General features: G+C 35.9%; 4 protein-coding genes and 1 pseudogene across 18 annotated transcripts in view; 1 reads left to right on the top strand and 4 right to left on the bottom strand.

Moving 5' to 3' along the window:
• LOC127789774 (phosphatidylinositol transfer protein CSR1) overlaps positions 1–4,278 on the bottom strand; it is an 8,203-nt gene extending 3,925 nt beyond the window's left edge. For both annotated transcript variants that reach the window (XM_052318759.1, XM_052318760.1), the window contains exons 1-2: positions 4,111–4,278; positions 1–118 (exon numbers count right to left, since the gene is read on the bottom strand). The exon at positions 1–118 is cut by the window's left edge and continues 35 nt beyond it. In XM_052318759.1, coding sequence (XP_052174719.1) covers positions 1–118; positions 4,111–4,236 — 244 coding nt within the window. In that variant the 5' untranslated portion in view covers positions 4,237–4,278. The remainder of the gene's footprint in view (positions 119–4,110) is intronic.
• Positions 4,279–6,471: 2,193 nt separating this feature from the next.
• LOC127789687 (plant UBX domain-containing protein 10-like) lies at positions 6,472–9,350 on the bottom strand (annotated as a pseudogene).
• A 27,859-nt stretch (positions 9,351–37,209) lies between these two features.
• LOC127790386 (plant UBX domain-containing protein 10-like) lies at positions 37,210–39,229 on the bottom strand. The gene is made up of 3 exons (XM_052319882.1): positions 38,370–39,229; positions 37,751–37,951; positions 37,210–37,586 (listed from the first exon to the last, which is right to left on the bottom strand). The coding sequence occupies exons 1-3, from the start codon at positions 39,096–39,098 to the stop codon at positions 37,359–37,361; spliced, it is 1,158 nt and encodes a 385-aa protein (XP_052175842.1). The 5' UTR covers positions 39,099–39,229; the 3' UTR covers positions 37,210–37,358.
• Positions 39,230–41,437: 2,208 nt separating this feature from the next.
• On the top strand, positions 41,438–56,889 carry LOC127790726 (kinetochore protein SPC25 homolog). 11 transcript variants are annotated; one of them, XR_008020812.1, is made up of 9 exons: positions 41,438–41,698; positions 41,996–42,061; positions 45,067–45,213; positions 53,089–53,196; positions 53,273–53,362; positions 53,462–53,584; positions 53,815–53,985; positions 54,572–54,658; positions 56,493–56,889. XR_008020812.1 is itself a non-coding variant. In XM_052320357.1 (9 exons), the coding sequence occupies exons 1-8, from the start codon at positions 41,530–41,532 to the stop codon at positions 54,453–54,455; spliced, it is 879 nt and encodes a 292-aa protein (XP_052176317.1). In that variant the 5' UTR covers positions 41,438–41,529; the 3' UTR covers positions 54,456–54,481; positions 54,572–54,851. The 11 variants fall into 11 exon arrangements, 9 of the variants coding, with proteins under 9 accessions (XP_052176317.1, XP_052176316.1, XP_052176311.1 ...); XR_008020811.1 differs by lacking the exon at positions 56,493–56,889 and adding an exon at positions 55,533–56,457; XM_052320357.1 differs by lacking the exon at positions 56,493–56,889 and adding an exon at positions 54,451–54,481 and having other exon boundaries at positions 54,572–54,851.
• Positions 56,890–58,215: 1,326 nt separating this feature from the next.
• On the bottom strand, positions 58,216–69,108 carry LOC127790734 (uncharacterized). Of its 4 annotated transcripts, none has more exons than XM_052320372.1 (10): positions 68,971–69,102; positions 65,475–65,580; positions 65,201–65,369; positions 63,215–63,272; positions 62,997–63,121; positions 62,818–62,910; positions 61,015–61,271; positions 60,097–60,306; positions 59,154–59,366; positions 58,216–58,601 (listed from the first exon to the last, which is right to left on the bottom strand). In XM_052320372.1, exons 1-10 carry the CDS (start codon positions 69,063–69,065, stop codon positions 58,479–58,481), a joined length of 1,449 nt encoding a protein of 482 aa, XP_052176332.1. In that variant the 5' UTR covers positions 69,066–69,102; the 3' UTR covers positions 58,216–58,478. The 4 variants fall into 4 exon arrangements, with proteins under 4 accessions (XP_052176332.1, XP_052176334.1, XP_052176331.1 ...); XM_052320374.1 differs by having other exon boundaries at positions 60,097–60,311; positions 60,999–61,271; positions 65,201–65,385; positions 68,971–68,997; XM_052320371.1 differs by having other exon boundaries at positions 58,217–58,601; positions 60,097–60,311; positions 60,999–61,271; positions 68,971–69,108.
• Between the last annotated feature and the right edge of the window lie 2,981 nt (positions 69,109–72,089).

Raw genomic sequence — 72,089 nt, 5'->3', positions numbered from 1 at the left:
CAGCAAATTTCCGGTCCTTCAAGAACCAGAGGATCATGTCTTCATCATCTCTTCCATTTTTTCCCAGAGGAAGACTATGATGATCTTTTTCAAGTTTCTCTTTCACATCCATCACAAGCTGTAGATTGGAAACAGCATAGGCTATAAGACATCATTAAAATAATAATACTGAACAAGTAATCTTCAAAAACATAATAAAACAAAATATTAGGGAATAAATTCCTTAGAGAACTCAGACAAGGTACTTAGTGGAGCAATATTCGTCATTTTTTTACAAGTAATCATGGAATTAAAAGGAGGACCATAAAAAGGATGAACTGTAGAAAAACAACTGAACAGACAAAGGAAGAGCTACAAATCAGCATGCATGTAAATAATTCTAAAACTAACCAAAAAAACACACATGCTTGTGCATGCACAAAAAGAGATCTCTTTCCTCATCCACAAGAAATGGGTAAAGACGATGGTTCTTTTCTTGACAACCAAAGAGAGCTCAATGCCCCCTAAAACATGTCTATCATTATGTACACTCTAGAATACCATGTCACACAAAACTGAGTGCTTTCCAAAGCTGGCCATTGACATTGCTTATGCAGGATGCAACTTCAATCCCAAGAATACAGAAGATCCATAATTAAAACCAACAAAACCTACTATACATAAAAAATAGTGAAAACAAGGCTCCAAATCTTTAGCCACAGTTCAGTGAAGAAGCACCAATGACTCCTCACTCTCCTTGCACAGAAAGCGTCATTCCATTACAATTTTTCTCCACTTACTCAAACTATAAGAGGTGAGAATAGACACAGAGAAGTGGTCCAACTGGAAAAAGCCCATTATGGAAAGCCCTAGATCTGTAGATGAACTTCCGTATTAGGTGTAATCTCTCCCAGTCACAGATACACGACCAAGAGAGGGAGAGAGAGAGAGAATGTCCCCCAACTCGATGGACATCAAGACGTTTATCCTTCCCCAGTCCAACCAAAAGGCGTTTGTTGCAGGCCACAGAAGGTTGTCATGAGCAATCTCCAAAACTTAAAAGGATCCATATGATCTATGAGGACCATACGATAAATGTGACCCTCAATACTGAAAACACTCACATAAAACCACCTCTCAAAATTAAAATAAATAAGAGATGTAGGTTCATTTGTTTCCGGACTAGATCAATGTTCTGGTGTTGTAAATCAACCGAACAATTCGAGTAGATACATCTATAGCTCATTGAGATCAATGAATTCTTAAAGTTGGATGTACAATTTAGGCATTGTTTCAACAGAACTCTTTTTAGCAGCTATTTTTCTTGAAAGCAAAAACTTCCGTGGCTAACCATTTTTTTCTTCACTTAAAAGGTTAATGTTTTTTTACCCAAAACATAAAATATGGTACAAAATGCAAATAGTAATGATAATAATAATGCTTCTTTGACTTTTTTTCCCCACAACAGCCTCAATTAAACTTTTGTATTAATCAAATGGCTCACTGGACTCATTCAATATCTCTCATCCCACTCTCCTTTTCACGTCACTTAAACTGTTATGGCATCCCAAAATTCAAGTTTGATAGAGATTGCTTGGATAAAACCCAATCAGGTTGGGAATGAGAAATGGGGATAGGTATAGGAGACCTAATCCAGTTAGAGTTGTTGAGGACGTAGGCATTGAGGTCAAATCACATTAAATTTTATGTGTCCTGTTTCTCACGATTTCTATGCATGGTGTGTGCCATCAATCCTAACAAAGGATATCAGAGTTAACCCCCCCCCCCCCTCAAAAAAAAAAAAAAAAGTGGCATCAAATTTATTAGTTGTAGTGATTGTGATTGGTGAGAAAGGTTAACAAAAACACAAGCAAAGAAAAATTGGAGAAGTAGAGTTCTATTTTTACAGAACTGGTCAAGCCATGGGGAGAGAAGACCCACCAACAATTGAAGAAAGAAGGCTTGCCGCTGGCAACCATAGAGAGAGGAGAGTTGTCCTAAGAAGATCTCTACATAGACATGCGAGTTGCGACAAACAGGGTAGAAGCCTTTTTGTTCACTAAGACCAGTGACCAATGGTAGTGAGAGAAGTTTGTAGTTGATGTTTCTTGGAGAATTATTAAAGAGACCCACAAAACCCAGGGTGGGGGGGGGGGGGGGGGGGTATTGCCATTGCCTTTATTCAAGGAGGTTGTTGGTGAAGGGAGAAAGCAAGCTATAGGTGAAGATGCTCACCAGAAAGTTTGAAATAGAGATAGGAGATATAAAACCCAATCCGATAGAGATAAATCTCTCAAATTTTTGTCTGACAGAGATAGAAATCTCTCAAATAAAACTCAATCTGATTGCGAATAGGGATGAGAATAGGAATAGGAGAAATAATCTGATTAATTTTGTTGCCTCAAAATAGGCACCCTTAGTTTAGTTGTTGACAGACCAAACTAGTAATTTGTGAGATGATGTAACCAAGTTACTGTGGTTGTTTGTCCCTCAAAGTTAGTGCGACATCCAGATAAGTTGGAGTGTGAGTGACCAATTATTTGGATGAGGGAGCACTAGTAGACTTTTGTAGTTTCTCCATGCAAAACTATTAATTAGTGGATTATCCCCTCATAGTGAGGTTGTAGTCATAGGCATTAAAGGTGTTGTCGCTCAAACACAACAATGAATTTATTTACTGAGAACGTCGTCGTCAAGCCGCTTAGACTCTATAAGAAAGAGAATGATCAGAATAGGCAGGGCAGTCCTCGTGCAAACATTTCAATACTTATGTTAGATACTAAACTTCACTGAAAACTTGAATGCAGTATTGAAATCAATATTAGAGGCATATTCTTTTTAGAATAAGGGCTTGTCTATTTATAAAAGAGCAAGGGCCTTTGTGATAAGTGTCCCTGGTATTCCGAGATCCAATAGAATTAGGATTTTTATAGATAATGTCCATCATTTTCATGGAACTCTCGAAGGGATTTTTGGATGTCAGAATTATCTTGTTAGTTAACCCCTAACATAAACATTTACATAATCAAAGCGGGGAAAAAAAATAAGAAATAAGTTAAGTTTAATATATAACTATACAATGACTCGAAAGAGAGAGTACATAATTTACAAATTTATAACTTTTTTTTTTTTCTAAAAACAAGAGATATTATTAAAAGACTTCAGTCAAGATATAATTTTATAACTTTTCTCATAAAATATAGCACTCATCTTAGTTTACTAGTATTATTATCATCATTTATACAACAAAACAAAAAGAAGTTTTCACTGATGTCAGACATGTTATTGCAAAAAGGGTAATAAAAAGCTAACTCATTTTAATGGTTTATTGCATAAGTGGTCTAATCATGTATAATATTGGGTTGGCATTAAGGTTTGAACTCATAACCTTTGAATGCTCTATCATATTGAATTGTTATATGTTAACCACCATCTTATCTAAAAGTCTATGTTTGACAGGGGCAATTTATCTTTTTATATTATTATTTTAAATCTCAACTATCCTCCAGTTTTATGCGTATTCACGAATAGTTTGCCCCCTTAAAAGGGCAAGGAATGGCAGCTCTCGAGCACTTGTACCATTGCAAAGAAAGTGGCTACCATGAGAAGCCGGCAGGAGAATTACTGTTATGTCATCCAATAAACCAACAGTTAACCGAACAGAACCAAATTACACAACAATCGCAAATTACAAATTTCTCAATTCTCAGAGGCAATGCAGGAACAGCACCTAAGATCAATATATACCTCTAAAATTAAACCCCGCTGCTCTTCTAGTAATTGAAAACACCTAACAACACAAACACAACGCTATAATTAAATCCCCCTTATGTTAGTTTCTCCTACGGAAATAGCATATCCGATTGAAATTTTCGGGTTTGAACTACGATGCAATAAAGCCCCAAAGTTCATTTTCTGTTACATCATCTCTTTCCTTCAATTTTGTCATTCACCAATCAGATGTTACAACAGAATGGGAAAGCAAACATTATCCAAGGAAATAACATATCAAGGTTGTATATGAATCAAAAGCCAGCTAGTTATTGATGTTAGGTAAGTAAGTCTAGGTAGAGTGACGCCAATGCCATTTGCCAGGCCAATTACAGATACAGTGGGGAAATTGGTAGGTACCTTGCTGAACTCGTTTGGAGTAGAGATGGAGCTCCGAACCGAGAGCCTGCGAAGTCCAGGGCATCTATTGGAAGTCGAAGGCAGCGAGAAGTGGTGTTGGACACACGGCGACAGCCGCACCGCCATTTTTTCGCCGGAAAATTAGAGAGAGAGAGAGAACATGTGACGCTGTTTTACAGTTGGTTTCTTTTATTTTGATAAATTACAATATTCCTTATTTCTAACAAATTAATCATTATATTTTAATTTTTATAACCACAATCACTATCTATTAGCATAGAGTAAAAGTTTGATTTATTGAAACTAATAAAATCAAACCGTTCGTTCGATTTAAATTTTTTTTATTAATTTATTTTTTTACTTGTAACAATTCACTTAAATTTTTTGATTGAAAGAACTAAATTAATCGACCCGATCAATTTTTAAAATAATATTATTTTAATATTTATAAAATAATATCATTTTTTTTATTTTGTATGTTTTATATCTGTTACTTTATTTTTATTTTTTTTACATTTTTTAATTTAATCAATTTTGTTCGATTTATATAGTTTAAGGTAGATTTTTTCGATTATCGATTAGTTCGATTTTTTGGATTAATTGATCGGCTTGCTTCAGTTTATTAGAGTTAATTTTTTTTATCAAAATTTATTAACAAAAATTGAAATAATATACATAAATATAGACCTTAAAATCACTTAATGTTAAAATTAATCTAAATCCCCAATTAAGCCATTTTGATGGTTATATTAAAGCATATCATGCTAATTTTCTTTAATATAATTTTATGAAAAATTAAAAAGAGTGAGTGAAATTTTTAATAAAAAGTAAAATTTAATAGTTACGGTATAGCATGGTATAATTCACAAAATTTAAGGACGCACAATATAACATACTTATTATAATTTATATAACAATTTAATCTAAGTTTTTACTAAAAATAGTAAAAACGGACATATAAGTGTCACTTTGAGAAAAATTAAAATAATTATGAATTTTTTATTTTTATTTTACGATACACTCAATTAATTTTATATTTTGTTAAGAGTTAAGGGATAAGATTATTATTTTAACGAACTAAATTAGATTACCCCATGGTTGAATTGGAAAAAGTAGCAACTAGTTGATTGGTATTTATTCATTTATGTAATCTTTGTTAATTAAGATATAAAATGAAAAATTTAAGAAATATAAAGCATTCTAATTTGTTTGTTATTTATAATGTGTTTGTTAAATTTATCTTATAATCTTTGAAAAATAAAGTCACGTAATTTTTTATTTGATATTTTGTAAATATGGTTTTCTCTTTTCCTATCCGAATAAATATCGATTAAATCTTACAAATAAAAAAAAATAACACATATATCATTTAATATATTATAAGCATTATAGACACCTATTACTCTTACTAAGCATGCTATGGAGCTTAACCCAATTATAATTTGAGACCCATTTGTACTTGGGTCATTTGCAATGAGTCTAAGGGCTCTCATTTGCAACGAGACATGTGCTACAAATAGGGGAAGAGTAAAACTCGATTTACCTCAACTAATTTGGTTTTATTTGAATTTTTTCTTAAATTAATTCGGTTAATTTTTCTCAAAAAATTGGTTTTTGATTTGATTTTTTGGTTGGAAGAACCAAATTGATCAAATTTTAAAATAATGTTATTTTGATGTTTATAAAACGTTCAATTTTGTTTGTTTTTTGTCAGTTAATTTGATTTTTTTTATATAGTTTAATTGGTTCGGTTGAATTTATAAGGTTTGGATTCAATTTTTTTCAATTATTAATTAGTTCAATTTTTTGAGTTAATTGATTGGTTCAATTTAGTTTTGCTCATCAGTTTGATTTAATCGATTAGTGAATTTCGATCGATTTTAGTAATTGAACAGATCATTTGTACACTCCTAACTACAAAGACAATAATTTATTAGAGTCTTTAAATTTCGATATGAACCAAATAATTCAACTTAAGATAGGTTGGATGTTAGTTTGGTCTTCGTTCAAGTTATTAGCTTTTAAATGGTTTTTGATCCAGTTCGAATATGATTCGAAATAAGTCTAAGATTAAAAACTTGTTGAAAATAATAATATTATTTACTAATTATTAATAATAATATACATGTACATATAATATATTATTAAAAATGTCACATTTTGTTGATTCTTGTTTAGGTTTTTTTCATAATTTTTATTTGAATTATATATATATAAATATATGTGCATATCTTTTTTTTTTTTTTTGAATTTTATACTAAAAGGTAAGTAAAAAAATATTTAGAATCAGGCCAAAGGGGTCCCGACTGTAACTAATTTGATCTTCAATTTGAATCGAATAAACATGTAACGTAAAAGATATTAATAGAAAATAATTTATAACCATAAAAATATTAGGATCACATCATTCAGATCACATTTTTTACGCCAAAATTATGTAACTAAGAACTCTAAATGTGCCAACAAACAAGGTGTTGTTGTTGGGGACATTCTTTTGAAAACAAACAACTAATAAGATCGCCTATGATCGCCTAAGCTCTAAGAAGAGTGTTGCTCTAGGAGGGAGACCTGCTTCTCTCAGAGTCATCCCCATCTGATCGTAGACCGTTCCTCCTGACCTTAGCTCGTAGTTTTCAATCCCTCTCATTAGCAGTGATTCAATGTGTCCGTAAATGGCTTGTATCTTGTCTGTGGAATTGAAGCTTTGCTCTGTCCATTCACCATTTGGGAACTGAATCTTTATCTGTACAAGAGAGAGTTGTTTTTGCACAGTCTTAATATTTTTAATCACAAGAGAATGAATTTATCGATATCGGGTCTCTAGGAAAATTGTTAACTATCTAAATTGTATAGAAATAAATACGATAGTAAACGAAAATGGAGAAATGATATTTTTTAAAAAATTAAAAAATAAAAACATAAAGATATGCATAAATAAAAAATATATATATATATGTCAAAACGATACTTCCAAAACTTTTCTGTACATCATAGCTACCCATATTTGTGTCTTACCTGTGTGAGCTGAGCACCATTTGTTACAGTGGCAAGATCTGTTGGGTTTGTGTTTCTTAATGAGGCCCAAGGCAATAACGATGGTTGGGATTAGCTTCATAGATTTTGGTGGCCTGAGATTGAAAAGATTATTCAAAGCCCAAATAAAAATCGAACCATAAACCCTTAACTTTTTATTTGGAGGAGAAATGTGCATTGACCCATTTGCTCAACAAATAGGGGAAACCCATGAAGCCCATTACCTTTTTGCCCTAGAGTTCCCATATATAAGGAATGTGTTCCCTTATTTGTGCATTGTGCGTGGCGGCCGATTGTGTTCTTCTCTTTCCCTCTTCTTCGCTGATCATGGCTTAGGGTTTTGAAGTTTTTGATTCTTGGGGGTTTGAACTCTTTTGTCACTTATACCTATTTTTCGAGTTACCTAAGTGGTGTTGACGAGTCCAGAATTGAGCCTTTATCCATTATCTATGTGACTCTCATTGTCTCGGAGAAAGATTTTCTCTTTACTTTGTATATTATTTCAATTTCTGATTCAATTATTATTATGCACTAACCTTGATTTCCATCCATTCCAGCTCAACAGCATTCTTTTCTGGCCTGCACGCTTTCGGCTTGTCCTGAAATAGATAGCAAACAAATTTGGGTGAGTAAAAATTATTAGTTAAACTTATATTTTTGTGGGTGCACTTTAATATTTTTTTTTGTGATTATTCAAAATTTTTGTTATTTTAATTATATTCTTAAATGTATATTTTTGATTTAATTTTATCCTTATATTTTGAAATTTTTGTTCGTATAGCAATTCGAACTTTTTATTGTTTCGATTACACTCATGTACATATATATTTAAATTAGTTTAATTTCTGTAACTTAATATCAACATAACGGGTAAATCATACTAAAAATCACTAAACTTTAGTGTGTGTTTTTTTTTTATCACTAAACTTTAATTCTTTTTAATATAATTATACAAGTTTAAAAAATTTTACAATGTGATCACATATAAGATTTTTCAGCCATTTCTTAACTGGAGTGGGAGATGTAGCGTTGATGTGACAAACAATAAAAATATTATGTAATAATATTTTAATATAATATTATTATATATTGACACATGGCATGTTTTGATTGGTTGTCATTGCACAATAATTTTTATTATTTGTCACATTAGTCGAAAAATCTTATATGTCACCATATTGCAAAACTTTTTAAATTTCTGTGATCACATTACAGAGATTTAAAATTTAGTGATTAAAATAAAAAATACACCAAAATTTAATGATCTTTGGTATGATTTAACCAACATAACTGGTGTGATTTAACCAACATAACGTAACAAGTATATTGTGACCTTATTTTATTTTAATTTTTTTACATATAAAAATATATAAATTAAATTAATTTAAAAATATAATACCGAAAAATTGGAATAAGCAAAGCTAACGTAAAAGGAAAGAAGGAAAAATATGGATTTGGCCAGAGAATACCTGGCCCGCCTGAAGAGCTGAAGGATATGCTGCATCTTGTTCTTGTCTCAGCCGGCGATCCACTCTTGTCCTCTCTTCTTCCCTGGCCCTGCCGCGTCCAAACGCCAATCCTTGCTCGTCCAGTGTCCTCTGCAGGATCTCCATCAATTCATCCGGAGAAACCGGGCCTTCAATCTGTTGCAGAACCACTAAGTCGTCGCCGGAGGCCCGAGCCACCACCGCACAGAATGGGTAGCTGGCGCTGGGGGCTTCAAAGTCGCCTCCATCTTCGAGCCCTCGCGACTGTTTGTGAGCGCCGCCCAGCAAAGGAAGTTCGTGCCGAGAAACTGCACCACCGGCTCCGAACACAAGGTCTCCCTGCAAAACTTCGGCGTGAAGGGGTGTTCCGGCGAGTGGAGGTACAAGAACACGAACGTGTGCTCTTCCTGAGCTATCTTCAGAGCTTCCGTGAACCGGCAGGCGTAGAAGGGGGGCGAGCCGCCGTACTGCTGCTCGAAACAGTTCAGAAACGCCCACTCATCTTGAACGATGCTGGGTTCGGGTGGACATTGCTGGGTTCGGGATCTGCTTCCTCCGTTTCCCATGAGGTCGATTCTGTTAATATATTGCAATCCACAAACCAAAGTCAATCGTGGATTTATGAGCGAGAGAGAATCTCACTTCATGCACGCCGAACTAGAATTTCAGAAAATGAGAGAGTAAAGGATATGAAGCAATCAGGGCATGAAAATGCCCATATAAACACACATGTGCCACACGAATATAGGCTTCCACCATAAAATGTCATGACCCAATAGAACTTGGCCCATATAAGAAAAATACATATTATATACTCATTTAAATGATAGAAACATGAAACCCAAATGCATATATCAAAATGTAAATAAAATGCACATAAGAAATATATAAAAATACATTTTGAATAACAAATCCTAACAAATTCCACCTTGATTCAAGAATGAATTAATAGTAGACTTTATCAAAGACCTCTACAACTATCCCAACTAAGACCGGAGCAGATTGAACAACGACACAGCTTGCTCAAACTTAAGACTCCAGACTGACTTGACTAATATATGCCTCACTTCAGGCAACATGAACCTCTATCAAAACTCCTATGAACAAAACAACGGGGCTAACACTTAGTCTTCCGTTAAACACATAAATTTCCTAAGGTTTCACTTTAAGGATGACACATTTTCACCTAAAACTCTACACTATGAGTTTGTTCAGGTACGTCTAATTCTACAAGGCCATCAAATATTACAAGACAAGGCATACATCAACATCTAGGCCTACATCAGAATTTTAAAAACAAGTCCTAGACAAAAATAGAAACTCAGAACAACTCCCAATAAAGAGACAGAGAAAGCAACTTATAACCCATGGAAATCAAAACACAGACATCTATGGGAACCTCTACTCCATACTATAAAACATGATTCATACCGCTCTCTAAGTTACTAACCTAAACAAATCCATTCATGCCTAACATGCTTAACTCTAATAAGCTCTCTTATGACCAATGTGGCCTAGCCTTTTCATGCCTTGACTCCAAGCCTATAGTCCTCCTATACTTTCATAACCATCAAGCAAGTTGGCTGATTATTCTTTATCCTTATTTTTCTTGAGATCTTTCTTCCTTTTGAAACACTATTTCCTTGAGTGACCCTCTTTCTTATAGTACCAGCAAGTCTTGGTTGTTGAGGATCTTTTTCTTGACCCTCCAATCATAGGTTTATCCCTAGTGGCATTTCTATCCGCTTGACCACTAACCTGCAATTCCTCTGCAGAACTTGATTTATTGTCCCTCTTAACCTCAAGATCTCTAGATCTAAGAGCTGACAAAATATCTTCTAAGGTCAAAGAAGATCTACCATATTTAATGACTGTTTTAAGGTCTTTATAAGTTTATGGCAAAGAGTTTAACAAAATAATATCTTGATTCTCATAAAAAAAAATTTCATCCGTATTAGCTAATTCTATTGTAATCACTTTAAATTCATCTAGATTTTTCTCTAGGGTTTTTGCAGGGTTCATTTTAAATCCAAACAACTGTTCTTTCAAAAATATTTTATTAGTTAGAGACTTAGTCATATACAAGGACTCTAACTTCGACCATACATTTGCAATTGATTCTTCTTCATTTACCTGGCCCAAAACATTGTCTGCTAGACTGAGAATGATCAAGGAAAAAGTCATCTTATCCATGTCTTGCCTTTCTTGGGCCTTCACGCACCGATGTTGGACAAGCACTACCTTCATCTTTTTCTGCCACATGCTAAAATCGCCATGGCCATCAAATTTATCTACTTCCAATTTAGATGGAGACATATAGAAATATTTATGAGCAGGCCAAAAAACAGGTTAATCAAGAATCAGACAAGATAAGCAATCCTATCAAACACTCTCTAAACCTTTTAGGACAAATCAGAATTTAAACACTGATTTTAAGGAAAAAATAATTTTGGATTTAAAAACAAAATCAAGAATTCAATACAATATTAGACCAAAATAGAACGAAAAACTTATTGAATGTTAAATAGAATCAAGAGCTCAGAAAGAATTAGGGAAACTAGAATTTCATACCAAATTAGGGAAAAACAATATATATTGTGAAAATAGGGCAAATGCGAAATTTCTTACCCAATCGAAGATATGAAACGAACTTCATGTTTACCTTTCTGGATCTGAAATGGTTTTGCCCGGATCTTGAATCCCTAGGGCTCTGATACCACTTGTTAATATATTGCAACCCACAAACCGAGACCAATCGAATAAGAGAATGATTTACGAACGAGAGAGAGTCTCACTTCATGCACGCCGAACTAGGGTTTCAGAAAATGAGAGAGTAAGCGATTTGAAGCAATTAGGGCATGAAGCTGTCCTTATATAGCAGCAAAAAATGAGCTTGGCTGAGGCAAACACGCATGAGCCACACGAATATGAGCTTGCACCATAGAATATCATGACCCAATAGAACTTAACCCATATATATAGGAAAAACAACATATTATATGCTCATTTAAAAAATTCATTTAAATGACAGTAAGATGAAACCCAAATACATATATCAAAATACAAATAAAATGCACATAATAAATATATGAAAATACATTTTGAATCGTAAATTCTAACAAATTCCATGGCTCACCACTCTTGAAAACCTATTGAGAAGGTTTCTCGGGATGCTCACAATTTGCTGGACGATGGCGTTGTGCTGGGGCTCGCCCCTTGCGCCTCCGCCTCCGCCTCTCCTCATTATTGGTAATGAATAGCAACTGTTCGACGAAATGCCAAAGAGAAGTTTTTGTTGCTAATTTGGTGCTTTCTTTTTTTGCCTATGGTGAGTTGAAAGATGATGCTTTGCTTTGAGAATTTTTGACAGTTGGCTTGAGTGTGATGTGTTCATAATATGCTCTTCTCTATGCAAAAGGAGGATCCCATATTAGTATTTTATTGATTCATTAAATGTTTTAAGCTTGAGGGGATAGTGAAGTGTCTTTCACCACAAATGATGTCATTTGTGCAAATATACCAATTCAATATTCAGGGAGATTTTTTTGGTATTCCTAATAAAAATTTTATTTATATAAAAATATTAAAATTTATTAAACTATTTAATTTAAAAACCTATTAACTCCCTCAAAACTTTATCTACAGGGTGAATGGGACAGAAGCTGCCATCTATGTGAATGGAATCAAATTCCATTTGACTGTTACTTTAACTTTTGCCATTTTCAAAGTTCAAGGGCCCCTTTTTCATTGTTTGTCAAGCTGCCACATGGTGCTGTCTGTGACTCCCATTAGCAACTACTACTAGAAATACAACTCACTCTAAACAAATCCATTGGAGGGGTGAATTAAAATTTCATTCATTTTATCGAGTTAAAATTATTATTTTTATATTAAATAGTGTGAGTTTGGATAAAAAAAAATTTCTAATAAAATAAGTGCGAAAGAGAAAGATTCTTTATTTAAAAATGAAGTTTTGATTTCTATTTCAGAAATATACAAAAATTATTATTTTTATATTAAATAGTGTGAATTTGGATAAAAAAATTTCTCTAATAAAATAAGTGCGAAAGAGAAAGATTCTTTATTTAAAAATGAATTTTTGATTTCTATTTTAGAAATATACAAAAACTCTATTATGGTAGCTATGATTATTCTACTTGCATGTATTTTTAAATATTTTTATTTTATTTTTTATTAGTTTCCTAAAGTTAGGATCTAAAAATCACTATATATATATATATATATTGGCAGCGGTATGGGATTCTTTCTTTTTTAATGCTTCTTTTCTTTAACCACTTGGAGGTATCCGTCCAATGAGATAAGAAAACAATCCCTTCTCCTAATCTTGGGGTGGTGACACTTTAATTTGGAGGTTAATAGGTAATCTTTTTCAATTATAATTGATTTTTTTAATTGTATGGATATTATATAAATATTATCTTTTAATTTTAGTTAATAGATAAAAATAAATAAAATTATTAAGTGTGAATTATGATATACATATTTAAAAAATATAATTTTAATTACAAAAAAATTAGAAAGGGTTGAGTTTTGATTGCAAATGTGTAGGGCTTTAAGGTAAAAAAAAAAAAAATCAAACGAATATGAAAATCAAACCAACCAAAATAACTGAAAAAACTAAAAAACTAAACAGAAAAAACCCAAAAAAATTGAAAAAAACTGAACCAACCCAACAAACGCAAAAAATGAAAAAATAAAAAAATTGATCGTTTTAGTTATTTTAATTTTTTTAATATAAAATTGAAAATAATTGAAATTCTCAAATTTAATAATTGAATTGAACTGATCCTGTTGGTTTTGTGTTTCCTAATGAGGCCCAAAGCTGTAATGATTTTTCGAATAGGTTTTATCTTCATAGGTTTCAGTCCGGGATTGAAGAACTCAAGTCTGTCACCACTTTTAGGCAATCCATTTTAGAAGCCGGCCCACAAGTCCTATTCCCACTTTAGAGGAGAAATGAACCTTAGCTCATTTGTTCAAGTGGGGAGAAGCCCATTGTTCTAAGCCCAAAAGCCCATTATCTCCTAAGCCTTAAGCCCACATATAAAAAGCCCTTTTGTGCGGCCCATTTCATGTTGTTTCTTTCCTTCGGTCGAACCCTAGTCTCTCTCTCTCTCTCTCGCTTCCTTGCTTGGCCGATTGCTTCCTTCGTGGTTTCCTTTTGCGACTGATTTTCGATGGCTCCGTATCCATGTCTGTCCGATGCTTCTTTCCATGTAGAGAGACCGCATCTGTCCCTGTTGATCTTGGTCAATTTGTTGGTGATGTGTGTGCCCTATTTAGAGGGTTTTCGATTATCCGTTCTTGCTAAGCTGTTCTTTCCTTGCTTTGTGCTTCTACCTTTTGTCTTTGTGATCGATCTACCTTTTATGGTAACCTATTGTGTGTGGCTTTGATCGATTGGGTGAGAGAGGGCTTCGTTTGTAATACCCCATGATTGTATGAGGTTGCCACGTAATTTCGATAAGTTTAGAATACCGAAAAATTGGTTTGATAGCAGTTATAAATACCGAATTGATTGCAAAGAATGCCTCGGAGTGAAATTGTCTAAGGAAAATAATATGGTCTCGATGAGTGTTCCAAGATAAGATTTATGGTATCAAAAGAAATTGAATTAGAAACGATTTTTGGTACAGCTAAAATATAGCTGCCATTTAGGCTATAAAATCGAATTATCGTAGGGGACTCCTGAGAAATCAACGGAACCCTAGGGGGGTTTCGATTTTGCGTAAGGATCAACCCTTCAGTGGTTTCGATATTAAACGATTGCCCGGTGAGGATACTGGGGTAAAATCGGTATTATCGAGTAACTTTGAAGTTATTAATTTTACGTTTTCGGTATTGAAATATAAATTAATTTAATGTTTGAGGATATAAATGCAATTAGAGAATTACCTAAATGAAATAGAAATGAATTTTGAAATTTAAATGTGTAATTTCTGTATTTTTATAGTATAATATATAGTTATATAATTATATGCAGATGCACGTGCTCTGTGTGCGTGAGTGATGGCAGCTATTTGCAACTCCATATATCATAGCCATTCCCTGCATGAAAATGCTACACGAACGTAAAGATGGACAGAAAGTTAGACAACCCTATAATCTTGCGATATTTTGACATAAATATATCGCCAGTATTTCAATTTTTTGAAAGCCCGCCTTTGTTGACTCTTCCACTCTCTGATTCTCTCACCTCTTACCTTCTCTTTTACAAATAGAGAAGGAAACCCTATTCTCTCTTGCCCAAATTGAAAATCCACCAGCAACCTGCAACCTCCTCTCTCACCTCTTACTCTTTCTTTCACGAATAGAGCTCAGAAACCCCATTCTCTCTTGCCCAGATCGGAAACCCACCAATAACCTCCAAACTCTCACTCTCTCTTTCACGAACAGAGCTCAGAAACCCACCAGCTACCTGCAACCTCTCACTCTCTCTTTCACGAGCCTAGATCAGAAACCCACCAGCAACTTCTCACTCTTTCTTTCACTCTCATCTATCTTACTCCCTCTCTCTACAACGCGAGATCGGAGGTCAGCCTCACTGCCTCCTCCAAGTTGGCCACCGCCAGATCCGTCCTCCATTGCCATCTCTCTCTCCGTTGAATGCAACAGCAGCAGCTCTTCATTATCTATTAAACGCCCCACTTTCCCGAAGTGGGCATTATTCACTTGGAATTTCAGGCATACATTTTTTTTCCTCAACACATACTCAACATACACTTAGCATGAACAAAATCTCGACAATCCCGAGCCATTTCCTTAGCATATTAACTTAAGAATAAGGTGAGACTAACAACATCATCACATCAGCGAAAGCAGAATCGAAACCTCGAAATACATAACCAAATTCACTTTATTCATACCATAGAATTTGAACCATCGTTTGACATAACATCTTCAAAGCAAAATACATCAAGTCTCATCTTTCAACAACAACTATTAACACCTTGAGTATAACAAAATACATGCTAATGATTACTAACGAAATCAACGGCTACATCTCGATAACTCATTTTTCTTTAGCACCACTACTTTCACCTGGAACGTTTGAATATTTCAGGGACAGTTCAAATTAGATACTGAATCATCTAAGTGAGAGTTCAAAATCATTTTCATGAATATATGCAAACATGAATAACATCAACATATCCTTTAACAATCATTCAACATAAACTCATCCCGACATGACCTGACATACCTTAGCCCAAGAGAATCTCGCATAGCACTTAACCATAACCGAGGAAAATCCAATCTCTCTAAAGGCAACATATCCATATCGACTCATTGACATAACACAATCTGACTTAAAAGGGGCAACATCAACGCATCTCTCCGACATCTCGGGAACAATCGTTACCTCTCTCCCGCCATAGGAGGGTCAACATCAACGCAGGAACCCGACTCACCACAATTACATAAGGGATTACGTTCCCACTCAAAAGCACCTGGATCCCATATGCTAATGCCACAACCACGACCCTGCTTAAGGGGGACAACCTCACGCATGAACCCGGGTATCACCCCATGTCATGTTAGGCATTATGCTCACACCCAGAAGCATTTCGGATCTCGTCACACCCTGGCCACAAGATGATCAACACTATTCCTGGGAATCTATGTCCACCTCGGGAACAATACTACTGCTCAATGGTTCCGGGGTGGTGTCCACTCGCAGCCCCTCCACTTTGAGCTGGTCCGGGGTCGTGTCCACTCACCACCTGGTCTCATAGGGTCACTACAAAAAAATTGATTTTTTGCGGCAGTTTTTTTGCTGCGGTTCTAAAAATCGCATGGTATTTTGCGGCGATTTCTTTAAAATTTTGCGGTGGTTTCATAAAACCGCCGCAAAATTCAGTAAAACATGTTTTTTTGCGACGATTTTCAAAAAATCGTTGCTAAATTTAAAAAATAATTAAATAATAAAAAAATTAATTTTTTTTTCACAGGAGTTTCTTAGAAACCGCCTCTAAATTAAAAAATAATAATAATAATTTAAAATTAAAATTAAATTAACATTTGTGGCGGTTTTCAAAAATCACCGCAAAATTCAAAAAAAAATTAAATTTAGCGAGGGTTTTTTGAAAAATCGCCGCTAAATTTAAAAAAAAAATTAAAATTAAAATTAAATTAACATTTGCGGCGGTTTTCAAGAACCGTCGCAAAATTCAAAAAATATTAAATTTAGCAGCGATTTTTTAAAAATCGCTGCTAAATTTAAAAAAAATTAAATAATTTAAAATTAAAATTACATTAACATTTGCGGCGATTTTCAAAAACCGCCGTAAAATTCAAAAAATATTAAATTTAGTGGCGGTTTATCAAAAATCGCCCCTAAATTTAAAAAAATTAAATAATTAAAAATAAAATAAAATAATACATTCAAAAATTAAATTTATTGAAAAAAAATTAAAATTAAAATTAAATAAAAATTTGAAATATTAAAATTCATTATTTTCATTAAAAAATTAAATTTTACTTAAGAAAATAATTAAAAATTAAATAAATATAAAATCTTAAAAATAAATATAAATATTAAAATAATGTATGTTAAAGAGTTTTTCGCAGATCAGGCGGTTCGCGTGCGCGTGCGCACACAAGAGGTCTTGGGTTTGAAACTTGGGGAGAGCATGCTGGGATTTAATTTCCAGTATCGCCACGTGGCGTGTGCACAAGCGGCCACGTGGCGCACAAGGGCGGGGCGGGCGCGGGGCGGGCTAGCTTGTGTGGGCCATAAAAAAAATTAAATTTTTAATTTAGCGGCGGTTTTGAAACCGCCGCTAAAATTAAAATTTTATTTTTAAAAATTTTTTAAAAATAATAATAATAATAATAATTTTAGCGGCGGTTTCAAAACCGCCGCAAAATTTAAAATTAGCAGCGGTTATTCCAGCGATTGTTGAAAACTGCTGCTAAATGCTTTGCGACGGCTGACTTAACGACGATTTTTAAAACCGCCGCTAAATGCAAAAAAAAACGCCGCTAAATGTTGATTTTTTTGTAATGGGTGAAGTCCGTCTCAGTCTCGTCCCAATGGGTATTTTCCTTTGGCACGCTTCCCTAGTGCTATCACTTAGTAGCTCACACAGGTTGACGACACACATCCCACATAGACATCACAAAACATGCCAATGGCAACATCATAAACCATAAATTGTTTAAACATCATTTCATGAACATAACTTATTGCACAACATCCATGCGTATGCATAAAACATTTAGAAACGAACCTCCCTCATGAAAACATCCATCACAGGTTAAAAACGTTCACATGCATCAAAACATCTTTTGCTTAAAATCAAATCAAGTTTAGGGTAACACCCTCATAAAACAACGTTTTTGGGTTTAGAATATTCACAGTAAACCATTTGCATGAACAAATCAAGTTTTGGTAGCGAACAACTCACATGAAATTAAGTTTTTGGTCGGGAACTCTCACAGTAAATCATTCACATGCCATAAAATAAGTTTTTTCAATAGAACCACTCACCTTTAGACGCAATTCAACTTTTCTAGAAAAACGTGCACCACCTCGATTTGCGTGTCAACCTGAAACTTCGCACAAGCTACTTCACCTCAAGCCTCAAGGCACCCTAGACATCATATTCATTTCAATAAGCATCATCATATCATTTTCTCCTAAATTTCCTCACATTTTCCTATTTTCTCTATTTTTCCTATTTCTTCCTCAATAAATTTCACTTAAATACTTCCTTAATAATTTCCTCAAATCTTATATTACAAGAATTCATAATAATCAAATATATTCAAAGGAAAATTACTGACCTTGCCTCGATGCTTTGTTTTCACGCAAAACGATACTCTTTGATGCTAAAATCGAGATACCAGAAAGTCCTACTTCAAAACTAATTGCACAACCACCTAGAACACGAAATTCTAGGAATTTAAATATTTTTTTTCTAGATTTTTCCACAGTTGGACACGCCCTCACACGCCACCAGAAGTCAGGCCATGTGCCTGCGCGTGAAGCCAGCGCATCTGACGAACGAGCTTCGTCTTTTCCGACGAGCTGGTCGCTAGCCGACGCCGAAATCCGCCCCGATCACATCTGGAAGCTCTCTCCCAGTCGATCACTTTGGCACTTCTTGATGCCCGAAAGGAGCACCGGAGGTGCCTCAAATGGTCGGCTAAAGCCTTGGCCTCATCGCTCGTCTCCCATCTTCAGCCTAGCTCGAATGCCCCTCAAACGCTTACGAAAACACGTCAAACTCTCCAAAAACCTCCCTTAATTCATGGGCTTCAAAAGCCCTATGATTTTAGCCTCGAATTCGTTCGATAGAAACCCCGATTTGAAGCTCAATAATCTCAAAACCCTCGGCCAGCATTTCTCTATTTATAGACGTAGATCGGACCTCGAAACCTTCATGGGTGTTCGACCTAATGCCTTAAGCGCCTAACCTATCCCTTGGGTGACCAAAATCCGGCGACCAAAGCCCTCAAAATCCAAGTTGCAGGTTCGGTCATGGCCGACCCATTCGCGGTCGAATTTCTCGATTTTTCCTGCCACCTCGTGCTCACCGACGGTCATTGCTTGATCTTTGAGCCTCCCCCGACCATTCCCTCAATCTCCCTTTGGTCGGATGCCTTGATCGGTCACCTGCAAGATGCTGGTCGGCCATGGCTGGTTCCAATTTTTAGAAATTCTACTTTTGCCCTCCAACTTTGACTTATTACATTTTGGCCCTTCCTATCAAGCCCCTAAACTTTTTGAGATTTCCACTAGGACCCTCAAGTTCCAAAACCCTCGTTTCCTCTTTTGAAGATTCCAAAAAAGTGCCTTTTCGACCTCCCTCCGGCAGATTCGATAAATTTTAAGAAATTACGCTTTGGCCCGAATTTACGTTTTAGCCTTTAATCTTTTTGTTTCTTTCAAAAACCACTGAAGGGTTATTCTATACACCAAATATGACCATCCTCGGGGTTCCGTTGACTTCCCAGAAGCCTCTTGCGATTATTCGATATTTCAGCCTAAACCACAGCTGCATTTTAGCTGTACCACAAACTGTTCCCAATCTAATTTCTTTCGATGCTAAAAATCACTTCTCGACTTACTCATTAATACTATATTATTTTCCTCTGATATCTAAGTCTCGGGGCACTCCCTTCGATTGATTCAGCGACTTATTTTCACTGCTATACCCATTTTTAGTATTTTATTCCCATTTAAATAACGTGGCAACCTTATGTTGAAACAAGGTTTTACATCTACAGTTCCTGATCTCTCCATTGGTACGTGATTTTATATCGTCCAAATAATTATTCACTCTGTATTTGTTTTAGCTCTGTTCGTTGCTTGTTTAATGTGAATCTTTGTTGGTTTGTAGTTACTGGGTTAATCTCACAACACACAAGTTTTTCTTGGGAAATACTTGAAATATATATTATAATGGTTAGTTCTAGAAGCCTATAACTAAGCACTAGTGTTGCAGATAGTATATTGAAAACCATAACTCCCTCATGCTGTTTTCACTTCTCGCCATTGATTTTAGAAATTAAGAAAGATATTTTTCTTTAATTTCTTTGATATTGTTATATAATTTGATTTGATAGGATCCAGAGAAAGTTATTTACAAAGAACAACAATGAATTAATTAACTTGCCCATAATATATATCAGCTATGATTTGAAGGCGTTTTGCTCAAAGGGCTTGCCTTGGTGTTGGTGGTGATGAGAGATATATAATATAATGTTTTGTAATCAATAAAAAAACGTATGTACTGGATTACATGAAAATGAAGTGGGCAAATAGTTATTGTTAGGAGGTCCCCATGACTACTTTAAAGTTTGTGACTGAAAGAGAAATATCTTAAGGAGAGAGTTGATAACTAGATTTCACATGATGATATGTGTGTACAACACTTGCCCTCATCTCCTTTCATTTTCTGTACCCATTCCTAAAGGCTAAAAGGCTGTTAATTAAAGTTGCTATGGGTCTCAATTTTACAAGCAAAAGAAACAAACCTCTACTACTATGACTTGTTCTTTATGGGTTTTTGTTATTTTAGTTTGTTTATATTAGATTCAATCTTTGCATTTCTTATATGTACAGTAAGATATACACTTATAGATACTTTTGCCTTTGAATGTGGAAATAATGTGTGGGGAATATTTTAATTTTTTAATGAAGTGATTATATATATGGTTCTTAACAATTGACATCATAGGATTATTTCTGTGTTTTATTAACGCATTTATTTTATGGTTTTTTATATACTTTTTTCTTGTCTCATGTAATGTTTAATTATATTTTTTACATACTTTACTTGCATATAATTGGGAGGATATTGACAATGTTAAAACATTTCAGGTACAATCATTTCATAAAATCATATTTTTCAAATTTGATTGTTTTTAATTAAGATGACTTCTAATGTGGAAATGAGTGAAGTTTCAATCAACTCTTTTACCTCTCATTAAGGAATAATGTGTGAGCATGGTATACCTGGAATAATGTGTGAGCATGGTGTACCTGTTCGGTGCTATGCTTCATGGACTAAATCTAATCCTGCGAGAAAATTTTTGTGATGTCGATTTTGGAAGGTAAGTTATCTTATAAATGAAAAAACTTTTAATTAACATGGAATTGATTGTTGGATGGTTTGGTGACAGGATGATGATTGCAGATGGTTTCAATGGATCGATGATGAACGTACAAGTCGTGAGAAAGTATTATGTGGAGTTTTACTGGATCAGTTGAAACATATTAAGAAAGAAAAAGTTGAAAATGTAAGAATACTTGAAGAACAAGTGAGAATTTTTAAAGAGAAGGCCGTAAGGAGAAAAGAAAGGATATTAAAGCTTAAGCAAGATTGTATGTGTATAAGGGAAGAAAAAGTTTCTATTGAAAATGAAGCTCCAAGAGTGTACGATGAAAAATGTTAAGTTTGTTAGGAGTCTAATAGTGCTAGGATTTATTTATTTTTTGTTGATTGTATGTCTGATGAAAAATGATGATAATAATTTTAGGTATTTGGCTTTAGTGTAATAAGTGTATAAACATGTAGCAAACATGAAAGTATGTTTATTGATTGTTAATTATGTATATAATCAATTTGATCGACTCCTCTTGAAGCTGTCACCTGTTTTACATTCCATATGTGACTTTACTACACATGCAAAAGCTATGTATCTTTAGACAAGTGTTTTTATGAACTTGCATATACTATAGCTGCTGATAAATTTTCGCTTTGTCCAAATGCAGCAGTCAGCTCTTTAGTAATATCAACACTATCTCGTTGCTATTGCTCCAAGATTAACCATAAAATGCGGGACGCTATAATATAATTACATGATTACTCAACAATGGAGATAAGTAATTCATAATGCAGCTAACAAGAGCTATAGAAATCGTTTGATATAATTCTTTTTATTTCTTATTCCATCCATAAGAATGGCTTTACATTTAGATACAACATTTCCAGGCAATTTGCAAACTCATTTCATCATAATAGGATTCATGTTACATAATGTCAAGCTTATCTGAAATTTTGTCTTCATCTGTTCACGCATGATTGAAGAATGAAAGGGATTTTTTTAGAATCTGAGGGCTATGCAACTTCATTTCTCTAGAGAAAAACTTGATAAACCATTTTTTTAGCTAGTAAAATAATTGTAAAAGGAAAAAATTGACATGATAAAAACGCCCCCAAATGGAGATCCATTATTTTTTTAAAATTTTAACTTCCATTAACATAGATTTCTCGATCCGTTCTTAGTGTCGGTGGAAAATTAAGAAATAAAAAAGCAAGAAAGAAAGGAATTTGGGGATGATAATTTGGAAGAAGAAGACGTGAATGCAAGGTTTTCTAAAAGTAGGTAACAGACATTGACATTGACATTGGTATAAAGCATTATACCATGAGAACCTACCACCATTTTATATGTCACGTCCTCCCCCCAAACTTCATCAACAATTTTGTACACCAGACCAAAGCTCATTATAAAATTTAACCATAACAATTAATAATTGTATTAAGCTAAGGTAAGTGTATTATTCATTTAAACAATTTTGATCAAACCCATGCCAAATGGTTCAATACTTGAATATTGACACCCAATTAGAGTAAACATTCAATTAACGCACACTGACTGCATATACATATATCTTAGGTAATTGAGTAGAGAAAAGAGCTAAAAAGAAAAGCTTACAGTACATGGATTAATCTAAATTCAAAGTCAAAAGCAACAACTGCTTTGTTAGCGGGTAAAAGAAGCCAAAAATAACGTTTGTGTTAGGAAAATTGTGGATAAAGTAAACCCCAAGACATGTCACTTCCCTATGCTAGCTATTGGCAACTGCAAAGTAATGAAGTTTAGGGTTGCACTAACTGCTTTTGCATGTCCTTTGTCAAGTTATTGGAAGCAGCTGAAAAAGATTTTGGATTCCACCTAAAGCTTCCATCTGCTTAACGTATGCATTAGATGCGATTGTGAGACTCAAAACAATGAAATATAAATCCACAACATAATAATCATGCATGCACACGTTTCAAAAGGTTAGAAAATAGGTTTGTTTTAAAAAAAATAATTATTTTTAGCTATAAAAACTTTCATGCCATGCACTTGTTTAGAACAAATAAATGTATGAGTGCTCTAAATACACTCATGTCCTGAAGGTTTAACATTCATTCATATAAGAATGAAATATTCTCTATACACATCTTGTATGCAAAGCCTTACAATCTCAAAAATCTGGCCAATTGTCATTCGGCTGTCGATAAGGCAGTACATTGGCATAAAAGGCTGGACCGTGCCAAATGTTAGAACCATAGGCATTCCGTGAGCAGCATTCTAAGTTTGAGGCATTGTAGTTTGCTTTAACATTGATTAGATGAAAAAAAAATATGAATAGAAAGCATAGGATATAACCAAAAAGACATTGCGAAAAATCATCAAATCTAAGTTATATTATTAGCCTAATCTTATCCTACTACTTACCAACATATATTGTATGTAGGAGATTGGTGGGAGCGCATGATATTGTGCATCTTGTAGAAAAGTTTGATTGAATGCTTGAGCATCTTGAACAATGTTTTGTCTAGGGGCCTTGCCTTTACTTGATTTCGAGGATCCCACCTAGCCATTAAATGAAAGTAATAACCATTACAATCGAGCACGTCATCAATTTGAGGCAAGTAAAAAATATAACAAATTATACCTTTGCTTTTTTAGTACTTGTTTCCAATGGGCCTTTATTGTAAAGCTTCCTAGGTGCTCCTTTTGTCTGGGAGCATCTCGGATCTATTATTTGCCCGCTTAAAGCTGTTGCTGTCTCTCCACAATCAGGGGTTTGTTCTTGCACACTGTGTTCAACATAGATATTACTATCACAGCTTGGCCTCGCATAGGATATGCTCAATGCATTCATCTGAGACTGGATCCACTCCTTGGTTACCCGAGTTTGTTCTTTGTCGTTTGCTACCGAGTCAGCTACCTTGGAAAACTAACTACACAACTCATCGTATCTTAACTGGCTAGGCGTATTAATCCAACAATTGTAATTGATTTTAACCCTCATGTAGGATCTACTAACATCTCTCCTCCATCGTCGTAAGATATACCTCTCAGGAATTGATCAGACACAATTGTGGATCAATGTTGTCACAACATGTCTATAAATTATTCCCTTAAACTCAAACATGTGATAGCTGCAATTAATATCACATTTCTCTTTCTCAAAAACAATCGAGTATTTTTTTTCCTTTACTCTATTGTTAAATATAATATCTTCTCGTACCTCATACCTCGTACCCAACGATCCCTCTTCGGCAGACACAATCGTGCAATACATCGTCGCAGTGAACTCTTCTTGAAACTCTTTGAATTTTGCCATTGTGTAGAGTTCCTAAAATTGTTTCTCCATGGGATACTTCGATGCACATGGGATCATTTGAGAAAATGACTTAACGTCAGCCTGGAACTCTTTTTCTACCTTACACCTCATTGCCCGCTCATATTGTTCAACAAATTGCTTCAACGAGGTTTTCGAGTGTACATATCCATCGAAGAATGCATTCATACCCTCACTTTGTTGCGTTGTTGACATCCCTGACCAAAACCTAGTTCTCAAGAAACATGGGACCCATCGGTCTCTTTATTTGTAAAGCCCATACAACCAATCATTGTCATGCAATGCATATTGCTCAATCATTAAATTCCAGGCTTGCTCGAATTCTCCAGGACTTTGTGATTCATACACCGCGACATGTACAGCTGAAAGAATATAAGCCTTGCAGCCATAGTTCCAAAATTTTTCAAACAACTTCTTTAATATATGCCACAAGTACCATCTATACTTTGTGTTAGGGAAGACCATCTCAATAGCATTTTGCATGACCCTATCTTGATCAGTGATTATTCTTGCAGGGGCCTGACCTTCCATACACTCAAGCCATGTCTTAAAGAGCCACACGAAAGTCTTGGTATTCTCGTTGGAAATTATACCACATCCAAGCAGTGTCTATTGGCCGTGGTGATTTACACCAACAAATGGAGCAAAGGGCATGTCATATCTATTTGTCAGGCATGTGGTGTCAAATGTGACAACATCGCCAAATTCCTTGAATGCTTGTCTACACCTATTATTAGCCTAAAAGACATTCTTCAATCGATACTCTTCATCCAAATCCACACTAAAGTAAAAACTTGGACAAAATGCTTGCATCTTTGAAAAATAAGCTTGAATAGCAGCATCATCTTCTTCTCCAAGTCTTAACCTCCTCACCTGATCAATGTAATTCCTACAATCCTTTTCCACAAATGTCAGATTCTCATATCCACCAGCTTCAACAACAGCTAAGTTAAAACTTTTGTGTAATGGAATTCCAGCTATGTTATTCACTTCAAGCTGTCGTTTCACATGTTTGGTTAATTGTCTGTTGCATCGATATAACCTAGATTTGGTTGGACTTGTTTTATGGTTATGCTCAAGATGAACCATGTTTATTCGTCATGTCCCTAAAACATTTGAACATGCTGTCATTCTAGCTTTACACCCTAACTGCATTATTGGTTGAGGGTTCAGGGAGGTACTACCTTTAATATTTCTTTTGCCTTCTCGAAAACATGGATATCCCACATATCTTACCAGTCCATCATCTCCCTTCTTCGAACTCCTTCTTTTAATAGGAAAACCCACATGGTAAGCATATCTTTTATAAAATTCAAAACTTCATCTTGTCACTGAACTTCATTCCAACATTAGGGATAAGCTCATTGTCTTCTTCTGACAGTTCGTTGTTTAATGCAGGACACTCATTATCTTCAATAATTTGCTCATTATCAACCAAAGTTCTTTCATTATCTTCAAATGATTTCGCAAGCACAATATGATTTTCTGAATCAAAATAAGGTACAATTGTTGGAAATGTATGCCCTAAAGACACGTTTTGTTTAATTTATGGTAATGATGTTTCTTTTATTCAGTTTATGGCACATATATTATTTGCATTTAATTGTTGGAAAGGTGTCCATGTTATTAAGTAAGTGATTCATGTGATGGGTCGTTCTTCACAGTTAGGCATGAATCATGGGTACTTAATAAGCAAGAAAATATAACTCTTGATCTTTTGATAGAACTGGGCATTCTATCATGATAAGATCATTGTGCAATAGATCCTAATGGAGGATGGCTTGCCTTAGCCAGTAAACAGTCCGTTTACTCTAATTGTACAAGCGCATTTGGAATGCGTAGAGTGGACCTGTGATAGAAGCTAATGACAAAGTACTAATTATCATGGAGCTAGTCTATCACTGCTACTACGTGGACGAGTACTCTAATACTTGAGTATTAGTTGGTGGTCTAGTGAACCTAGAGCTATATTCTTAGATTCATTGTAGGTGAGGTCTGTCAAAGATCAATATCCTTTTGAGTTGGGAGTATGGTTTCTAATTAGCTAAGACAGACTAATACAAGATAGTTTCTGTGATTCACCCCCTTGTGATTGTCCAAGAATAATCGAATAATCCAGGGCCCTAGGAACGTGACTTAAGAGTGTGTGCTTCTGGGTAGCTCCCAGTGATAAGCAAGTACATTCGAGTAGTCACGGATTATTGGACTAGTGATCTAAGGATGGTAGAAGTCATTTAGAAAGGTGTTAGTACATTATTCCTTTCTAAATGATGGGTGTTACGCAGAGGGGTATTTTCGTCATTACACTAGTAGGTCAAAGACATGGCATATGCAAAATTATTCGTGGGGTCAGTGTTACCATATGGTGATAGTTGGAACACTTAGAATGACAAAATATAGCTACTAGGTAGCAGGGATATTTTGGTCATTTTAGTAGCCGTGAATAATTTGTCTTTTGGTCCCCGGGGTAGCTCGATGTAACTCATGTATTTTTTAATACATTTGGCTTGTTGGATGAATCACATTGAGAGAGAATTATTTTATTCAGAATGGTCCATTGGGCTAGAATAAAATAATAGTTCATTAGGGTTTTTAATTAATTAATTGGGTTAACCCAATTAGAAAATTAATTAAAAGATCTTGGCCCATTAGGGTTTGGCCCACTAGGGTTTTAACCCTATGGTTCTCCCTATATATATCTCTCTTTAGTTGTTTTTTCATCTAAGTCGTTTTTCATTCTTCTTCACCGAAGAGAGGCCACGAGTTCGAGTCATACTCCGGAAGATCGAAAGGGTGCGTTTGAGTTCTGATGCGACGGAGCCGAAGGCTAGTAGGACAGCCGTCGTCTCCACAACGCGAAGAAGCTCCCATCGCTCCATTCCGTCCGGTAATCCGCCGCAAAAGTAAGTCTCCTAGATTCTTATCAATACGAGGAACGTTTTTGATTTTAAAACGCTTCCGTTGCATGCTTTGTTTCCTCGTTCATGATCCTTCAACAATAAGGTACAATAATATGATAATATAATGTTAGATTTGTAATTTGCATTATCCACATACATTCTTTTAGCCAGCTTGTTTTATATAGTTGTAGTGTGAGAAATATGTGCCAAATTTGAAAAAAAAAAAAATCAAACATACCTATGTCACTCATTGTTGGTTTCCTTCGTCTTCTAAAATATAATTCCTTGTTGGTAATAAAATTTGAAAATAATAACAATTGAACACAAAATTTGGCCATTAACATCACTCATGCATCAACCCTATAGCTAAACCCTACACCCATCATGTACTGATGTAATCCTCTAATTATGTCCACAAATATCAACTATGACAAACAAAAATCACATCACCAAAAACAAAGATGAACAAGGCCCAAATTCAAGCACTTGCCTGTGAGATTAACAAGTAAAGAAACCCGTGAACTAAGTGCAACTTGGAAATATCTTTCCAGTGTTTGCATTTTTTCAAAAAAAATGAGAACTATTTTTGTAAACAAACATACGAAATGTTGTTTATTTTCATTTTTTAAAATTTTGAGGGGAAAATTGATAATTGGAAATGGTAACGAAATCTAATGATATATTTTTATTTTTATGCTAGCACCTATGTTTAACGTTGTATTCATCTTTGAAAACTATTGATTACTTAAATTATTCTCTTCTCCTTTCTTTTGCATGCGCATGCGTGTGTATGTAATATTTCTATAAGTTTTCATTTATATTTGTTTTGTTTTTCTGTTTTAGTTTTCTCCCCTTCTTATGTTTTTAGTCTCAGGCATACCATAAACTTATATGAAGACTTGATAAGATTTAAAGTAGCTTAAGCTTCACTTTATTTGGCCATAATAGTGAGTGCTTAACTCTTTCCTTCAATGGGATTGGCTTTTCAACAAATTTTGCTTTTAGAAGCTAATGGTTTCACTGGTGTGATTTCATTAGCAATTGCAACATTATTTATTTCCATCAAATACTAATTTCCTAAATTCCTATAAAACTGGAGAAACTATTATGAACTTGGCCATGCACCAGAAGCCAAATTGGTGTCCATCTCAGAATATTGGAATACCTATAAAGGTTTGTTTTCATGTTTGGATAATGTAGTTCGCCATGTTGGTTGTAACACCCCGTCCCATCGAAGGGCGTGTCATTATGCTGGGGCCCATCATACATACATAATCCCTTTCTTAAATACGTTCCTTATGCAACAAATACCGTATTTCAAAGGGAAACCCACCCATCAAATCATTCACAATGCAGAAGCGATAATAAAAACCTGATATGGTACATATCTGAATTCACCTTATATTATATCATAAAGAATCCGTACCATATATTACATTATATCCTCAAATATAAAATACATTGAGACACGTCTCCCGAGATAACATCTAACACCCTAGGTGCAATCATATGATACCTCAACACACATAGGCAATTCTGAACAAATAAAATACTTGAACCACCTGCTGAATCCATCGGCCATGCCATCATGTGCCGTCATATCTCAACCTGCTCCTTGCCCTAACTGCAAGTCTCAACTGGAACGTTGAATGTTCCAGATGCATAACCCATTAGAAGATGAAACTTCTACTGAGGGTTCAAAAACATATATATGAATGCATGATGCCATGACATGAACAGTATTTTTGCCCTTTAATGTAACTTCCCAGACTCACCAGCCCGGCTAGGAATCTTAGGCAAATCCCGAACTTCTGGAGTATAAGCCTAACGTTATTTCCTCAATGCCCTAGGGGAATTATGGCTACACTCTGGGGGCGACATCCCATTCCCATGCACAAATATCAATATGACAATAATATCGTGCAATGCAAATATCACGACTTTTCATGCAATATGACAAAATGAATATTGCATTCATAAATAACATGCATATATAACAATCATATCATAAATATAAGTTCTTGTGAGAAAACCACTCACCTTTGCCCATAGATCAAGACACCTCGAAAAGCACATATCGCCTGGATATGCGTGCCCAACATTGATTTTCGTGCCAACTCTCAAAAGTTGCACCAATCACATCATCTTGATTACCTCAATCATAAAAAGCATATTTAATCACTAAATATCCTCGATATTCTATTTATCTCATTTTTCCTTCATTTTCCTTCATAAAAATTCCAATAAATACCTCAGGACTATTTTCTCAAATCTAATTCCACAATAATTCATCATAGACTATGAACTTCAAGGGAAAAATACTGAACTTACTCGAATGTTGCGTTTTCATTCAAAACGTGGCTCTTTGGTGCAAAAATTGAGATATCGGGAATCCGAAACCCAAATATTTTTGCACGGATCTCTATAAAACATTGTTCTCAATTTTCTAACATTTTTCTCAGATTTTTTGGCCCAGCCACGCGCCCGCACGCGCCTAGGGCGAGTGGTAGCGTGTGGGAGCCAGCGCGTGATTGGCACGCGCCGGTCATCTTCCCTAGCCAACTTTTTCTGGCGATGGCGGTTGACTCCACCAGCTCATTCTCCTCTTGAAGTCAATCACTATGGCATAACTGGATGCCGCAAAGGACCGCCGGAAGGCCCTCAACTGGGCGGCCAAACTGTCGGCTTGGCCGTCCGTTTCTTTTTCCGGCAAGGCCTCGAACGGCCATCAAACCTTGACCAAAATTGTCCATTTTCTCCAGAAATCTTCCTCTCCTCATGGGCAACAAAAGCCTCTTAATTTCGAGCTCCAATTCATTCAAAAAGACAACCGATTGAAGCTTCAAAGTTATGAAATTTTTGGCCTCCTTCAACGCCTAATTATAGGCAATACCGAACCCTCAAACGCCTTTGGTCGCCTTACCCAATCCCTTAGGAGTCCAAACCTCCCCTAGATCAGCCTTGAAGCAGCCCTTGCCGACCAAGAAAGCCCGTTGCAGGCCGCAACCAACCGACCAAACATCCTGTCGGTTTTTCCTTTTTTTCGGCAATCCCAGTGGCCGATGTTGCCTCTTGCCTTTACAAAGGTTGCTCCCCCTACCACCCTCGTGCCATCTCGTGCCTCAGATGGCTGGTCGGCGACTACCCGTGCCATGGTCGGATTTCGTTTGCCAAACTTTGGCTTAATTACACTTTGGCCCTCCCAATTTCGGCTATTTCCATTTCAGCCCATTTCACTTAACCCCTCAACTTTCCATTATTGAATTTAAGATTGTCAAGTCCTAAAACATCATTTTGACCGCCGAAGATTTCAAAACAACCATGTTTTGGCCTCTTCTAGCAATTTTCAAAAACTGTACTTAGGCCTGAATCTTCATTTTGGCCCTAAACCCATTTGTTTTTGCCTGAAACCTCTGAAGGGTTGTTTCTCATGAAAAATCGAAACCCTTTCAAGCTTCCGTTGACTTTTAGGAAGTCTCCTATAACAATTCGATTTTGCAACCTAATTAGTAGCTGCCTTTTTGCTGTACCAAAAATTATTCCCGATCTCTTTTCTTTTGATACCATAAATTCCATCTCGGGGTGCTCGTTAATGCCACATTATTTTCCTTTGGCATCTCGGCTCCAAGGCACTCCCGGTAGTCGATTCAGTCATCCATACGGTAATAAATTACCGTCATACCCTCTATTTATCCTTAAATTCCATTTTTGCCTCAAGATAAATTACCCTTGAGTCCTTTAGAATTTCTTGGGTATTACATTGGTACTTTTTAAGGCCAATTTGTTCTCCAAAGCCATCCATTACAAGAAAACGATGCTTCATTATACAATAATAGATAAGTACATAATAAAAAATGAAAGCAATTAGATGCATAAAGTGAGATTTAAGATTTTAAATCAGACTTAAAATGACTAAAATCCATTACATTTGTACATAACAAGACACCTACCAGTGAAGAGATTAGGAACTGTAGTCAGATGGGGACTTGTTGTTACTGTGAGAGATCAGTGAAGTATCAATGGGTGAGAATGTAGGTTGCCTATCCGGCGATGAACCACCGGTTGAGGGCAGATCTGGCGGTGGCCGACTTGGAGGAGAAGGCTAGGCTGACTTCTAACAGACGACGGCGGTGGCCGATCTTTGTTAAGGGTGAAGTGGGTTTCCCCATCGAGAGTGAGAGGCTAGAAATAGGGTCTAGCCGGATATGGGGTCTTCCTATTGTAGAGGTGGGAGAGTGATACAAATGGTTAGCAGAAGTGGGTTTCCAATCTAGGAGGTTTGAGAAAAGAGGGAGAGAGAGTGTGAGAGTGAGAGTCAGAGTTAGCGTCTCTGTGAAAGAAAGGTGAGGAGAGGGTGAAACAGATCATGGGTAAGTTGGTAATTTTATTAGAGGGTTAATATGGTAATTGTATGATAGTTGTCCAATTTTCTGTCCAAGTTTACGTTCGTGTAGCATTGCAAGAGTTAGAGGGATTTACATGCAAAGAAAAATGGGCGAGGCAAGCGTAAGGTTGTGGTAGAAAGCCTATAAATAGAGGAACAAATGGGGGGAGCAGCTATAAGAAATGAAGAAGGAACAGATGGCAGCAAGCAAGCAATAACCAACGATGGAAATGGCTGAGGCAGAGGCAATCGAGCAGCAGCTAGGGGTGGTCGTGGCAAGCTTGGTGGATGCCAGAGCGACGACCGGTGAGGTCGAATGCAGCCAAAGCTGGCTGCACAGTTGTAGGCGGCCATGGCTGTGAGCTCGTCGGGCTGGTGCTCGCAAAGGTTGCAGGGGCAGGGGAGATGAAGAAGGAGGAAAAAGGGAAGGAGAAGAAGAAGAAGAAGAAAGAATGAGAAGGAAAAAGAAAAGAAAAAGAAAAGGAAAGGAAAGAAGAAAGGAAGGAAGGAAGTTGGTTCGTGCAGACGGGAAGAAGAAGAAGAAGAAGAAGAAGAAGAAGAAGAAGAAGAAGAAGAAAAGAAAAAGAAAAAAAGAAAAGAAAAAGAAAAAAGAAAAGAAAAGAAATAAAAAATAGAGAAAAATGCTAAAAAAATCTCCAAAAAAATAGGAAATGAATATTTATTAATATTCTGGAGATTTTAGGCGAGAAAATGGTTTGGGCACGTATTTCGAAAATATGACACGCATACTGAGGAAGCCTGAGAGGCTAAGTTAAGGTAAGTAAAATTTGCTAAAAAATTTCAGAAATTCATGAATATTATTTTATGAATTTCATAGTGAAATATTTGAGAAAATATTTGAAAAATATTTAGTTTGGATTTATTGAGGAAAAATAGGCAGAAATAGAGAGAAAAATAAAGAAAATGTAAGAAATTATGAAAAAATAGGTTTTAATATTTATTTAAATAAATATGGTGATTAGGATACTTTGAGACTAAAGTTGAAGTGAATTGTGCAAATTTTGAGGTTGGCACTAGGGGTGTGCAAAAAAACCGTCAAATCGCGGAAACCGCCCGCACCAAACTGCACCGCACCAAACCGTGCGATTTTTTGGGGGTGCGGTTTGGCACGGTTTGAGAAATTCTCAAACCATACGGTTTGCGGTTTGTGGTTTTTTTGGTTTGGTTAAAACCAAACCGGCCAAGTAGTATATTAATAAAAAAATTAAAAATATCTAATAATTTAAAAATTAAAAAAATAAATTAAAAATATATACTTTCTTGACCATGAATTATATTGTGGATTTTTGTGTTATTTTTATATTATGAGCATGTGGTTATGTTGTAGATTTAAAACTTTTAAATTTGCATTTTTTTATTAGATAGTAACTTATTTTAGTTTTAAACTCCAAGATATTGTAAAAATTTAAAAATTATGATTTTATGCATTAATTTTTATGTTTTAATTAAAAATTTATAAGTTAGTGAAGGAAACACCAAATGAAACAATAAAGAAACATCAAACCGCAGAAACCTCACCAAACCGCACCGCAAATGCGGTGCGGTCTGGTGCGGTTTGTGCACACCAAATCAGACCGCGTGGTCTGGTTTAATGCCAAACTGCACATGCGGTTTGGCTTATTAAATCATTCCCAAATTGCCCAAACAGCACCGTGCACACCCCTAGTTGGCACGCAAATTGAGGCGATGCATGAATTTTGTGACAAGCATGAATTTTGAGGTAGCTCGATAAACTTGGAAAGGTAAGTGGTACTCCGACTCAATTTTATGGAAAATGCTTGGTTTGTAAGTGATTCAACCCAAACCCAATTTAAGTAAATGATTTTGTTATGTTGTCATATCTTGTTATGAATATATCATGTAGATTGCATTTACATGCTATGAAATGCATATGTACACGTTGATATCATTGATCACGTGCATTATATCCGTAGGGAGTACGAACTGACACCGCTGATTTACCAAGGGTGCCTTGATACACCCCGGCTTCGAAAGAGGTGGCCGCAAAAATGGTGAGTTGTATGAAGAATGCAGTTGACCCTTACGATGAAGTAAGACATTGCATATATGCATGCTAAAATATTTTACTCCCTTACTTAGATGATTCATCATCTAACTTGAGTTTTGCCCCTATAATATTCAAACGTTCCAGATAGAGATTGTAGCAGATACGAGGATGAATGAGGCATGAAATGACACTTAGCAGAGTGCATGATGAATTGTATGTATGTTTTGTAACCCATGTATTTAAGTTCTACTACTTTGAATTCTGAATGTTGTGAGAAATAATAATGTATAACCCTATTTAAGGTTAATGTTAGTTGAGAACTTATGCTTTGTATTAAATTATGTTGAGGAACGATGATGTAAGGACTAAATTTTGATTTATGTTAAGATATTAGGTTCGATCCTTGTTTCCGCATTTGATGTGTATAATGATTCTCTTTCGAGAAAATGTTTGGGAATTCTGGGACGGATACGAGGAATGATATGATTTAAGATTAGTTTGAAAGGAAAAAAATTTATTATCCCAGAATTATCCCAAGTTATAACGCGCTCGAGAAAATGGGGCGTTACATCGTTTGTGTTCGGCTGAGAGGTGTTGGGGCTTTTTGGTTTTTTCGATTTGATGGTTGATTTGAGGACTTCATTGTGGCTTGTGGTTCCTATTCGTTGGCGTTACCAAAGTGGTGAATGGACTCACAGATCTGAACTTTGAACGTCATTTAAACAGGGAGTTTTTACTTCGTGTTCATCTTCTTGTTGCTGTTATCGATACTTTGTGTACTGTTCTTTATATTCGATTAAATCTGGTTTGATGTTATTGCACTAACCCTATTGTTTTGTAGAGATCTTCCGCAACAATTAGTATCAGAGCCTTGTGTGGCTCCTAGGTAGTTCTTGTTCGAATCAAATATGAAAAACCCCATCGTTTTCAAATCCGATTTCACAGTGAGTGAGTTCCACATCAGATCTAATCTCGGTTCGATTATTCTTTGGAGGTTGAAAGTTGGGTCGAAAGGACCCCAGATCTGGATCCAGCAAGTCGTGGGTTATCTCCCTGAGCAGCACGTGGTTGCTCACTCATCTGCTGGTCAACGGCGAGTGAGCTTGCAGGTGGCAGCGCATGTGGCAGCACGTGGGGGCTGAGGTGCCCTTCTTCTATTCCAGATTTGATCCTGCATCACTCACAGATCTCAGTCCTGAGATCTGTACTGGTAACCTCTATCGTTTTAAATTCTGTAATTTTCTTTTTAGCATCTAGCAGGTCATCGTGTGGGGGTGGCCATTAGGTTTTGGGGGTTATCCTGTGGTGGTAACCATTGCTTATTGCTAGAATTGTGATTAATTGTGTTAATCTGTGTGATTACTGAAATTGCTAAGTGCTTGAAAAATCTTTTTCTAATTGATCTTTGATTATTTGTGAATTTGTTGCCTATGTTTTTTTTTTAATTAAAACTTTGTGTCTCTTTAGGTGCATATCTAATTTCTTATACTCTCGTGGCTGTTTTTTTAACTGCTTAGTGCTTTAAAAAATTGTGCCTAGTATATCAGTATTATCCCTGTTTAAAATTTGCCCTTGATTGAATCTGTTTTGTGCATTTGCATTGTTTAAGATACAGTGTGGAAAAAAAAAAACTTAGTATTTTTTGTAGGTTACACTACTTATTTGTGTCAAGCATATACTTAGTAAATATGTCCACACATTTTGAATTGGCGGTTTTCAATGGAAAGGGAGATTTTTCTATATGGTAACAAAAAATAAAGAGAATTTTAGTTCAACAAAGAGTTATTAAGGTTATAGATGGAAAATATCTTGAGGATACTAAATAGGAACTAAAACTTGAAGCTGATGAACTTGCCTATACTTCTATAATCTTGCATTTCTCTGATTCAGTGTTAAGAAAAATAAGAAAACTTAACACAACTAAAAAACTTTGGAAGAAATTAGAGAAATTATATGTTAAGAAATCTTCCCCTAATAAGCTTTATTTGCTTGAAAGTTTCTTTAATTTTAAGATTGACCCCTCTAGAGACCTAGATGACAACTTAGATGTCTTTAACAAGTTGGTTCAAGATATCATAAATTGTGGTGAAACAATGTCGGAGAAATATAAGGCAATTATTTTGTTAAATGCCATTCCTGATACTTATAAAGAAGTTAAAAATGCCATTAAGTATGGTAGGGAAACGTTAACACCTGAAATTATCATAGATTCTCTTAGGAGTACGGAATTGGAATTAAGGAGTGAGAGAAAATATGGTGAGGTCCACATGAAGAGGGGTAGAACTAAGAATCAAGAGGAAGGTAGAAAGAAAGGGAAAAATATGTCAAAATCTAAAAATCAAGGGAAGGGTAAGAAGTGTTATAGTTGTGGGAAAACTGGACATTTCATTAAGGATTGTTATGCCAAGAAAGACAAACAAAAGGAAGAAGCCAATGTAGTAACCCCCTATGACCCTAGTGAGGTATACATGCTTCTAGATTCTAGTGCAAAATTAGTGGGCGAGGACTATGTGTCTGTCGTTCTATTTTAGGGAAGGGATGAGTATCCTTATTCCCACCACCTTGAGCAAGGTGGAGAGATTAGAAATATCCTAAGCCTAAGTGGATGGAGAGCTAGCTCAAATTTATGCATTTGTTGCATTTCGTATATGGATGATATGCATTTGTTGCATTTCCTATGTGGATGATATACATTTGTTGAATGTCCTATATGGATAATATGTAAGTTCATGCATTTGTTGCATGTTTAAGCATTTGTTGCTTATCTTATGCATTTGTTGCATGTTTATTTCATGTGTGGATGATTAGGCTTTTGTTGCATGTTTATTTAAATGTTCGATTTAATTTTGCTCAACAGTTTAGTTTAATCGATCAGTGAATTTTAATCAATTTAGTAATCGAATTGACCATTTGCACACTCCTAACTACAAAGACAATAATTTGTTAGTCTTTAAATTTCGGTTTGAACCAACTAGCTCAATTCAAGAGAGGTTGGATGTCAGTTCGGTCTTCGTTCAAGTTATTAGCTTTTAAATAGTTTTTGATCCCATTCGAATATGATTCAAAATAGGTCTAAGATTAAAAATTTGTTGAAAATAATAACATTATTTACTAATTATTAATAATAATATGCATATACATATAATATATTATTAAAAATGTGACATTTGTTGATTCTTGTTTAAATATTTTTCATAATTTTTATTTGAATTATATATATAAATATATGTGCATGTCTTTTTTTTCTTTTTTTTGAATTTTATACTAAAAGATAAGAAAAAAAATATTTAGAATCGGGCCGAAGGGCCCCCACTGTAACGAATTCGATCTTCAATTTGAATCAAATAAACATTTAACATAAAAGATATTAATAGAAAATGATTTATAACCATAAAAATATTAGGATCACATCATTCAGATCACATTTTTTACGCCAAAATTATGTAACTAAGAACTCTAAATGTGCCAACAAACAAGGTGTTGTTGTTGAGGACATACTTTTGAGAACAAACAACTAATAAGATCACATAAGCTCTAAGAAGAGGCTTGCTTTAGGATGGAGACCTGCTTCTCTCAGAGTCATCCCCATCTGATCAACCCCATAGACCCTTCTTGGGAAGCTTGATATTAGCCTGTAGTTTGCAACCCCTGGCATTCCCAGTGAGTCAATGTGTCTGTAAATGGCTTGTATCTTGTCTGTGGACTTGAAGCTTTGCTCTCTCCTTTCACCATTTGGGAACCGAATCTGTATCTGTACAAGAGAGAGTTGTTTTTGCACGGTCTTAATATTTTTAATCACAAGAGAATGAGTTTATCGATATCGGGTCTCTAGGAAAAATGTTACCCATCTAAGTTGCACAATACGATACGAAACGAAAATGAAAAAATGACACCCATGTGATATTGGTGTCTTACCTGTGTGAGCTGAGCACCATTTGCTGTGGTAGTAGCAGGATCCTTGGGTTGAGCTTCTTTTTTGCTAGTTGTTTCCTTCACTTGACTGGCCTGCTTTGGAATGGGATTTTGCCAATGCTTCTGAGTGTTTGCTTTGCTTGAAGTTTCTGCCTGTTTCTGGGCTCTTCTATCAGAAGCCAAACTCTTCAGCCTATCTCTTTCCTGAAATAGACAGCCAACAAATTTGGGTGAGTATAAATTATTAGTTAAACTTATATTTTTGTGGGTGCACTTTAATATTTTTTTTAAACGATTATCTAAATTTTTTGTTATTTTAATTACATTCTTAGACTTACATTTTTGACTTAATTTCATCCTTATATTTTGATATTTTTTCTTATGTCAAGTTCGAACTTTTTATTGTTCCGATTTCATTCATAAACTTATATTTTTAAATTAATTTAACTTTTGTAACTTAATATCAATATAGTGTGACAAGTATTTTGTTATTTTATTTTATTTTTTTATGTATAAAAATATATAAATTAAATTAATTTAAAAATATAATAACGAAAAATTGGAATAAGCAAAGCTAACGTAAAAGGAAAGAAGGAAAAATATGGATTTGGCCAGAGAATACCTGGTCCGCCTGAAGAGCTGAAAGATATGCTGCATCCTGTTCTTGTCTCAGCCGGCGATCCACTCTTGTCCTCTCTTCTTCCCTGGCCCTGCCGCTTCCAAACGCCAATCCTTGCTCGTCCAGTGTCCTCTGCAGGATCTCCACCAGTTCAGCCGGCGAAACCGGGCCTTCAATCTGTTGCAGAACCGCTAAGTTGTCGCCGGAGGCCGGAGCCAGCACCGCACAGAATGGGTAGCTGGCGGGCTGCAAAGTAGCCGTCATCTGCAAGCCCTCGCCGCCGTTTGCGAGCGCCGCCCAGCAAACGAAGTTCGTGTCGAGAAACTGCACCACCAGCTCCGAACACAAGGTCTCCCTGCAAAACAGCGGCGTGAAGGGGTGTTCCGGCGAGTGGAGGTACAAGAACACGAACTTGTGCTCTTCCTGAGCCATCTTCAGAGCTTCCGTGAACCGGCAGGCGTAGAAGAAGGGGTGCGAGCCGCCGTACTGCTGCTCGAAACAGTTCAGAAACGCCCACTCATCTTGAACGATGCTGGGTTCGGGTGGATATTGTGGAGGGAAACTCGGCTGTGGAAGATAATGGGATCTTCTTCCTCCGATTCCCATGAGGTCGATTCCATGGCTCACCGCTCTTGAAAACCCACCGAGAAGGTTTCTCGGGATGCTCACGATTCGCCGGACGATGGCATTGTGCATGGGGTCGCCCCTTGCGCCTGCACCTCTCCTCATCATTGGTGATGATTAGTCACTGTTCGACGAAATGCCAAAGAGAAGTTTTTGTTGCTAATTCGGTGCTTTCTCTTTTTGCCTGTGGTAAGTTGAAAGATGATGCTTTGCTTTGAGAATTTTTGACAGTTGGATTGAGTGTGATGTGTTCATAATATGCTCTTGAGACTCCCATATTAGTGTTTTATTGATTCATTAAATGTTTTAAGCTTGAGGGGTAGTGAGGTGTCTTTCACCACAAATGATCTCATTTGTGCAAATATATCAATTAAATGTTTAATCATGCTAGATGTACAACTATTTTGTCCATCTTGGACTACATAAAGAAGTATTATGATTAAAATATCCCTCGTCTCATATGCGCCTCACACGTCTCTATGCGACTCATGAGAATTTTTTTGTCATTGATACACCTTTATGTAGCACAAAGAGTACACAAAAGTGTATCAATAACATTTTCCTTAAATATTAAGGGAGATTTCATGAATTGACTATTTATACTTTGCTTGAACTCTTTTAACTTTTTTTAAGAGAGTAATTGAACGTTGACATTATAAATATGAATATTTGCATCAAAAAATCTTCGAGTAAGAGGGATTTGGGTGTCAGGTCTCGCTACACATTTTTGTAGGCTTTTTCTACCAATTGTATATAAATTATTTTCTTTTATGTTGGATGAATGTGTTTTTTTTTATTAAAATTGTAGATATTTTTTTGTGTTCGTAATAAAATTTTTATTTACGTATAAAATATTAAAATTTATTAAATTATTTAATTCAATAACCTATTAAATCTCTCAAAACTTTATCTAAAGGGAGAGGGTGAATGGGACAGAAGCTGCCATCTATGGGCTTGCAATCAAATTCCATTTGATTGTTACTTTAACTTTTGCCATTTTCAAAGTTCAAGGCTCCCCTTTTCATTGTTTGTCAAGCTGCCACATGGTGCTGTCTGTGACTCCCATTAGCAACTACTACTAGAAAAGTAGGGTTATAATCATCTTGGTTGTGGGGATGCCAATGCCATCCAAAAGGGTACCCCAAAGCTTCTTGGATCAAAGATTTTATTAGTTGGTACAACTCAATCTAATTAAATGGATTATAGGGGTTAATTAAAATTTGATTCATTTTCTTAAGCTAAAAATTATTAAAATTGTATTAAACGAGACGAGTTTGGATGAAGAAATTTCTCTACTAAAATATGTGTGAAAGAGACAGATTCTTTATTTAGATACGAATTCTTAATTTATATTTAAAAAATATAAAAAACTCCATTAGGGTAACGATGATTATTCTACTTGCATATATTTTTAAATATTTTTATTTTATTTATTAATTTTGTAAGGTTAAGATCTAAAAAACAATATATATATATATATTGACGATGGTATGAGAATCTTTCTTTTTTAACATTTTCTTTTTTTAACCACTTGGAAGATATCTTTCTAATGAGATAAGAAAACAATCCCTTTTCCTAATCTTGGGATAGCGACACTCTAATTTGGAGGTTAATAGGTAATATTTTTTAGTTATAATTTATTTTTTTAATTGTATGGATATTATATAAATATTATCTTTTAATTTTAGTTAATAGATAAAAATAAATAAAATTATTAAGTGTGAATTATGATATACATATTTAAAAAGATATAATTTTAATTACAAAAAAATAGAAAGGGTTGAGTTTTGATTGCAAATGTGTAGGAGTTTAAGGTAAAAAAAAATAAAAAAAATCGAACGAATATGAAAATCAAACCAACCAAAAAAATTGAGTAAATTGAAAAAATTGAAAAGCTAAACTGAAAAAACCCAAAAAAATTGAGAAAAACTAAACCAACCCAACAAATGAAAAAATTAAAAAATTAATCGTTTTAGTTATTTTAATTTTTTTAATATAAAATTTAAAATAATTCAAAATAAGCAAAATTATCAAATTTAATAATTGAATTGAACCGATCCTTCCTAAATTAAATTAACAATTTTGATTAAACCGAACTCTTGCACATTCCTAATTATATTCTTACTTTTATCTATAATAAAAATTACATGTCAAAATTGTGTGTATATATACGTACATATATATATATATTTAAATGCATATATCATAATTCACACTCAATACTTTCATTTATTTTTCTATTAGCTAAAATTAAAATAAAATATTTATATAATATCTATATAAAAAAAAATGAGTGTCAAAATAGCAGTTGCATTTATAATCTAAGAGTTAAACGCGTCACACCGTTAATTAGGGGAAAAGTGATATTACGCATAGTTGGGGCGTCAAAATGTAATTATGCATACAAACGACACCCCCAAAAAATAAAAATAAAACAAGGGAGAGAAGGCGGGCTAGCCTCTGTAACTCCGTTCAAAACGAGCTCTGCACTCTCTCTCTCTCTCTCTCTCTCTCTACTGTGGAGGTCGTGAGTAGGAAGATGCAGAGCGGGGTGGAAGATCCAGTGCGGGCGAAAATGGCGGAGCTCCGGTTGGTCTGTGACAGGGAGATTCCGATACGGCACAGCCGCATGGATGCCGCCTTCAGCGCCGTCGTGGCGTCGCTTGAATCAGCCAAGGCCCGGTCTCAAGAAACCGTTCAGAATCAAGGTGATATTCCTTTAAATCTTCGATTATTTTCAGTCGTAATTTTTGATAATTTGTATGGTTTGTGCCGAATCCAGTTTTTGAATTTGAAATTCGGGTTGGTGTTAGGGTTTTGAGTTGGGAAGAGTGTTTTGAATGTGATGTTCTGGACCTTCTGGTCAAAATTTGGAATGTAATTTATAATTGCAGGCGGAGTTACCAGTTCCTTAGTACTGGCGAGTGGCGACGGAGATATTAGTACTTTAAAAACAAAAGTTGGAAACATTGAACTTATTTCCTGCACTTGACTTCTTTGTTCAGCAAAACTGGGAAAGCTAAAAGCTGAGCTGAGAGAGGCGGAGGATGATTTGGTGAAAGCCCTGGCAGGTATTCCGTGTCATTGTTGTTTGTTTAGCTCTCAACGGCGCTTGCATTGTTAAGTTTTCCTTTGTTCGTTGACATTTTTTTTTATGGTCAAGTTGTATGGTAGCTTGATGACTTGAAACAGAATTCTTTCTATTTTTTGGTTGCACCACACCAGTTTTCTGGGGTAACCTTGAATAGAGTATGGATTATGCAAAAACACCAAATGAGAAATAGACACAGGAATATGTTGTACCAGTGAAATGGTATGGTTTGTCTTTGCTGAGCAAAAAAAAGAAAAAAGAAAAAAGCATGGCTTAATTTTTTTGTCATTAAATTTTGTTTTGGACATGCCTTGGACACTCATTTCCATTGCTGGATATCTGATACACATGTTACTGAGTTGGGCACACATGTGAACGTGGTGGAATTTTTGACAAGTTTTTGGAACATTTTTCATGATAACAATTTTTAGTAAGTAATTAAAAGCACAAAATTGAGTCTAATTACAACTTTGGTAAAAATAGTTACTTGTTTTTCACATGTTGGATGATGCTTATATTACCATTGTTATGGACTCAATGATAACCATCCATGCCCGTGGCTAAATTAGTGGCATTTTATCAAGATTTTCATATGCTAGTATTATTAAAGAGAGAGCCTTGGTAGCAATGGTAAGGTTATGGGTTATTGGGTTAGGGTTGTGAAAATAGGCTCTTTGCAAAGTAAGGGTAAGACTACTCACAACGACGACTCTCCCAAAACATTCACAAAATTTAGAGCTTTGTGTATTAGAGGATGCTCTTTTTGGTAAATATTATATATTAGTGATACTTTTTAGCCAAACCAACATAATGGGATAAAGGCTTGATGTATTGTTGTTGTAGTAGTGATGCCTTTTATATTTTTAGTGTTTTTATCCTTATTGTATTTGTGTCTTATTTTTTAAAAATGGTTGTACTCTATATACCTTTTCTATTTTTAGTGCTTTTATCCTTATTGTATTTATGTCATTATTTTTAAAATTTGTCGTACTCTATATCCATATTCTTATCTACGTTTGTTGCCTTATTTGTATCTATATTGATGTTTCTTTGCTCTTCTTTATTGTCTAATCCTATTAATGCATATAAAAGAATTGATGAGCAAGTGTCTTAATTCACGGTAATTTATAGCATGCAATGACTTGAATTCATGAGCAATGGCCTCCAACTAAACTTGAGGAAATAAATAAGGAATTAGAACAAAAATGAAATATGAATTATTATACATAGTTTTTATTCGAAGACTCTTCCTAAGTTCTTTATTACCTATCAATTCTCTTATTGTATAGTTTTTCCATTCTGTTTTACACAAGACAAAAAACCGGAAACATCCACACACCCAAAGCTCCTTCCCAAACTAGAAAACAAATAAGCTAAGTTCTTCTGTCACATCCAAGCGTCTTGGTCATTCATGCATAATCAGTGGCGATGCTGGTCTCCTTGATCAGTAACCGGTTCCTGAAATAGAGATGACGACTGAAAATTTGGAGGCTTCTAATATGCCAACAACATGCTTTCTTTTCGCATTTCTCCTCTGCCTGACAACAGATGCACATGGTTTTGCCTCTGCAACATGGTGGAGAGTCTTCATCCTTCCTTCCTGCCTGCAATGACCAACGAGCAATAGGTGGTGAGCTCCATGAACTAGTTATGGAGGCGTAGTTTCTGGACTTCCTCTCTCTTGATGGCTCTATGAAAATAGAATACAAAATTTGGGATGCGATGTGAAGTCTCTGTCTGGTTGCTTGGTTGAGCGGTGATCAAATGTCTTGGTTGCAATGTTTCAATGGTGAACTTCAAATGCCTTAATTGAAACAATACTTCATGGAAGTTGTAAATCACTTTCTTCAATTGGCTTTGGCCATGGTCCCCTCTCCAAATCTTTAAACCTGGTTGCTTTGTTTTCTTTTTAGGAAATTTCAACGGGTTCAAGTGATTGCCTTTAGTGATGGCAAAGGCTTCATATCGTTTCTGTTGCTTGCTTCACTCTATTTGTGTGGCTTCAATAGAGACGTACTTGTTGGTGACTTGTTTGAGCGAGTGAACTGGTGAGGCAGCTGTCAGCTGTGGGTGGACCCAAATTATTTTTTGAATAGAGGAATAGGTTGCCTTACGGGATCAGAAAGAAAATCTCCCTTCTCCAAAACAGAAAATAAATTTTCTATATCCAAAAACTTTTGTATTGAAATAAGCTTTGATTGTTAGATCTCTGATACCATTTGTTGGGAAACTAGGCACAAACTACTTTTGTTGAAATCTCTTTCTTTCACTCTACTTTTGTTGGGCTGACTAAGTTAGGACCTGCAGATAGTTGAAAAAATTAACTGTAGGCATTAGGCTGTTAATGTGAACAAAATTGGTACACACTTTTCTACATAAAAAGGGATGAGTAATACACTGTTAGTCTCTTTCTTCCATTTCACCTGACAACCTACAAAGGCTGTTGTCTTTCAGAATTTAATGACTTGAGGGGTTCTAATAATTGGTTCATTGAGGGAATTCCTCCTGCAGCTCTGCTAAAGGGACAGTTGCTTTTGAAGATGTCTTAAAAGTTGGACTGTAAAATTATGTGCAGCTCAGCAAAATTAATAGGAAGCTGATCCTTACTGGAGAGCAGATTGATTGCCAAGGATGTGTATGAGGCTGAAGTGATTGTCAGTGGGAACAAAGTTTTAAACCTATTCTTCTCAAGGGATTTGCTATTGGTGGTTCTTAATATTATTGGCTTCTTTGTGTTCATTTTCTTTACATGAATACAAAGTCCAATAATTCTATTTTCTCTTTTCCTTTTCTGGTATCTATGCAAAATGTTTCCTACCCAAGCAACACCACATATTTGCTTTGCACTGCTAAGATCATTTTATTGTCTTCAGCATCATCAAGAGATCTTTCTGGTTATAAGATTTCAATTGCCAGAATGTCATCCATGATTATTGACATTGAACTTCATTAAGTTATGCATTTTCTCTTCTACTGCTTTTGTAGCAAAGACTCGTAAAGAAGCAAGGCGGATGGCCACAATGGACAACATATCTTCTACAAGAGCTAAAATAGAAGAGCTCAAACAAATCATTGAAGATCAAAAGGCTAGAAGGAATGAGTATGCAGAGATAATAGCTCAACAATCTGAAGGTAATTTGGTTTCCTTTGCTTATACTGGTTTTGTCTCACTCTTATATCCCTTAAATTTGTGTGCTATTGTATTTATTCTTGAGGGTTTCATATTAAATGAAGGGGTGGCTAGCCTCTTGAATAAATGAAGGGGCCTCTTTTTCTGTTTCCCTAAACAAATTGAAAGCCCTAATGGATAGTGGTCCTTTTTCCCCCTTAAAGGGGTTGCGATCAAAAGTGCGTTTGAGTTAACTATTACTGAAAACCTACAGATTTCTTGTCAATTTTAAATAAGTTTACTTTGCTTGGTTGTGGTTATGTTGAGACACTGTCGTCTTTAGTGGATGTATTTATTTACTCCTGTTAGGACCCTAGGTTTTGAATCTATGGTTTCTAGTCAGCAATAGTGGAAGAAGAAAGAAAAAGAGAGAAATTAGGGAGAAAATAGAGAAAAAAACAGAGAATAGATATAGAGAAAATAAGAGATCTTGAAATCAATTCTTCATAATGTCGCAGTACAAAGTGGTATAGCCTTATATATGGTTATACTCAGCAGTTAATTAGTTACATTTGTAACTGATTCTACTAACAACTTATAACAATTGCAGTGGGTAGTTGCCAACTACTGTAACTGTAATAATTGTAGTTGAAACAACTTCAATTGATTTTTGCTATCTCTTATCTCCTAATTCTGTTGATCATGGCATTTCCCTTCCCTTCAAAATTTTCTTGTCCTTAAGAAAATCAAAGAAGCTGAACAACTTGAGGAAATTGAGTTAGGAGATCTGACATATATTCCCAAGTGTTGTTATCTGGGTGCAAATGGGACCATTGAACGAGTACTTGAATGAGGGGAACTTGGTTCTTGGAGATAACATGTTTGTATGGCTTCAACTATCAATTCCTGTAGTTTTGCTTTCTTTGCTGCTTGCTTAACTGTTGCAACTTGCAACATCTTCACTGTTAATCTAAGTTCTTCACTAAGGCCATTTATAAAACTCGAAACAAAATATGCATCCAAAACAAAGCGGTTGGTAATGATCATTAGTGATTTAAGTTCTTCAAACTTGATTTGATATTCCAAATCTGTTCCAATCTATCTCAACTTATTGAATTCTTCTTGTGAAGTCATTTGTCTTAGATTAGTTTTCTGTACTTAGTTTTTTCCTTTGGTAAATCTGGTAGATATTTCCTTTCCATTATAGATGACTATTCTAGGATGTTGTGGGTTTATATGCTAAAAACTAAGGATCATACTTATGAGACCTTTAGGAATTGGAAGACAATGGTAGAAACTCAAATGGGCAAGAAAATTAAAGCCATTAGGACAGATAATGGGCTGGAATTTTGTAATAGGAAATTCAGTGAAATGTGTAATGAAAATGGCATAATTAGGCACTTAACAGCGCTTGGAAACCCCCAAAAAAATGGGGTAGCTGAGAGGATGAATCGGACATTTTTAGAAAGGGTAAGATGCATGTTATTTCATGCACATTTGCCAAAATTTTTTTGGGGTGAAGCAGTGTCCACTGCAGTCCATATCCTTAACAGGACTCCATCTAAAGCCATAGATTTGCAAACCCCCTATGAGAAGTGGACAGGCCATAAGCCTAGTCTTGCCCACCTTAGGGTATTTGGGTGCTTAGCCTATGCTCATGTGAAGCAAGGCAAGCTTGAACCTAGGGTAAAGAAATGTCTCTTTATAGGTTACCCAATTGGTGTGTAGGGGTATAAACTATGGAACCTTGAACCGGAAGGACCTAGGACCATAGTCACAAGGGATTTGACATTTGATGAGAAAACTACCATAAATTTAAGCAATAATGAAACCCAAAAGGATCTAGATGGAAAGGACTCCATGAAGGTAGATATTCATGGAATAGAGTCTGAAATAAATGAAATAGAGCCTGAATCAAACCTGGATCAAAATGATCAGGTTCAAGAGGAAGAGCAGAATGCTGAAACATCTCAATATGAGGAAGAAGAGGCTGACAGTGATGCTGATTCAAGCATTGGAGATCAGCTAAACCCTGATAGGTATAGTGTGGCTAGGGATAGGCAGCCTAGAGTTCGTAGGCCACCTCTAAGGTTTGGCTACTCAAATTTAGTAGCCTATGCCCTAAATAGCGCCTCCGAAGTTTCTGGAAAAGAGCCACAATCCTATGACCAAGCTATAACATCCAAGGATTCCCAAAAGTGGATAGAATCATAGAAGCCATGAAATCAGAAATATCCTCCCTTAAGAAAATCCAAACCTAATTAAAAAAAAAGAAAAAAGAAAAATCAAACCTGGGAACCGGTAGAAAAACCTAAAGGGAAAAGAATTGTAAGCTATAAATGGTTGTACAAAAGAAAAGAAGGGGCTGGTGAAAATTCTAAGCCTAGGTACAAAGCTAGGCTAGTTGCTAGAGGGAGTTCTCATTTTTCTGTTTGTAACAAGTGTTGATTGTTTCTGAAAGAAAGGCTAGGGCTGTTAGCTTTGTAATCTTGAGGGAAAACAATTGGGGTGCTCGGGAATAGAAGGGAGAGAAGGGCCACTACTGTACTAATCGATTTTTGGAAATAAATACTGCTCTCGGGAGGATTTTAGAGGCTGGATGTAGTGCCAATTCAATTGGCATGAACCAGGATAAAAGTCTTGTCTTCTTATATGGTTTGAATGTTTTCTTTCTTGTTCTGTTCTTACTTAAATTCTGTTTTTTATTGACTGTTTGTGTTGTGGTGTGTTGGGTGGTGAGTTATGAGTGTTTGAGGGGGTGTTTGATTGGTTTCTTGGAGGGTTTTAAGGCTGTCAGTGCTCCCAATTTATAACACTTCTATTACAGCAATCATATTCTTGTTCCCAAATCTCTCACAAAATTCTTCCACAAAATCTTGCAAACACGTTCTTCTTTAAGGTTCGCCCAACCTTGATACCATGCATCAGCTGCATTGTTTAAGTAGGCTGAAGCTAGGTTAACCTTTCGAGATTCTCCTATGTTGTAGAACTGAAAAAACTTCTGACATCTCCTTACCCACCATCTTGGGTTCTTGCCGTTAAACATAGGAATCTCCAATTTTGGCAAGGGAACAACTCTACAAGTATAGGAATTATTCATTGAATTATTTTCCATCCTAATAATATTTTCCCTATCAGCAACAAACTCATTGTCATGCATATTTTCAACTTTTATTACAGGAGTTTTAGTTTGTTTAAGATTTTAGCCATTACCTTCCAAGATTGGATCCCCATTCTCTTTGGGCAGAAAGTCCACAAGTAAGCTTAACCGTGGAATATTGGAAAACATCTACAAGAATTCATCCAACCTCTTGGCCAGATCTTCCATCGAAGCATCCAACTTGTTTTCTAGTGACTGGATACTTTGTTGATTCTTGCTTGTCCTAGACTCCAATGCTTCCATTCTATTATGCAAATTGGTCACAAGGGAATTAACTTGGTTGACCTGTGCCTCCAATTGCTTCATTCAAGTACCGCCCACCATAGCCCTTAAACTTGTAGATGCAAGCTGTTGTGGATAGCAGCCCAAGAATCAACTGCTCTGGTACTAGATTGTTAGGACCCTAGGTTTTGAATCTAGGGTTTCTAGTTGGAAGTTGTCGAAGAAGAGAGAAAGAAAGAGAGAAATGTGAAAAATCAGGGAGAAAGCAGAGGGAAATAGAGAATGGATAAAGAGAAAGTGAGAGATCTTGAAATCAATTCATTCATAATGTCTCAGTACAAGATGATGTAGTCTTATATATGGCTATTCTTAGCGAGTAATTGGTTACATTTGTAACTGATTCTACTAACAGCTTATAACAGTTGCAGTGAGTTGTTGCCAACTACTGTAACTGTAATAATTGCAATTGAAACAACTTCAACTGCTTTATGCTATCTCCTAATTTTGCTGATCACGACAACTCCATGTTCGTACGTATTACATCTATGTTTTGGCATATTAAGTATGATTTAACAAGAATATCCTTTGTACATGCTTATGAAGGCATTGATATCACCTCAAGAGTTTTAAGTAGAGTTTTGTAAAACATATCAATATTCTTTTCTTTATATTTGTTTCCAATTGGTTAAATGTGTAAAGGTTGATGTTTCTTTAATAGGCAGATTAAGAGAAGGGTTCCAAGATGATGTTGGACTCTGACTAGCATGATGGCCAATACGTACTGCTTTTTCCCAGTAGAGTATAATGTAAAAGGGTGTCCAGGTGAGCTGGGAATTATAGTTGGCATGTAGATATGGATCACTGGAGCTACGAAGGGAGAGAGCTAAGCGATTACTAGAGAGAGAAAGTTATTATAGAGATTTAGGTATTTACATGGTTGTTCTTATGAATTCGAGGTCTTTTTTTTTTTAGGTAAGGCAAGGCCACGCTATTGAACGCCATGGGATTTGGATATTCAGTTTGAATGTAATACTCCATTTCCATTAATGGACTATAACAAGCATTTATGAAAATGCTGTAGTAATGGCACCATATTTTTGGGATTGTTGGAGTAGTGGAAGTTCCCACATTGATTGTTAGACCATTTCTTGTCACTTGTCAAGACCAAATTCTTTTGATGGAGGGGCAAGGCCTTAATGAAATTTGTATCTCTAGCATCCAATCCACAATTCCTAGGTCTCTTGGAAATGGCGAGTAGAGGACTCAGTAAGAGATTCCATCAATTGGATCAAGGATGTTTGGGAGTGTCAATCAAGTCTCAATTTCTCAAGAATGAGATTATGGAGATTCAACATGTCACCTCACAAGGCTGCACTTGGAGAAGCATCATAGGGAGTTAGATCCCTAAATGTTGAGATTATGGAGATTCATGTGTCATATAAGGTTAACATGTGGACATACATAATAGAGTGCGATCCTAGGAGGTAGAGATTAGAAAGTCACATGCCATCTCAGATACTTGATCCTAAGGAGAGATTGAGGAGATCTGGTTGGCTGATTGGAAATTTATTTGGTAGGCCACCTTAGCATACATGACAGATGTACCCCCAATAAATAATCTTTTTCTATTTTGATATAATATTATATCTTTTTGTAATGTAACAAAGTGAACAAATGATTGGCATTTTGATGTACATGTCATAATAGATATGGTTGTTTGTTACCGTGTCTTGGTTTGTGTCATTCTTATTTATTTTTAATTGTATCATCGTATTTATATTTTCATATTCAAGTTTCTTAATTGTAGGTGTTCCCTTGATAATATTTGCATGTTGATCTACCATGGCCACATGTTACTTAGATGAGGTGACACTTGGAGCACCAGAATAGATGGTTGACTTGAGAGAGGGAACATTGGTGTCCTTTCCTCAGTGTATATCTAGAAAGGTGCCTCAAGTAACCTTGGATGGGGGAGTGAATCCTTTGGTCATGTGTGCTTACCATATTTGAGGAAATCACCTCCATTTAAGCATGCCTTTCTTTGGTTCATCTCTTCACAGAGTGATTGTTCTTGCTATAAGCCACTTGTTCAAACACTCTACTTCAGCTTAGTTTGAGGTCTGGCCTGTATCAGGTAGGATGTCCCTCACGCCAAGTGCATTCTAGCACTTGTATTTGCAGCGTATCCTCCTTGCCACCATCTAAGGCAGGGCCTTGGGTGCTTTTCTCATGTAACATGGGATTTGTGAATTGGGAACCGGAGTTCAAATCTATCAAAGTTTTTGTTCTTTATCTGCTGAAGAGGGCTTTTGTCTTAATCAGTCAAAAAGAGAGATCACCTGAAGACAAGACCAGTGTTATTAAAGGCGCGCCTAGGTGCAAGGCGCACCCTGGGCGCTTGAAAGCATTCTAGGCGGGCGCAAATCAAAAGGCGTGCCTCAACCCAAGGCGCCTTAGGCAAAGGCGCCCGCCTTGGGCGTTTTAGCTGTTTTTCAAGGTTTTTATTTCACTGTTTGTTACTTTATTTAATTTTTTACTGTTTAGGGTTTAAATTTATTGCTTCAACTACAAATTTGACAATAAGTAAAAAGGCTATTACTTCAAATGCTCTAATTGAATTTGAACTAGATGAAGATGGATAGGGAGCATTGAACAAATTCAAGGCATGCAATAACAAAATGCAACATTAAGTCACTAAAACAAAGAAAGATGCAAATTCAAGTCTAGTATATTACCTACCAAAAAAATGTATGAAACTATCATCACACTTCTAAACCATAGAAATCATCCAACAAGAGGAGTAGATGATGTGGAAGAAGATGTTAGAGATAATGCTTCTAATGATGAAAATATAGAAATGTTTGATCTTGATGATGAGGATGATTTTTAGATTGTTTAAAATGCATAATTAGTTAATCTTGATTAAGATTTAAGACCTATAATTTTTTTTAAGATTTAATTTAAATTGATTTAAAGACTTTTAGATTATATCTTTTGGCATTTTTTATTGTTCTTTTCATTAGTATATGTTGAATTTTTTAATTTTTTTGATAACATACTTGTAAATATGTCATTATGAGTTATGACTTATTTTATACCTTATTTTTCAAGTAGGATATATATTTTTCTCTTTTTTGGTAAGCATGCACCTAGTTCTATCAGGCGCACGCCTCGCCTTGCGCCTCAGGCTCCAACACCCTTTTGCGCTTGAGCTTTTAATAACACCGGACAAGACACCATTTCTTGTGGAGTTTTGTGCTCTAAATGGAGTGCTTATCTATGGCCTACTCCAGTTGGAATGGTCTAATTATCTTAAATGAAACCTGCTTTGATTAGACAATCTTGGGATAGAAGGTTAACTCTGTACTCAGTTGAGCCAAAGAGGTGAGCCATGAACGTCATGTCAAAATAGGCATGATGTACTTTCCTTTGAGGCTCAGGTACCCTATGTAAGGTAAAGCCCTTACCTCATAACAAGGTTTTTCCACCCTACACATACTGTCGCTCTCTCTCCATTCTCTATATTGTGTGAATCTCTCCCTTACCCATCTCCTGCAGTCCAGGTACCTGTAAATGCCTATCATTACTTCTTGGAGTGCCCTATTTACCTGCTATCCCCACCATTTATCCACATTACCTTCTGTACTGAATTGATTTTGAAGTGCATTCCCGCTTTCCCAGTACTATCTTTGCTTGATTAACATTAATGTGTTTAATCAAGATTGGTCCTTGGTCATGTTGAATTGCACCTTTACATCTTTTCAAAGTCACCCTGCCTTGAGATCTTCTGTAGTAGCTAGGTCAAATACCTCAATGTGTCACATGTGGTTCCATTAGTATTCTTGTAAGTTCATGCCTACCATTGGCCTATGGCATGTACATGCGCATGGGAAGTTATGATAATACTTGGGCAGCATGCCCTCTATGCCATCTTTTTCTAATAATTAATTTATCAATTGAAAGGAGTTTTGAGTTATGAGTGGAACAATTATTTATGGATGCTACATGTATTATTGTGTTAAATTTTACTTCGGAGGAGCCATAGCATGGGTTACTGAATTTTCCAGGGGCAATAATGTGTTCATTCTTGTCCATGGTTAGTGGAAAGTATCTGGGACGATGTGGTCACCCTTTGTTCCCAAATCAGTTAGACATGACTTTGTTGAGTTGATTATATCATCTATTTGAGCTGTCTTCATGTTCTATTTTGACTTGTTGCATCTCTTTAAACTTCTGTGGTAATGATCGGAAATAAATTTATATTTTTAGCCTTGTTATGTTATTGCTTTGGGACTGTTTTTTCCCATCTCATTCCTTTTCTCCTTTTGGAGATTAGAGTGATCTCAGTTCCAAGTTTCTCATAGTTCATTGATATCATATGTATTACTTTTGTACCTGCAATGCATTAAGGAAATATATCCCTTATGATATTTAAACTATGCTCTCTCTCTCTCTCTCACTTCTCTTTATTTTTCCTGGCTTGTTTTTCCTTATGGACATCTATGGATTATCCAAGCTCTGTCAACATATGAAGAAAATTACAAGAATAATGAAGACACAGGAGTAGACGAGGCTGTTTCATGGTACAATAGGGCCCTTGGCTTCCGAGTAGAATGCGGACATGGTATATGCTTCTCTAACTTGTGGAGTATTCTTTTCTTTTTATCAGATGGATACTTATTATAGGTTTGTTTCTTCAGGAGTGAAATTCATATTCACTAACATCAATTTGAAGAATCCAAAGGAGGAGTATTCCTTTTGCATTCGACATGAGAATGATTTATACACTAGTGAGGAATCCTGATCTTGCTTATTGATTGGATTGTAGTGTCAATAGTGTTCTTATAGTTCTCTTTGATTTTGTTTTCCTTTTTTTATGTGATTTTCAGTGCTCGAATGTGACCCACACTTAAATGACACCAAAGATCTGATCAATGAGTTGAACAGAAGCAATGGTCTATTCAAATTTGTCAGATCTATGAGAGAAAAGTTTCAAGTAGCTGCAGCACACGGTATAACATCCATATTGCACTTTTTTCCGTTGTGTATAGTGAAATTTGTTAGAATCATGGAAGATTTACACAACTGCTGTTTCACATATAGGATTCTCCTGTTCTGACTTGTTCCCACTTTGATGTGTCATTCTCATGTATATAGTTTCTGGTATGGATATAGTGAGTTTGTATAGGTTGTAAATTAGTCAATGTCTTATATGAGTTCCTTTACTATCATGTTTCTCCAGGAATTTTGACTCAAGTTACTTCTTGTGATCAAGACTCTTCAACAGTCTCTCTATCTGCTCCGGTTTGTTCAGTTTCAACTGACAGTAGAAGTGAATCTCCGTCAAAGCAAAATAAACTTCAACCTGAAGAAGCCAACAGACATCACAAGAAGGCTAACCATGTCAGAGGAGGTAAACCTGCCAATTTATCTCCTGGATCTGCATTATCTCTTCGTCGATCTCCTCGCTTTAAGGTATTTGATAACCTGCTATTGCTCGTATGATTCGTAGAATGTAGGGGATGGATAATACATATAACAGGACTGCATGCAATTAAATTTCAAGAATTTTCATGAAAAGCTTTTGATGCAGCCAAGATGATTGCAACCAATGAGATAGAAAAAAAATATTATTTTTATGTGATAAGGGTTTTTGTTTATGCTATGTATTTTAGTTTTATTAAGATTTTTACTAGATTATGTCATAGGATGTAAGCGGTATCATATTAGATAAATTAGTTTTTTAAAAAAGTTATAGGTGTTCTAAAACAGTTTTATTGAATCTATAAATATCAAATCTATGTGTAATTCAGAAGTATGTTTTTTTTGGTTATTATGTCTATAGAAAATGCCAATAATATTGAAAATTTTGTTGCAGGGTAAAAAGTGACGCACTTAAGGAAGAGACTGTAAATCTAATTGACTGGCATGCACTAATTAACCTCCTCTTACTTGGTGAAGTTTTGGCAAAAAGATCTCATTTGCTTTGTTTGTTGCAGTGAAGTTTTCTGGAAGAAGAGATTTCTAGGAGGTGAACTAATGCAATTCCCTTCCCAAAGCACAGCCTTCTGTTTTCAACTCTTTTGGTAATCAATCCCATGCATCCGTTAACTTCAAAACTTCTTGTATTTTTCTTGATGTTGGATTGTAGCTTTGTGCTATTTTTAGTGAATATGTAATTATTTGTTTTTAATGTGGAAATGCCTTGTTTCATTTTATATTTTTTGTTGAGAATTTCACACATCTTATCGATAAATAATTAGAGATTTTATGGCTGAAGGTACTACCTTACCTCTTGATATTGACTGAACATTGTCTTGAGTTTAAATTTGAGTTTTATCTTACAAAGGAGAAGTGTAAGTTTGAGGTTAGTTTGTGTAGAACTATAGCAAAACACTGCTAGGACATTGTATAATTTTATTTTGATAATTCATAAATTATTGTTGATGTTAAAATTTGCAACCTGTTGAAATGGCTGGGATATTAGAGACCAAGTACCTCAAGATATGTTAGCAATCAAAGGGTTTGTCTTATCAACAAAAGCAGAAAGTTACGAAGATAGACTTTTCAATTCTTTAAATCAAAGATTTGACAAGGTTAGTGAATAAATAATGAACCGAAGATGAAGGGAACTTACTCGAGTACCAAACAAAATCACTCGAGTAGTATAAGAATTCAAGAGAGTTTTACTTGAGTACAAAACTTTACTCGATTAAAATGAAAGCTCTGATTTATTTTTGCAGCTATGAGAGATATATATACACATTGCTATACAAGATATCTCCTGAAAAATAAGAATGTCTATCTCCTACACTGTAGGTATAGATATATATATTTGAATTAGGAATTTCTAACTGGTAGTAGTTGTTGGAATTATCTTATCTGCCTTATCTCCTTATCTCTAACAGTCTTATCGCTTCATCCTTTAAATTTCTCTCATCTTTTATCCTCTTATTTCAGGCCACGAGAGAAAAACGGGAATTCCTTTTAATCTTTCCAACAATTAGAATAGTTGTAAAGAAAAAGAAAGAAACTTTAAAGGTTGAAGTCATCTAGTAATGAGTGTTGATGGGCTAGCCACCATGTCTTGAGGTCATGTTTAGCATGCGTCATCTACCATTATGGCAACTGTCTTCAATCACTCATGATGCAATGTACTAGTGTGATGGATGGTTACCCCGTTTGTCATGTGTCATAATTGGCCGTTGCTAGCTTAGTCACATGCATCATTGCTTTTACTCATATGGTTGATGAAGTTTGAATAACTATCTGGATAGTTATGTCACTTCCGTGAATACCCATAAATGATTAGTTACTTGCACCCTAAGAGGTTTATTCATGAAGGATTTCACCTTATAAATCATCAAGCTTATATGGATTTGTTTGTCGTGTTATTTTAGTGACATGAGAGTTCTTTGTTTTAGTCATGGTAATCGTTTGCTTTGTCTAAGAACTGGACCTCAGGAAGTAATGTGAAAGATTTATTTAATATTCATTATCGCTTTATCTACCTTGTAGGATAAGGTGATAGCACTCAACTCAAGTAGGCAATGCCCTATTAGATAGGTAGGGATAATAAGCATTCTATCACAACACCCTACAACCTAGATAAGGTGATAATATTTATTAGATAAATCTTTTATAATACTACTTGATGTTCAGTTCTTGTGCTAAGAAAGGGATATCTGATGTTTAAAAAAATTATCGACTAATAAAGAATTGCCACTTAACTAAATAGCATGTCGAACAAATTTATGTAACCTTGATGGTTTACAAGGCGAAATCTTTTGTGAATAAACCTCTTAGGTGCACACCATGTAACTACTCATTTACGGGCATTCATGAAATGAACATAACTCTCCAAATAGTTATTTAGACTTCAATTGCATTGATGAGAACAATGATGCATGTGACTAACAGGTTGACAATGGTTACTATGATACATGACCAAAAGGATAAGCATCCATCATGTTGGGAACAATTGCATTGTGAGTAATGGGAGACACTTGCAATAACGGTATATGACATGTGATGAACATGATCACAAAACATGAGTATGGTAATCTACTAACTCTCATTATTAGGTGAGTTAAACTTTATCGACTTAACTTTTTTGGATAGCGTAAATTGTTCACCGCACGGGCTCGAAAACTTGGGATACCATGAGGTTGTGAGTTTAATTTTGTTTCTGTATGGAAATGTGGAATTATTTGTGTCAATTTAAGGGGTGATGTCCTGGACTTGGTTTGCAGTGAATATGTTTGTATACTTAGATTGGGCTTTTGGCTCAGGCGGACTGTGAATTTTAGAGTATGGAGTAAGCCGGGCAAAGGCAGTTTGTGTACTAAGACCTTTGAGTTTTAGATGTTACAAAACAAATTTACGAACTTATAAATTGAGTGGTTGAAATGGGATACAAATAAATATAATATAGAGGGTTTTTTTTTTAATTTTTATTTTCAACTATTCTAACATTGCCAAATCTCGAACTTCAGTATTAGAGAGTACCCCTAGACACAATCTAGTGTGCCTCTTAAGGTCTTTGGTCTCTACCATCTTAGCATATTTAGCAGGTTGCAATTTTAAAATCAATAATTACATTAAAAACATTGTAATTTAACAATTGTAATATTTGTACATATGCACAATATATAAAACCTTTTTTAATATAAAATACAATATATGAAACTTTAATCTTATGGTAAGGTCAATTATGTGAATTTTGTATGGTCAATCAATATAATATTATAGTATATTTTAAAAATATTTTACTATAAAAACAAATGCATAATAATACAAAAGAAAAATTGGTATAACAGAAGCTCTTTTAGATTTATAACCCAATTATATTAAAATAAACATGTACATATATATACACTTAACATTGCAAAACAAATAAAAATAACAATTTACAACATTCAAGCAACAGAAAGTACAAACATGCATGATATCGTCACATACTTTTATTTTTGTATTTTTATGTTTTTTTTTTTTGTGTGGTCACTTAAATTTTTTATTATTATAATTACACTTTTGTATCAACATTTTTAAATCAATTTAATTTTTATATTTTGACATTTTTTTTTGTGTGATGACCAAAATTTATAATTTTAATTACATTTCTATATTTATATTTTTGAATCAATTTAACTCTTATATTTTGATGTATAAAAAAAAGATGAATTAATTTAATTTTACTTTTTTACTTGTCAAAGTAATATGAATTAAATCAATTAAAAAATATAGATATAAAAGTATAATTGGAACAATAAAAAATTCAAGTTGTGAAAAAAAGATTAAAATAGTAAGATTAAATTGATTCAAAAATATGAATATATAGATATAATTAAAATAATAAAAAATTTAATTAATCACATAAAAAAATATAAAAGTACAAAACAAAAATATGTGGATCTTTTAGCAGTGCACTGGCTATTGCAATTTGTTTCTATCTGTTGCTGATGTAGCTACCAGCGCAGTGATATAGCCCACTTTAACAGGTCACTTACCATAAAATATGTGGATCTTTTAGCAGTGCACTGGCTATTGCAATTTGTTCCTATCTGTTGCTGATGTAGCTAGCAGCGCAGTGATATAGCCCACTTTAACAGGTCACTTACCATAAGCAGGGTCTACCTAGTCCAAAATGGATGATAAACAAATATTTGCACAAAAAGAGAACAAAATTTTTATTTTTTTCCCTTCAAAGGTCATATCATCATCAGAGTGCACGCAATTCAAACGCATACAGCAAAATGTATGATACTTCTAGTTCGAAGGGGAGCTACTCTACACAACAAAGTACACCTCTTGCATCTTCTTCCTCCAAGCAGCTTCTTATCCAAGAACCATATCAAGGGCAAGCAAATAGAGGTCTCACTTCCAAATCTTGATAGGCTGGGGCTGTCAGTCTCCGGCTCGGAGATGCTTTCTTCTGCTCTGATCCCAACCCAATCCTGCAGTTCCTTTGTTTCCCACTGCCTTTATCGGTTCTATCAAGCCCTTTGAACTGCTGCCAAGTGCCTCCCCCTGCATGCATATTTGGCGAATAGACAAATGATTTTCAAGTTCTTTGGTTGTTGCCTCATCCATCTAATAAGCCCAATAACTGAAAATTGTTTCAAGCCCTAACCGGCAATGTTATTTAAATTGAGATACTGATGCAAGTTGTTCACCTCTACCATCAACAGGTTTACCCAGGGCATTTATAACACGACCCAAATAGGCCTCACTCTGTCACATGTGCGTCTCCCTTTCCCACATCTAGAGTTTTTGCCAGGTTAATACTAACACTTTGTTCTGGGTTTTAACTCTCAAAAGAAGGAAACATGTTTCATGGAAGTGGGTCTGGACAGGTTAACCCAAAACCCTTCTTTTTGTTTGGGGGGGGACCCAAAACCCTTTTTTTTGTTTGGGGGGTGGGTGGGTGGGATGGGGTTGGGTTTCAAAGGTCAGTGCCAGTGCCACAACCAAATAAGAAAATCAGACATTGTACCATCCATTTCTTGAGGAAAATTATAAACTGGCACTGGTTCCATCCGAAATAAAATTTTGAGAAACTATGCATTTGAAAGTTTATACCTCTTTCCAGCCCATGCCTTCCAAAAGCCTCCTGGCATAGCTACCAGCTCCAAATGACATGTTTAAGGCTTCGCCTGCAGCTTCCTCTGTAGAAACAGGCGATGATACAGAATCATTGCTCTCTGTTGATTTCTTTTGTCCTGGACCCACACCAAAACCACCATGCAAAGCCCTTCTCTCCGCAGCTCGATCCCTGTAGGCATTGCCTCCATGCTACACAAGAAACAAGTGTGAGCCAAAATATAATCCAACTCGGAGACGATATGCGATGCCCCAATCAGATACAGAAGAAAATCTGGGTCATGCAGATGATTGCTCAGATGAGAGAAAAAGATGACATCTTTATAGAACAGGTTAATGCTAAAAAAAGATTCCATGATTTTTGGAAACTTAGAACAGCCAAACTGCCAGACCATTAAGCTGGTGAAGCTTTTCCAAAAAGCATGTGAGACTGGCTTACCTGCGCTCTCATGACTGCAGTTGAACCGATAAGAGTTGATATTTACATAGCACAAACAATTACAAACACTGCCGATAAGTGATAAGTATACACTATCGCTGCTTAACATTAGTCTATCGTTATTACCATAAGCGATTGTGTGGAATACGCAATTTCATAAGAAACAGCTTAGCACAGTCGAACTGGTAATTACAGGATGGTTATTTAGTTATCGAATTAGTATAAATGGTGTGGGAATTGATTGAAACCAGTTTACATGATCTGGTTCACTCCATCATTTTAGAGCCACTTGCACCTATCTTTATCTTCTTTCATTAACTTATACGTCCTAAATTTTTCTCTAACAAATTCCTTCAGAATCCTGCATAAAACAACTATGCATAAGGAGAATGGATGCTCAGCCCTGCTTACCAAAAAAACTTACAAGATGTCTTGTTTCAGCCCCAAACCCACCCAGCTTTCAATTCATAAAAAAGAACTTACACTTTTTGATGTGTCAATTGGATCTGGCAATGAAGACAAATCTTTGTGTACAGGGACTCCAGTTATAGTCTTCCCACTGGATCCAGATAGGTCTTGAATTTTCTGATCAATTGACAATTCTGGGAAGCCCCAATCTTTAGTTGGGTTGGAGGAATCATAAGTTGACAAGGAGGCCAAGTATCTAACACTAGGACTCCTCAACTTATACACCTGCCCTGGAATATATAAATTTGCCATATATTACTTGTAACAACAACATTATGAATTAAAAGTGAAACAACAGATAAAGAACAATCAAAGTTTACGGCCAGTAGCAGTGATAATAGAAGCTGCAAAGAAGAAAAACTACAATGTCAAATTAAAGTTTCTGAAAGAGTAGCAAATTAAAGTTTCCCTGAAAGAATCTAAGTGGTTCAACCCAGGATGGAAAAATCTTTCAACTATCTTTGCAATGTAGTTCCAAATTTAGAAAATCGTATTCAGATCTGAAGTATAACATTTAAGAATTAGATGGTCTAAATTGAATTCGACTACCCTGATTACTGTTGCATGTGATCTCAACAAAATCACGGGTCTCATAAAAAAAATACTAAATAGAACACAAGGAGGAACAAAAGACAGAAAAACTAAACAAAACAACAAAAAAGTTGGTGATGCTCGATCCGAGTAATTAAAATCCTCAGCAGAAATTTATGGGTTTACTCCATTTTAATCTGTACAGTTCCCTTAGGTTGTGACAAGGGAAAGAGGGATTTGGTGTATTACAGCAATAATCACAATGAAAAAGTAGCCAGCATTCTTAAATTGTCAATTCATTTTTGTCACTTTTTGACAACTAAATGGAGCATCCTGAAAAATAGATAAAATTGAACATGCTAATGACATAGAAGCAAATACCAAACCTGATGTAACTCGTACCAGATCAAGATGTACTTCACATATTGGAGCAGTTTTAAGTAGACCACCACCCAAAGGCATTGCAGGATGAAGTCTAGTGGATTGTCTCACTAATCGCCCAACCAGCCTCACTGCCTGACCTTTTCCATCCTTTTTGGTTCCCGTCACCACTCTCCAATCCCATAAATCCACTACCTGAAAATCTGGAAGTGAATCTTCACTAGACTGAATTACTTGACCATACTGTGCACGCCAGTTTTCTTCTTCCCAAGAAGCAACTGTTGGGACAAAAGGAAAAAAGCTGAGACATGTACTCAACACAGTGGAATGAAACCACCATTTTAAAGATTTTAAGTATAGCCATGTTAAATCTCCATTCAACAAGGGAAAACCAGACATGGATGAAAGCAACAAAAAATGAAACAAACTACAGACTGTAAAAAGCTACAGATTCACAGAGTGGATGGTTCCTAATTCTGTAAAATTCTCTATTAAAATTTGTCAATGGTTCTCCAAAAGAAAGAATAGAGTGGTTGGTAATTTGTATGGCAGGAAGAAGTGACAATGAGTAGCCAAGCTCACCCTTTAAGGAAAAGTGACATCTGCTAAAAATAATGGAATAATGTTGACCATCCGAGACTGCTTGGGTGAGAGTAGAGATGGTCTTTGAGGAGAGAGAGAAATAGTGGTCAGTGGATATCTGGAAACTGAACTGGGTGTGCACCAATTACCCAGGAGAAGGGGGAGAGGCGCACATTACTTGGAGATGGGATAAGGGAGCAACAGAGAGGGTGCTGAGCCCATGGACAGTTCCTTGTATATAATATAAGCAGAAGTTATCAGCACAAGAAAGTACAACATAGAGGTGACTGCCTTTGGCTGATCTTGACTCTCCTACAGTGGAGAGCTTAACCTGCAGTAGCTCCAACATCCATGGTGGAACTCAAAAGGTTTGTAAAGGATGTGCTTCTCATGTATTGGGAGATAAGGACGTGTGGTTCTCATGTTTGTAGTTGTCTTCTTGTGATGATCTTTCTCTAAAAACTAGTTCAAGTGCAAACTCATAAGAATGGGGCAAGCATCATGAAGAAACATCAACGCCAACCACCAAGGCACACAACTCCGTCTTTCCTGCAAGAGGATCATGATGCTGCTTGAGGGCTCCAAGGCCACAACATCAATCATAGGACCTGCAGTTGATCTAGACTGCCTAGGAGACAAAGGAGTTGAAATACCAAGTGTAAATCATTGAGGAGCACAATTAATTGGAGGACAACAGCCACAGCAAGTCTTTGTGCCAGGGGTAGAGAAAATGCTCAGGAAATATTTCACTTTCTAAGGCAATGGAGAATTAGTCTGCCTAGCCTCAATGAAGATTGCCTTCAAGTTCCTTGGTTGAAGGCTAAGGCACTGTATATGTTATCCTAAGCTGATCAAGCTTTGTTCTGTGAAGAAAGGGGACACATGGATCATTGTCACCCCATGGCCAAGGCTCAGATGTAGGAACATGGAAGCTAGATTAGATGGTGAAAATGTGATATGGCCAAGTTTCATGGCCTGACCTGTTCATGCAACAAAATCAATCATGAAGTGCATAGCATTGATATAGGTTAAGTCCTGCCCTATGACACCGAGCCACACAAAAAGTGGACCATGCTACACATAGACAAAGTTTAGACAAAGTTTTGCGAAGTAGAAGCAAATACATTCCATTTTAGGAGAAGTACCATCATTACAAACAAAGACATTAAGACAACCAGGAATCTAAATTAGTTACTATAATATGACAATCATATTTAAGATTCATATTCAGATGATATAGACCTTCATCTGAAACTCTTCCACTTGGATCATTTACTTCATGGTCTTCATCTGGAATCCATTCACCTTCTTCCAGTTCCTCAGGTTCATCATTTCCTGCAAATTGACAACAGATCCCCTTTTAAGTCTCCCAGAAAACATAACAGTCTCTCCCCAAACAGAACAGAAACAATTTGCCAAACCATAGAATTGTAAACCCAAGTTATCACCACAATCTGTTTCCACTGGCATTGTCATATCATAAACAGCTTCGGTTGGTTGGTTGGAGTAACCGGACAAATAAAGATCAATAAGAGTATCTTCTAACCTGATAAAAGCAATTTAAATTAGAATATAGTTATTGAAGAAGCCCATGGGTCAAAAGTGAAGAAAAAGAACAGGTAACAGGTAAAGTACAGACCATTCTGATGGTGGAGGCGGGCATTCAGGCATTTGATTGCTGTTGCACTCTTTGTGGACTGTTAGTATTAAGCAAATACATTTATTATTAAAAATGTCAGTTGATCAAGTCAAGGCATTTAAGATTATGATAGTCAAATGATAATGGCGTTTAACAGGCATACACCTGCCATTTTAAGCAATTATCAAAATTCTGGTCATAGACTGCAGTTCTAACATAATGACGTAACTTGTAGGGGGTAACAAAAGGCATGTTATATGACAATGATGCTATGTGGAATAAACACTAGAAAATAACTGCATGCACCACAGCAGTGCAAATGGTAAATTAAGAAAAAGATTTTCAGTTTCAGTTCAACTGTTAGACATTTATTTTCTATCTCCAAGCTGTGGTTCAAATTAATAGTTAATATTTTCTGTTGCAGCAAAGAAATTTCATCCAAGCAACACCATATCAATTAAAAACCAGCATAGGTGTAGGACAGTCCTGAGGAAGATTTGGATGGGTTTATCATAGGTGTAGGAGTAGATGTTAGAATGTATTTTATGCTTGGGGTGTTCCATAATTTCTAGTATTTTTGGGTTTTTTTTTAATTTTATGTTGGACACACACACACACACACACATATATGTTTGTATTTGAAGGTGAATGTAGTTATTGAACTGTTTTCTCAGAAATTTCTCCTCTCAACTGCTCTCTTCTCCCATAGATGTTAAAAGCGCACTTAGGTGTAAGGCGCCAGTTCGGCGCCTTGACTGGGCCGAGGCGACGCATTTTTCGGAAGGCCCTCGTCTTGCACGGCGAGGCGCCAGGGTGTGAGGCACGCCTCATGAATCCTAGGTTTTATTTAAAACCTGGGCAGCCCAAGTCGGCAGGTCGGTTGTCACTCCCATCTTCCTCCCGAGTCCGGATGTCACTCCCATCTTCTCCCTCTCCTTCTGACCTTCAAGCCAGCCGCTGGAAACACCTTGGGAGATGCTGGAAACACCCTCCTCAAGCTGTCCACCTGCCGGAAACTCCCATCTTCTCTAGCGCCAGCCGCCGGTCGGCCTGAACTTCCTCTCCTCGTTGCTGTCAAGCCACGCCTGCCTCCTCTCTTCTCCTCTTGCTCGTAGCTCATGCACTTCTCCTCTCTTCCTCTCCTCTCTTCTCCTCTGCTCTTCAAGCTGTCAAGCAGCCCGCTACCCACCGAAACCAGCTGCCATTCTCGGTTACAGCCTCCCCCTTCTTGGTTCCAGCCTGCTCTTGTGAGTTCTTTACTTGTTTTATTTGATTATTTCTTGCCTACTTGCTTAATTTCTCTTGCTGGTTGCTACTCTCTCTTTATACGGTTGTTTTCTTGTTGATTGGAGAATTTTGTGGAAGTTGGAACTGTGTTGCAGTAGGCCAATCAATGTCGGCATGGAATTACTTTGAAACTGATCCTATTGACAAAAATACCACCACATGTGATATGCATGTATTATTATTGATAATTTGATAGTTGTTTATGATTTTACAAGATTTTGAGTCTTTTTTTTTTCTAAAAGTGTGCCTCGATTCGCAAAGGTGCGCCTCGCCTCGTGCGCCTCATGCCTCAGGCTCCAGGACCATTTGTGCCTCGATGTGCCTATTGCCTTTCAGAACTATGCTTCTCCCTCAATCTTTTCTGTTGGAGATATATATATATATATATATGTTTGTGGTTTCTTCTTCTTCTTCTTCTCCCCCCCCCCCCCTTTCCCCACCAAACCTGTTCCCTACTATCCTTCATCAATCTATGCAGTCAGTAAAACTTCTAGAAGAAAGGATGATTGCCCACATGATTATCAAATTGGAAATGGCAATACCCTGTCAAGATAGTAGCCATAGAGAAAAATACAAACGATCTCAACTCAACTGCAAACTTCTTGTAGAGGAAATGGTGGTTTGTTACATGGTTATCAACATTAGACATGGCAGTAGCATTGTAATATAGTAGGCATAGCAATATGTGTGTCATCTTACCTGTCGATGATTCATCAGCAGAAACCCTTACATAATTGGCTTCAGATTCACCTACTTGACAAGATGAATAATCTACATCTTTATAAGAACGTACAAGCGTATTAGGGTCATCTTGAATGGAATTATTAAGATCAGTGTTCAAGCCCTGATGCATTTCAGATTGATTGCCCTGGACAAAATAAGATCTTAAAGAGCAAACTGAAATAATGAATCACAGTACACGAAAACTTTTATTAAATACAGTGTCTGAAATGCAGTCAAAATAAGGGTATACCTGGTCAGACCCCAACGGTACATAATTTCCATTTTCAAATTTGTAATAGAGACCATCTTTGCAGCTGTAATACCAGCCTGCAGTGGGATCATGATAAAATCCAGTACTGCAGCAGATTCAGCAGAATAATGTTATCAAACTATTAAAAACAATTTTTTAGAAAAGATACAAAGTAAGGCAAATGAAGGTGCCAGTCAACTTGTAATGTGAAGTCTTTTGGAAGTGTGAAATTATCTGAGCCTTAATTCAGTCCACATCCATGGGCAGAGAGGGCTACCACCAATTGACCATCCATGTATATAGGATCCTTACCTTAGTGCATGGTAGCACCCTCAGCTTCTAGAGCTGCCCCCTTTGAAAATAAAGAATTATGAAAATTCTAAGGGGGTTCTAAAAACGATTTAAGAATTCTCCAGTACACTTCAAGCACCCTCAAACAGTGACTAACGCAAGGTAATATGAATACATAATAGAAATAGCAAGTAATAACATTATAATTCTCTTAAATAGGCCCATATATTACACAGACAAACACAACTAGGTAGCATAACAATATGGGAAAATGCAATTAATACAGGAAATAGTCTTTGTAATATAATAAAAGGCAATGAAATCGCAGTAACTGTTCAAATGAAACTGATTTCCTATTTGTATGAAGCTGTAATCCATTGGCCACAACATATAATAACTAAAAAGCTTAAAAAATAACTGCCAAATGAAGACATCCAATTTTCGAGGCTTCCAGACAACTTGAAAACGTAAGCTTGCAATTTTACTCATAGAATACACTTTCTTATGTTCTAGCCACTCCCAATAACACATGGAACACATGGTTTGGATAACATGCAGATTTGGCCAACGTCCAAATGCAAATGTTGTAAGTTGTATTAGTCAATTAGGATGGCATCCAATTCCAATCTGAGGGGAACATCACATTAGCAGTGATAGGGAACAAATAGCATATCAACCTACACCATTAAGAAAGTAGCAACACAAAGTGCAAGAGGCCATTAGGTAGACCCCATATGAGAGGCAGGGTGCAGATACAGATATGGACAGATAGGGTGATTTCAAGAAAACAGGGATATGGATACAACAGAGATACAACAAAAATAAAATATATATTTTTATATTAGTTATCTCTATAGAAGTACTGCAAAAACCACTAAAAAACTAAAAATTCAATATGACAAATACCATTCGAGTCATTAATTGAAACATCATCTAACAAACAAAATTAACACTTTCATCAACTATAAAAGTAAATGATAGGCAGGGTGCACATGCATATATCATATATGGACAGATAGACTGATTTCAAGAAAACAGGGGTGTGGATATGGTGGAGTTACAACAAAATAAATTATATTTTTATATTTTTCTTGTTCTCTCTATAAAGGTATTCCACAAACCACTAAAACAAATACTAATTCAATATCACAATTTCACAAAGACCACTGAAGTATGAATTGTAACATCAGTTAACATAAAAAACACTTTCACCAATTATATATTGTGATGCCTCAAATGCATATAATAGTTAGATTTAGTAGGACTCCTTCTCCAAACCATTCAATTTAATTTCATTTCAAGAGAAAAGAGGCTCAAAAAAGAAACAAATGTCTCGGAAAATCAGTTTGGTTTTATGCCAGGTAGGTTAACAAGGGAAGCTATATACCTATTGAGGTGCCTAATGGAAAGGTATCGGGATCAGCAGAAGGACATGCATATAGTGTTTATAGATCTAGAAAAGGCCTATGATAAGGTCCCTAGAGATGTATTATGGAGGGTTTTAGAGAAGAAAGAAGTCCGAATAGCCTATATACAAACCCTTAAGGACATGTATCACGGTGCAGAGACAAGAATTAGAATATCTGGAGGGAATACTGAACCGTTTAAAATTACAATGGAACTGCATCAAGGTTCTGCACTAAGTCCATACTTATGCTTTAGTAATGGATGAACTCATTAAACACATTCAGACAGAGATGCCATGGTGTATGCTATTTGTAGATGACATAGTGTTGGTGGATGAAACAAAAGAGGGAGTGAACACTAAGCTTGAGTTGTGGAGAAACAATTTAGAATCTAAGGGATTTAAATTAAGTAGAAGGAAAACAAAATATATGGAATGTAAATTTAGTAAGAATGCAAGAATGGATGATGTTATAATAAAATTGAAAGACCAAATCTTACAAAGAAAAGACCACTTTCGATATTTGGGATCAGTGATTCAAGAAGATGGAGAAATTCACGATAATGTCACGCAAAAAATTAAGGCAGGTTGGATAAAATGGAGAAATGCATCGGGGGTGTTATGTGATGGTAAAATCCCATTAAAACTGAAAGGAAAATTCTATAGGACAACTATAAGACCAGTCTTGTTATATGGCTCAGAATGTTGGGCAGTCAAATACCGGCATGAGCAAAAGACGAGCGTAACAGAGATGAGGATGCTAAAATGGATGTGTAGCCATATAAGAAAAGATAAAATTAGAAATGAGATTATTCGTAATAAGGTAGGAGTAGTGCCGATCAAGGAGAAGATGAGAGAGACTAAACTAAAATGGTTTGGTCACGTGAGAAGGAGACCAAGAGACGCTCTTGTGAGGAGAGTTGATGAAATGAAATAATTAGTCAAAAAAAGAGGTAAAGACAGACCCAATAAGACTTTAGGAGAGACATTAAAATTTGATATGAAGTGTATGGGCCTAAATGAAGATATGACAAAAGACAGAAATACATGAAAGTTTAGAATTCATGTAGCCGACCCCACATAGTGGGATAAAGGCTGGATATGTTGTTGTCAAGGAAAAAGAGATCAGTATGATTTTTGACGAATTTCTCTGTCAATATCCAATTACAATGCCTATCAAGCAAGTGGAAACATATATATGGGAAGACCACATTATCCGTGCTTCTGCTGCAGGAATCAGAACTCAATTTATAGTTTTAAGCACACGAATACTGGATCAAAATGGTATAACATTAAACAGATACTCCAGATGAGAGGCTTGATCCTAAACGCAACTAGTCTCCTATTACTTATAAATTCATATGGGCACACGAGATTTACAGTAAGGAATTCTTTCTGAAGGGCATAAGCATGCAGTGTACGCCCTTCACTTAATGATCATGAAAAATAAGTATCAACTCAGATCTTTTGGTTTGAATTAGTGCACCTATTCCTTCTCTCATGCTAGCTTTCAATTAAAAAAAAAATTAGTACAAGCTGTGCTTATTCAAGAATCTGCAATCAATTACTCATGGATATAAACAATCAGTCGTCAAATACAAACATAAACACACACAGAGATCAGCGGTCAGGAAATCATATGACTAATTTTTCGTTCCCCAAATTTAATCACACACAGAATTGGAAGAAATCGTGAAGAACTAACTAGAAACAGAAGGCAATCAGGGTTTGACAGAACCCTAGCTTGTATTCACATATTATGAGAAAACGAGTGGAAGAATTGAAGGCGATAGGGCTGACCTAGCATGGTAGTACAGCTGAGATTCGTCATCCCATATGAAGAAGGACTGCTTTCCATCCGATTCTTCACAATCTGCTTCCCCTGTTCCCGCCATTTCGCATAACCTCCTCCCGGAGTAAAAAACCACTCGCTTTAAGGTTCCCTCTACAACACTTCAAGATATCTATATATAGGTAAAATTTTGACGTACATAAAATTAACAACACTTCTTTAAGAAATTAATAACATTTCTTCGTAAACTGGTTATACGTTTTATAGATATTAATCTTAATTCAAATCATTCTTGGATGATCATTTTTGCGTGATTTTTAGTGTTCGTACCCTCGATTACGTCAAGGAAAATAAATCACAAATTGAGCCTTTAACCCTTGTAGAGGACGAGAATCTAACTTACAATTCGTCGAATTGATATCGACATATTATTAATTCGATCGTCCAACCTATATGCAGAGAGCTTAATTCAAATCATTTTTGGACTTACATACCTATGAGGAGTCAACTAATTTTTAGGGACGTTTGGTAGGAGAGACATTTTTAAATTTATGAGAATGTTAGGTTAATAATTTATATTCTTGTATTTGGTATAATTTTTTTAAAAATTAATCCTAAGAAAATAGCATTTTCATAATTTATTTTTAATCAATTTTTTTACAAAAAAAATTCATGGATTTGGGAAGTCAGAAAAATTTTTAACAAATAAAAAAACTAAAACATCCCTTACCCTCTCATAAACCCATAACTATTTCACGATCATGTTTATTATAACTTTTTTCTTATAAACACATATATATATTGAAATATGTATATATCTATATATATATATATACACATATTCATACAAACATATATATTATATATATACACACATATATATATAATGTGTAAAAAATGATATTTTTTAACTTCTTAAAAGGTTATGGGTCATAATATTTTATATATTAGAAGGAATTTATCATTTTTAAACAAAAATTCAAATAAGAGTAATTTTGAAAAAATAAAATGAATTCTCATGAATATTATATTTAAATCAAACATAAGAATATAAGATTTTCAAAATAGAATACATAACATTCTTGAAAATGTTTAAAATTAATCAAATATAGAATTATATAAATTTTGAAAATAAATTTTTTTTAAAAGCATTCTCAAGAATCACGAATCCCAAAAATCTAAAACTTCTACTATATCAAATGTCTCGTTATTGTAATCTTTATCATGAAACTCAACCCAAAATATAAAAAGACGTTGAGAAATAAGTCAAATGTAAAGACATTCTACATTATTTTCATCCGTTTATAAGTTATGTTGTACTAACTTATGTTTATAAGTTATGTCTAATATTTTATATTGAGTTAAGTATTGATGATTAATTTTATGAAGTGGTAGCCGCACGCTCCCTTCTTGGCTCTCCGAAGGTACCTGCAATGGAGACGGGGACTTGTTCCCCCGGTCGATCTCCGACGATCAAGTTAGTTCTCCCTCAATCGAGGATTAATTGTCTCTTTTAAACTATATGCTCCAGAAGAGGATAAGAAGAATTCCCCACCTTTTTCTCTTACCTTTTTTCGGGATAGGGATCATGGAGGGATCTTCGAGATCTCCCCTTCGCCTTCTTCGGAACTTTCCCCATAAGGATTTCGCAATAATATCCGTCTTCGAGGAGTTCGGGATAGCTGTTGCCTCCGTGACCTTCGGTGGGTTAGCCTGTTCCTACGGCCTCGGAGATTTCTTTACTGAGTGCCTATCCGATTGACGTGGCGATGCTTGTCTGTCATGTATCTTCTAGATTTAAACAAGAAGATCACAGACTAAACTCCCTATTGGGAAACGTATCTTCTGACCTCCACTAGGTATCCGTCTTGGCGTAATTATGGGACCGAGGGCGTTCTCCTCATCACTTGCCCCCCTACTCCTTGAGCTCTTCGGCTTGAAGGGCTCGAGGAGTAGTAAAGCTCCTGAGGCTCTTCCTTCTAACTTCTTCTTTTCCTTTCTTCTTTTTTTTTTTTTTTGCGTGTCTGGCGGGCGCGAAAATCGATTGGTTTTGACGGCGGTATCCCTTCCCTATGTGTTGTCCGAGGCCTTTTCGTCTTTCGAGCTCTGTCAATGCGGGGTGATCAATGCTCATTATTACTCGTCCTTTGGTCTCTTATTCCCACAGTTTAAACTTTAAATGGGAACTCCTCACCCCCTCTACTTCTCTTTCCGCACGACTTTCCTTCAGCTTTAGCTTTTCTTGTGCCGGCAAGCATTTTCCCTTTCTTCCGCCTCTCTTTCTTCTAGCTCTTTGCTATGGCGATAATTGGTTCTGGGAGGTTTAATCCCGCCGGCGCAGAGCTTATTGAGTGGGAAAAACACCTTGCTGCCTCCATTCCATGCCAATGGATGAGCCAGACGGAATGCCAGCAGTTCAGAGAAAAGTACAACGTCCTCGAAGAGTGGGAGGTAGAGTTCAATAGCCATTTACGAGTGTGTCATCCCGTCGCCGGCCGCCTCTGCATTTACAAGTGTGCTTTTGACAGGGGCTTTTGGCTTCCTCCCCGAAGAAGAGTGATGTCCTTACTTCAACATCTTACCATCGCTCCCGCCCAGCTGTCCCCCTTCGGATGGCGATACCTGATGGGGTTCCTCCTTATTTGTCATTCTGGCAAAATTGAGCCAACTGGGGACCTCTTCGACTACTTCTTCATGACCAACCGCGACCTCGGAGGGTGGATCTCCATCTCCCCTCGGATCGTGAAAGATGGCCGTCTCCTCGCCTGCAAGGGGTACTCCGGACTTGAGATTTCTGCCTCGACTCTCATGCAATCTGGCGGGTCGAAAGATTCTAATGATTGGAAAGAGCGCTTCGTCTTCGTCCGCCCTAGGCCATCCGGCTCTTCTCAAGAAATCTGGTCTGTCTGCAACGAGTGGACTCTAGATACTAAGCACAAGCGTCCGAGCGTCGAGACCATCGAAGATTTCGCCTGCCAACTTATGAAGAACAGTCGGAACTGGGAAGAAGGATGGCTTTCCAATCCCAGCCTTACCCAAGCGGGTTTGGACGGCAAGAACTGTGAGCTCTTTTTCTTTAATCTTTTTCTTTACTCTCTCTTATTCCTTTGTCTGTATTTGATTTTCG

The sequence above is a fragment of the Diospyros lotus genome, chromosome 14 (genome assembly GCF_014633365.1).
Source record: "Diospyros lotus cultivar Yz01 chromosome 14, ASM1463336v1, whole genome shotgun sequence".
NCBI lineage: Eukaryota > Viridiplantae > Streptophyta > Magnoliopsida > Ericales > Ebenaceae > Diospyros > Diospyros lotus.
The sequence above is the reverse complement of the archived record's forward strand: the minus strand, read 5'-3'. Positions and strand labels throughout refer to the sequence as shown.

Excerpts from the sequence above, each read along its gene's own strand:
- LOC127790726 (XM_052320351.1), top strand. The coding sequence starts at position 41,530 with ATGCAGAGCGGGGTGGAAGATCCAGTGCGGGCGAAAATGGCGGAGCTC. Across the intron at positions 42,062-45,066 it reads TTTGGTGAAAGCCCTGGCAG|CAAAGACTCGTAAAGAAGCA; the intron begins GTATTCCGTGTC and ends CTGCTTTTGTAG. Across the intron at positions 53,197-53,272 it reads CCGAGTAGAATGCGGACATG|GAGTGAAATTCATATTCACT; the intron begins GTATATGCTTCT and ends TTGTTTCTTCAG.
- LOC127790734 (XM_052320371.1), bottom strand. The coding sequence starts at position 69,065 with ATGGCGGGAACAGGGGAAGCAGATTGTGAAGAATCGGATGGAAAGCAG. Across the intron at positions 62,911-62,996 it reads CTTGGGTTTACAATTCTATG|GAAATGATGAACCTGAGGAA; the intron begins GTTTGGCAAATT and ends GTCAATTTGCAG. Across the intron at positions 58,602-59,153 it reads AAGGCATGGGCTGGAAAGAG|GGGGAGGCACTTGGCAGCAG; the intron begins GTATAAACTTTC and ends ATATGCATGCAG.
- LOC127790386 (XM_052319882.1), bottom strand. The coding sequence starts at position 39,098 with ATGATGAGGAGAGGTGCAGGCGCAAGGGGCGACCCCATGCACAATGCC. Across the intron at positions 37,952-38,369 it reads CAGCTCTTCAGGCGGACCAG|GAAAGAGATAGGCTGAAGAG; the intron begins GTATTCTCTGGC and ends TGTCTATTTCAG. Across the intron at positions 37,587-37,750 it reads ATGGTGCTCAGCTCACACAG|ATACAGATTCGGTTCCCAAA; the intron begins GTAAGACACCAA and ends TCTCTTGTACAG.